The sequence below is a fragment of the Ceratotherium simum genome, unplaced genomic scaffold (assembly GCF_057802395.1).
Source record: "Ceratotherium simum simum isolate JZ-2026a unplaced genomic scaffold, ASM5780239v1 HiC_scaffold_43, whole genome shotgun sequence".
Taxonomy (NCBI): domain Eukaryota; kingdom Metazoa; phylum Chordata; class Mammalia; order Perissodactyla; family Rhinocerotidae; genus Ceratotherium; species Ceratotherium simum.
The window spans coordinates 8,057,130-8,127,809 of record NW_028261259.1 but is presented as its reverse complement, the minus strand read 5'-3'; the positions used below and the strand labels follow the sequence as shown (position 1 = coordinate 8,127,809).

Genomic DNA, 70,680 nt, shown 5'->3' with positions numbered 1-70,680 from the left:
AATTGGCTTCATAAGCTGTTGAATTGCTCTTTTAACCATCCCTCCATCCCCAGGTCGAATGTGCCAGTTTTTTTCACTATTGCAAGGAAGTCCTCAGTTGATAACAGTGCATATCAGTCTCCCCTCTGTTTTCAGTTATTTTATTAGGATATAGTTCTGGGAATGAGAAATCCACGGACTTTCTCTTCAGAGAAACGCAGTCATGTACCAAGACTTCTGCACGCAATAGCAAGAGAGCACAGTCTCTGACTTCCGTCTCTGGATCCTAGATTAAGCATAGGTGGTTTAGAAGAGGTGGGGATTAAAGTAGATCACCTCCTCTGTTTCAAATACTGGAGTTTAGGCACGTTCTATCCATTACCTTACTTAATTCTTAACTCAATGCCTGGCTAATTTTCGTCAAAAGTCTATCGGGTAGATAATCTTATCTCCATTGCACAGATGAAGAAACAGACTGAGGTTCAGTGATTCACACAGTGGGACTCACACTTAAGCTTGCTTTACTCCAAAGCCCATCTTCTTTTCATTATACCCTTCTGACCTTTAAATCAGAATTATCAAGCACCTACTGTGTGCCAAGGCATTTTCTCCCTTACAACAGTTTTTCAATTAGGGATTATTACAGATAAGGATCTTAGTCTAGAGAAGTGAAGACATGATCAAGGAAACACATCTGAGTTGTGGGAACCTGATCTAGAACTCGTACTTCTACCTCCTGGTCCACAGCTTTGGCAGAGTAGGGATACAAATCCGGATTTGTCAGATTCCGAGACATGTTCTCAACCACTGTGATGGTTAAGACTAGGAAATTCTTTTACTTGCATTTGTTTTGTTTATACATTTAGGAATCCCCTTTTTATTTCTAGACTTCTGTCCTAGTCTAGTTGGGTATCTGGTTTTCTTTGAATGGCATTGTTTCAGTCTTGATTTTCGTTTCTGCTGCAGTTAGGAATCTAAGTAAACAGGAAAGCATGACTCTTCAATATGGTCTGAATGTACAGTTGGTGGGGTGAATATGAACTTTCCTTGTAAAGCTTGTCTATCATAGCTTGCTATAATGAATTCTGCAAGTATATTTCAGCAGTTAAGTCTTCATTAAGATAAAGATGCTGATAATTCATAACATATACTGAATCTGTGACTACATTCATTTTCTCAGATAGTAAATGGATTGAAAATATTTGCTGGGTTCATGGAAGAACATGTAACCTTTCGAAAAATAATCCTGATCGCTATGAATTGTATATGGTTAGGAGGCAAAGGAGAATAGTCTGAAAACTATTCTCAGCTCATTTGGCACTTCTATTTACTTTACGGAATTACTACCTTCTACAAAGTATTTACTGTCTTTTACACAGAATACTATATTTCTCACCATATTTTTTGAGATGTTTCAATCATATAGAAAATTAATAGACCAATGAGTAAGCCAACTTTCCAGAGTTATTCAATCTTAATATTTTGCCATATTTACTTTATACCTTGTTTGCAAGTAACATTACTAGTATGCTGAATTTATTCTTTTTCTTTCCTAGACGTGTTGTTATACTTTTGCTACATATGTATGTACCCATAAACAATATAGAGCATTACTTTACCTGTTTTTAAACTTTGTACAATGATATGATACTGTATCTATATTTGCTCAGAAGTGTTTTTAGTTGCTTAACATTATTTTTAAGAAGTAGCTTTATTGATTGTTCATCTATTTTAATTGCTGTGTAGTATTCCATTGTATGAATATACCAGAATTTTTTTATCCATTTTCCTTTTGACAGGCATTTAAGTTGTTTACATTCTTTTGCAATTCTAAACAATGCTGCTATGAACTTTCTTATGCATGTTTCCTTATGTTCCTGTGGGAAAGCTTTTGGATAGATACATAGGACTGGACTTCCCGGTGTTGGGTATCTTCAACTTTGCTAGAAATTGTTAATTTCTGTCCAAAGTGATTGTAGCGATTTACACTCCCCCTAGCAGTATCCTCCATTAAGTTTTCATCCAAGATATTAGTGTACTCTAGTTTTACAGAAATGACTGTGCTTGCATCATTAAGGCACAAATTGCTTTGTTCATTTCTTTTATGCCTATGTGCTTTTAAGTCCAACATAATTTTAGGGAGAAAGATAAAGGCATAAGGTCTAGATTGAACTAAATACTAATTCTCCCTTCTGCTATTGCTATGTTCCCTCAAGTACAACCTTACTTCTTGTTGTGTTTGTACTTGTGATGGAGACAGACCCTAATGAAGTAAATTGTTTACTGATTTTTTTATTGTTTTTGTGTCAATAGATTGTCCGAGGATTAAAAAGTAAGCAGCATTGTTTGTTGGAGAGCCCTACAGAAAGTGGGAAAAGCTTAGTCTTACTTTGTGCTGCTTTAGCGTGGCAACAGTCTCTTCTTCGTGGTGAGTATTTGGTTGATATATTCAGCTTGATTATTGGTACTTGAAAAAATATAATAAAATACTTTTTATCCAGAATGATTCATTTAAAGAAATAGCAGTAACTAAGAATATACTTTTGGTCTTTCTTTTAATCCTCCCTGCTTGATATTTTAATAAGTCTCAATATAAACGAATACTCAAGTGGTTGTGCCTTTATTACATTATTAATCTTTGACTATTATCTTTTTGTAAATTATGCAAATTGATGATAATTTCTCTATAAATGTCTCTGACATCATAAGTGTTTCTCTCCTGTCCTAATTTGATGTTACAGATGGGGTGACCAACTTGTCCAGATTTGCCAGGTACTTTCCCAGGTTTAGCACTGAAAATCTTACAGCCTGGGAAACCTCCCAATCCTGGGCAAATTCGAGTAGTTGCTCACTGTAGCTGCAGAGGATGATTAATGTTTTTTGAATTAGAAATATTATAAATAGAGGTTCTTTCACTTTTAGGGAAGCCAGCGGATGAAAGTTTAAGCAAAAAAGCTAAAGTACCATTGTCACGTCGTTGTACGTGCCATTCAAAGAATTTTACAAACGATGGCGAGGACCGAGGAACTTCACGTCATTTCAACAGTCCAAGTACACCACCTTCTGAAAGAAATGGCACTTCATCAACTTGTCATGGTAGGTTATATTTTTGCCTGGGTCTGTTGGTATCTGTAATAGGAACCTTCATTACTGTTGTTATGAGACCTAATTTGATAAATTTGATGAGCATAATTGATTAGGTACCTCCATCTAATTTCTCTGGAATTATTTTTAGATAACACAAGAGTGGTCAGAAATCCTTGGACTACTTTATTCTTGGCTTGGCTTTTAATTGATTTGGACATTTTGCTAGCTTAAATCATTTTTTGAAGCAGGCAAGACAAAATAAATGATATTCAGAAATTGATGTTATTTGTAGGCAGGATTGTTAATTATAGGTTAGAATTTTAGAAAACATTGATTTGTATTGTAAGACAAAATCTAGTTAGCCTCATTCATTCTTGATAAGTCTGCATGAACTTCTGAAGCCAGTATCCTGCATGAGGATGAGATATGTTTTAGGTATGATCCTTGACTAGTTCTAATTAGATTTATTTAAGAGAAATATATTAAGAATAACATAAGAATATTCATTTTTAAAAAATATTTCTCTGGCTTTGACTATATGGAAAAGATTGATCGTTATTTGCCTAAGCCAGAAACCTAGGAGACATCCTGTACACGTTGCTCTACCTTATTTCTCCGTGCAAATCTCTATCTCCATTGACAACTGCCTGCTCCAAACTACCATCTCTTGTTTAGAGCATGCAATAACTTCTTTTCCTGCTTTCACTCATGCCATTCTTTAACTAATCACTGGCAGGGAGAAAACAGGTGGCCATGACTGACTTAAGTCGCAACAGTATCCACTTCCTAAAATCAAGAATGGAGTCATCTTCCTCTAAAGCACATGACTATGTGTTGAGGAGGGTGGCTGCTGGAACCCAAGTGTGATTCTGTTAGGAGTGAGGAAGAGGAGATGGAATAGTACTGGAGAGGTGACCAATAGTGTTGTCTACACTGTTTTGACCCTTAGCCCTTATAACCTTCTTTCCATTCCTTCAAAGGGTCATGCTTTCTTCTGCCTCAGAGCCTTTGCTTGTGTTAGTGTCTCTTCTGAGGAAAGTTACATCTTCAACTTGTTATCCTCCTCTTCCATTAGGTGTTGCAGGCCAAACAAATCAAGAAAACAATGTTGCTCTAAACGTAAAACTTTCAATCCTAGCCATAGTTTTGACCATACTTAAAATAAGGTCCTTAAGAAAAATTCACAGTACTGGTGATACCCACAAGAGGATGCATTTGTCTTCCTTCAAGAAGGGTTAAGGAAGCTCCAAAGGAATGGGAAACCTTCCTTTTTGTAAATCAAATGCTTGTTTCTAACCTTTTGCTTATACCATGGTTTGACTATTCGTGACTATTATTGTGTAATATCAATAATGAGAAAGTAAATGATGATATTGTAAAAATGCCTATTTAGATATATGAGATGTCACTATGCTAAGTGTTTGGCACATAAATACTTCATAAATATTTTTGTTACTATACTACTAGTATCGTTATCAGAGTCGTAAGTGTAGTAGTAATAATATTAGTAGCAACAATGGTACTTTAGATACAATCATCAACTTCTCATGCAACTTAAATCAAATCGTACAAGTGCTTAGTCCCAGTAGGGATAGTATCTGCTTCCTTTCTTATAGAAACTGCTTAAAATTGATGTTTCTGTTTGAAAAGACACTGTAACAATCAAAAGTGGTATAATTTTAAAGTTCAAAAGTCTCAATGCACAAGTATGTGTACAGTGAAGACTATCCGAGGGCCGGCACCGCAGCATAGTGGTTAAGTGCGTGTGCTCCGCTGCTGGCGGCCTGGGTTCAGATCCCGGATGCACACTGAGGCACCACTTCTCAGGCTGTGCTGTGGCAGCATCCCACATAAATTGGAGGAAGATGGGCATGGATGTTAGCTCAGGGCCAGTCTTCCTCAGCAAAAGGGGAGGATTGGCATGGATGTTAGCTCACGGCTGATCATCCTCACAAAAAAACAAAACAAAACAAAAAAAATTTCCAAAAACAGTCATACAAGTGACTGCTTACAATAGTACAAATCAATCTTCATTTCATAATCTCTTCAATAAAACAGTTCCCAAATGCTGCCAAATACAACATAATTTCTTTGCAATTAGATTATGCAAAGATACGAGTAAATAAATGAAGACACCTGGCTGAAGATGACCAAAGAAGGTTCATGTTCCTCCTTGAAACCAACCATAACACAGAAAGAAAAAGAAAATTCCAACTTCAAGGAAACAAACAAAAAAACCCACACTCAAACGTTATTAAAAAAAGGAAAATATAAAAAAAATTAACATTTCAAAAATATCACTATTTCTATGACAGTTTTACACTAAAACTATTATAGTAATTCTATGCTGTGGAATATTATAGAGCAATTAGAAACAATAAGGTAGATCCACATGTACTGACATGAAAAGATTTCCAAGAAATATATTAAATCTCCAGACCAAAAGGAAAACGACAAGCACCCAGAAATCAACGCTGAAAGCACAGAAATGTATAACCTTAATGACAGAATTCAAAATAGCTATCATAAAAAAGCTCAATGAAATATAAGAAAACAGACAATTCAATGAAATCAGGAATTTTTTCACAAAAGAGATTGAAACTATAAAGAAAAATCCATCAGAAATCTTAGAGCAGTTACTTAGTCTTCACTAAGTGCTTTCAGAGATTTGATCAGTTTTAGAACAAGTAGCAGGGTTCTTCCTATTGCACACCCCCTCTTTTCCCAGAGTGTGTGTGGCATGAGGGTGGAGGCTGCACGTGCAAGCCGGTCATGGGAAATGTCACTTCAGCACTGGTTTCTGGGCAGAACTGCAAGATTTAGGGTGGAGTTATTTCCTTCTTTCCTCCTTCTGGGGTGCCTCCCTCTCCCCACAGTCCCCCAGGTGGGCTCAAGCACCCAGGATGGCAGCTATGATGATGGGTGACCCGAGTTCACTTTTGGTTGGAGAGGCCTATAAAAGGCCAGCAGCAGCCTTTTGTAGGCCACATTTCACATGTGGTGCCTCAGAGTCTTTGGAGCCGCAGCAGCACAGAACATCTGATTTCACTTGTTTTAGTCTCAGAGAAACTGATACATGTTGTTTTGCATGTAGTAGCATCAAAGGGAATTTGTCCTGCAGTTCTGAGTGTGACCTGCCCTGCCTGGCTCTCGACTCTTCATTTTTCTTGCCACATCTGTGTCTGTGGGTGCCATCCACCTGTCTTTCTCAGCACCTGAAGCTCAATGAGAAGCGCACACTTGCCTTGCTTCCTTGGAGTCTTCAAGGGCGCCCTGCTCTATGATCACGTACGTTGGGGCATTAGCTCTAAGCAGCCTGTCCATGGTGGCTATCTGGCTGGTGGCTCACCCTGCCTGGATGCCAACCTGGTTTCCACCCTTCTCCTTGAGCGAGTAGTGGACACCTACCCCAGCCTGCAGAGACTCCTGCCTGGGCTCTGCCAGTGAGCCTGGGGACCACCACTGTGAGTTTTTCAGGAGGAAGAGAGGAAGATGTCCAAGCTCATACCCAACTATGTCTGGCCGTTAGTCCCTTCCAACCTCTTCAGATACTTAACCTGGTCATTTACTGGGAAAGTAACAGGTTTGAAACATGATTCCAGGCCGATGCCCACACCAGGGAGCAGAAGAATAGAGTCTGTCCCCATTAGTCCTGTTACCAGAGGGGCAGGAGCTGGGCAGGGAGCAGGACAGAAGGAAAGACCAGTGTTGCTGCAGCTGCTGTACTTGTCCCTCACCCACGTGTACCAGGTTTCCAAATGAGCCTGTGGGGCCAGCACAGGCCACAGAGGAAAGGCTAGAGAGAAGCAAAATCCTTCTTGACTCTTCTTTTGGGTGCCCACTGGGCTCAGTGGAGGTCCAAATGCTTACCCCATTTCTAAGGAAGTGCTTTTGTGGGTCTTCAGACCTCCCCCCAGCTGATGGTCTCTGTCCTCAAGCCCCGGACAGAGGTGATGGTGCTCTGAGCTGACAGCTTGTGACAGCCCTTCAGGCCTGGCCTCTGAGGTCCACTCTCATCGTAGGAAGAGTCCCCCTGAAGACAGCTCAGCCTGGGCCTCCTCCCAGCATTCACGCCTGGTGCTTGGGAAACATGCACAGCCTCACACAGCTCCCTGTGGCCCTGAGGACCTGGGAGTTGGCCAGTCTCTGCCTGGAGAGCCTTGGGACAGGTCTTGGGTACCAGTCTCTGTGAACTTTGAGCCCCAGGGATGCTCCACATGCCTCAGCTCAACCTCGCCCAGGGAAGACAGAGGCAGAATGCAGAGACACTGACAATTCACTCAAAACACAATCTCTCTTTTGAACTTCTGAACCCATAGGCAAGGTGGGATCCCACAGCAGAGGAACCTCTCCTGGAAGGAGGAAACACACTACTATGGTCTGGTAGCTTGACAACACAAGAGTTATCTGGAGGGGAGAAAAACGTGGAAAGATCAGATGAGAGTGACTAAAAGCTGGTGTCTAATGCACAGCTCATACACGTTTACAAAATTAACATGTCAGAACAAAAATAGCCTTGGTTCTCACAGCTCCTCGCCTCCTTCTGGGATTTACTTGCTGCTGTGGGATCCAGGTGACCATCCAGAGCCCAAACGCAGCCCTGCAGGCTGTAGACATCAGACTGGAAAACCCTGCACCCTGGCATGGGAGGGCCACCGGGGGAAGATTTGAGCCCCTGGAGCCATTTAAAATTTAGGAGAAACCAGCCATGAAGACTTGGACACCATCCTCAAGGGCAGTTCCTTGCCTTGATCTGTGTGGATGCACGGTGAAGGTGGGTGCTCCTAGGCCCCAGTGGGTGTCAGAGTCCCTGGCCCACACCAGGTGTTGTCCAGCCCGTCCCCAACACCTCCACTCGGCCTGATGGAAGAGGAGACCAGCAACCAGTGGGGTGCTTACCTGCTCCCCAAACCTGCTGGTCCAAGTTGCACTGCAGGGATTCCAAAAGAACAGAGGATGTTTTGGGGGGGAAAATAACATCTTCCATCTGTCATTCATTGCTCCTGACTAGACACATTTCATCTTTACAACTGAGACCAAATGGATGGTGAAGGAGTCCTGAGAGGAGAGGGGATGTTGGAGATGCATGACAGCTATTGCTGGGTTAGCCAGTGTCAGCAACACCAGAGCACCCTTCCTGTGACCCCATTCACTCCCATTCAGCTCTGGGCTCTCTGAAGTCCCAGGGAGCACGGGCCAAGGCTGGGGCCTTAGGAGTCAGACGGGTCTGCCCAGCTATGTGCCCATGGGCCAAGTGCCTCCTGGATAGGGGGACTCAGGGAGACATACTATGTGCCGATGCTCACCTATTATTATTCTTCTGATTGCTGTTGTCTTTCCCCACCCCAGACGAGACGCTGGGCTGGATTCAGTGCACCTGCATCTATGGAGTGTCTGCCTGTGGCAGGTGCCAGAGGGGCAATGATGAAAAGGATGCTAAGGAATACTTTAGACCCATCGCAGGCACCACTCAGGAGGCGTGGAAAAGTAGAGGGTGGAGTTCTCAGGAATGGATTGAGTCTTTAGAATATTTGTCCCCAAATGTCCTTAAATAAGACAGACTTTTGGTGCTAACGTGCCGCATTATTAAAACAACATGACAAAATAACCCTGTAGGAATTGTGTTCACGGGTTTCCATATCTGAGGGTCTCATCTTTGCAGGACCTTGATCGAGTGCCGGGCCTGAGAAATACAAGACTTGCTGCCAGTGGCTGAGGACCCAGATGCCAAGATGTGGGGCTCTGAGCCTGCTGGCTGGGCAGGACACACTGCTAGCACGGGCTGTCTATGGGCATCCGATCCTTTCTTGACCTACTTGGTGTCAACGCCCATACTCTCTAGTTTTGGGGTGGGACTTTTTCTAGCAGCGACAACTTGGCCCTCAGCTTCAAAAAGTATGAACCAAAGCATATGCTTGCCTTTTGAAATGCTGGGGCCCAAGGCTCTGTGGCCGCCCCATTTGGCCGCACTCTTCATTCCCACACTGGAACATTCACGCTATGTCTGCAAAAACAAGTTACTCCCTACACATGCAATACAGCAAAGCCTTTTTTCCAGGAACACACATGACATCCAGAGAGCTCATCATGGAGACACTGGGACCCCAAGGTGTTTGACCATGTAGAGATCATCTTTCCTGCAGACACAACATTTCTATTTCTCCCTTTCTACTCCTGGCACCTTTTTTTGGTTTCTTACTCAGTTGGGTCCTTCGGGAAGTGGCTGCTGAGCTGTGTAGGAGAGCGAGAGGGGTGTGGGGGCTGATGCCTGCTATGAAGTAGAAGGAAGACCAAAGAGGCAGGAGACTCTCCCAGGAGCCTCACTGGCCCAGCAGGGAGGTGGGAGCCATGGCTGCCCCTGGAGGAGCCTGCAAAGTGGAAAGGCCAGCCCAGCGCCCTCCTCCCCAAATCTCCCCATGTGCTCCATCCTGGGGCACTGCCACTGGTGGCCTTCAGTCAGCTGCTGGTCTTGCAGCTCAGTGGCAAGCTCTCTTGTGAAGAGGCTCTGAACGGTGCTCTGTGAGGACAACACAGCCCATCTGCCGTGTCTTGTGTGCAGGTAAATGCCCCTGCTCACCTTTGGGGAGCAGATTCTCCGGGTCCAGGAAATGTCCCTCCTGAGAGGACACTCAGAAGAGGGAGGTCAGTGGTCAAACCACAGCCCTGACCTGCTGCAGCTGGTCCTGGGGCCAGTCTGACTGTCACTGCCTCCCCTCAGCTGTCTCTTCTCAATGCTACTCACCCTGAGACCCCCTCATCTCAGTCGTTCGCAGGGTGGGTGATGCCAGACTTCCTCCTGCTCACACGCTGGTCAAGAGGGCAGTGCATGTCCACTCATGGTCACTATGCCTAGGAGCAACTGGTCTGCACATACGAGCTGCCTGCCCACTGAAGTCTAGTTATGAAAGTGTTGGGAAGAACCATCTGGAGCAGGAGTCACGCTGGTCTCCTCCGAGAGGAACTCAGTTTGAGTCTGCCCAGCACTTCAAAGGCCCTGCCATCCAACTCAGCAGAAGGAAATGACCCACAGCCAAGAAGCTGGCCCTGTGGGGGCTCACTGACCTCAACCCTAACCTTGCTGGGGTCAGCCTTGAGGGGTCCCAGCCATAGGTGGGGGTTGCAAAGGCCACTAGGCCAGCTAAGGTCGCTGATCACTGCACTTTTGCTCCACATCAAGTTCAGAAACTCCACTCAACTCCTCCACTGCCCCTTCTGAGAGGCGCAGCCCCCGGCCACACATCCTCCATCCACTGTCTTAATCCAGAATACTTTCATCATCCTATAAAGCTTCCTCATGCCTATTAGCGGTCACTTCTCACTCCTCCCTCCCTTCCCCACCCCCTGAAAAACACTAATCTACTCCCTATCTCTATGGATTTGCTGACTCAGGAGATTTCTTATAAACGGAATCCCACAATATGAAAATACCTAGCATGATGTTGTCAAGGTTCATCCATGTTATGTGTGTGTGTCAGAACTTCATTCCTCTTTATGGCTGAATGATATTCCATTGCATGGAGAGACCACCTTTGGTTATCCATTCTTCCGTTGGTGAACAGTTGGGTTGTTCTCACCCTTTGGCTATTGTGAATAATGTTGCAATGAACATGCTCATTCATGGACTTGTCTGAGTCCCTGTCGCAATTCTTTGGATCACACAAGTTTTGTAGGCTCTCAATGCACCTTCCATGAGTTTTCTATTTCCCTTCACAAGCTGTACGTTTCATTGTCCTACTGTCTGACAGACCCAGTCCAAGGACACTGGAAAGCTAGTTTTGCCATTGATCTCAAAGTGCAAGGGTCACAGGGGTGACTTTTTTCTTTATGAGCATCTGGACCAATGAGGGTAATTGACTACAAATACCAGAGGAAACTCTAGCTAATTTAAGCAGAAATAAACTACAAGGAGATGATCCTGTATTTCACAGAATTCACAAATATCTGGACAATCGGCCTGGAGAATGTGCATGAAGCAGGGGGCATTGGGACACCCCAGCCCCATCCTAGGAAGAGCCCAGAGAGTAGGCCACCCTGGGCCTTCAGACATGGGGCTGAGGCCACAGGTATCATTCATCAGGATCTGCGCTGTGTTAACACAGCTCCCTGACAACACTTTGATTTCAGACACCTGGTCTCAGAACCGTGAGAGAATGTTTCTGTTATTTTAAACCACCAACATTGTGGTGATTTGTTACAACAGTCCTAAGAAACTTACACACACAAACACACACACACACACACAGGCCAATCTCATGCCCAGGGGCAGTGCTCTCCACCTCAGGCTGAATCACAACCCATTGAAACGCCCACTTGAAGACTGGAGAACAACTCCTGCCCATGGTCCTGCAGGGGCTGGGCCAGGTATCTTCACATAGACACACCTCCTGTACCTTTTCTGTGCAGACCAGCCCTGCCTCCTTGTCTGCTGGACAACGGGACGCCTTCTTGACTCAGCTGAAGTGGTGCTGCTCAAATCACCAATTTCAACAGACCAGTGTTGTTTTTCTAATTCATGCAGGTTCCCTCTGGAGGCTCTGGGGAGGATCCATTTTCTCACCTTTTCCAGCCTCTAGAGGTCACTGCATCCCTTAGCTCCTGGGCTCTTCCTTCAACTTCAAGGCCGGCAGTGTCCAGCAGAGTCCTCCTCACATCACATCACTCTGACTCTGCCTCCGTCCTCACGTCTTCTCTCCTCTGACCCTCCTGCCTCCCTCTTCCACTTGTAAGAAATATGATTACTCTGGGCCCACCTGGACAATCGAGGATGGCTCCCATCTCAAGGTGAGCTGACCAGCCCCTTAATCCATGAGCACTTTCATGTCTCTTTGCCTTGAAACCTAACATATTCACAGGTTCAGGCCCTTGACTGGATGGGAAGGGCATTGCATGCAGTGTTGTTAGAGAATCAGTGAGGATCCGTCTCTCTGACATGAACAATTCCAAGGGCCTCTGGGTGGGGCAGTGCACACAGAATGCAAATATACCTTCCTGCCTACAGCAGTCATGGATGGAGTCATTGGTGTGTGAGGAGCCATGAAAGGGGGACACAACTGGATGGCTGACCCTCCTCAGGAGCAGCTGGAAGACGTCTCAAAAAAGAGAGACCTGAGCTTTGTGGTTACCATATGCATGATGCACCCCAGCAGGGGTGCAGCATGGTTGGGGCTGGAGGGTTCACGGAAGGTTATGGGGCCTGGTAAAGTTGGATTCACCCACCCCTTGGAGCAAGAACTTGGTAGCAGTGGGAATGTTCTGGAGCCTTCCCCCTGCCATGCACTGGCACACACACATACACATGCACTCACACACAGACACATATGCAGCACAATATGCACACACAGAGACACATACACAACTCTGCACATGCACACACTCAGAAGACACACATGCATACATGCGTCTACGCACATACACATGGATATGTGTGGGCACAAAAGACATATATGCACGTGTACACATGCTGCATACAAATAGAAAGAAACATATGCACAAAGAGACGTGTACACAGGCATACCCACATGCACACAAACACACAAATGCACCCACACATGCACAGGAGCAAGATGATGCCATTTGCATTTGATAGAAAGTTCTGGGAGCAGAATGGAGAAGGAACGAGGGACAGGGAAAGCAGAGACCACTCAGGGTGTGTCAGTCAGTGCAGTCACCCCAGTACTCACAATACTGGAACGGGGGAAGGGCAGCAGTAATAGAGGGAGGAGGTGGATTAGGGGCGTGTGTGGGGCCAGAAGCCCTGGTGGTATGGGTAGCAGACATGAAGGTCAATGTGGTCTCCCAGGGTCACTGGGGGCACTGATGGGAATACAGAACACAGAAGCCGGGGTACATTTGAGGGAAAGGAGATCAATTCAGCCTGCAAGGGGTGAAGAGGCTGCAATGGGAGCCATGGGCATCCTGGTGGGGACATTTAGAGCAGGCTGGACACTTTGCTTGTAGTTCAAGAGGTCTGGTAGGAAAGGGCGGGGTGGCGACATCAGCTCCAAGGCTGGAGCTGGAGCCTGGACTAGGACCAGCTCTCTCAGGGGAGCTTGGAGTGACTGAGGCTGGTCCAGGATCCCTGGGGCTGGGGCACCAAAGATAATGGGAGTAGGGGGTACATACGAGGAAGCCATTGCTTTATCTTGCTAGCTCTTAATGCAGAGGTGTATTGCTTCCCATTCTGATAACATTCTCCCTTCCAGATAAGCTTTCTCAGAAGAAATCAAACCCAAGAGTAATGATGGCTAATTATGCAAAATTAAGAACATAAATTCACAGGATCCCCCCCAGAAATGATTTAATCACCACCTACAAGTCAAAATGAGGGGCCTTTATGAAGATGAGGGAGGGTCAGGATCCTGTCTCCAGGTCAGCCAAGGGCTAGACAGGTGAGCAGGGAGCAGGTGTAGGGTCCCCCCCCAGCCCTGCAGCTGTCCCTTGTGACTGCTGGACTAAGTCTGCTCTTCGTGCTGTGAGCTGAGGGACCCAGTTTATTCCTACCCACACTGTGGAGGTCATTTGAGAGTCTCTGGGAGGGCTGGGCAGTGGACATGTGTGTGTCCCATGTCAGCCACCTGCACTGGGTTAGGGTCTTAGTCCTGTTGTTCAGAACCCCAGGTGGACTTGGGCCAGAATTTGCTCTCTTATGTCTTTGATAGTGTCTCCCAGGCAGAGCGGGACATCTTCCTGCCCAGCAGAGGAGAGGGGAACTCAGTGAGGCCTTGGACAGATTTCCATCCACAATGGGTCCCTGCTAACCCCTTACTCCTGGTGAAGTTATAGCCAAGTCAAGTAGCCTTTCTAAGACATAGTTTCCTCAGAGGCCAAAGTCATGTTTTGGAAGAAACTTTGCATATTATAAGCCCATCTATAAATGTGAGGACTGTTTTCCCTATTATGTGTTTATATTTTGCAAGACTACTGCGCTGGGGTTGCCATTAAAAATCAAACACATTGTTACAAAACGTGTTTTCAACTTCAAAAATCCATGGTGCTTTTGGAACAATATTTGAGGTCTGCAAATGTCTAGGTGCCACCCAGTCCCTAGTCACTACCCTCCCACAGGGACCATCACATCCTCACCTCTTTGGGACCCCTCTGTGCCTCTTGTTGGTACTTATGTGACCTGGACATCCCTGACACTCAGGCCTGGGCTCCAGGCATCCCCAACTGTACAGTACAAGGTTCCTGCCCCCTGTCTGCCCACTTGCCTCCCTATGCCCACTGTCCCTCTCTGGGAGCTGGTGAACTTGCCGGCCTCAGTATTGTCCACCCGGGCCTGAGGACCCAAGTTCCCCTCTCTTTGCCTTTTCCTTCCTAAATGCCCACGTCTAGGTCCTCCCTCTCCCCTACCCCTGAAAAGACTGGTCTCATTCAGTCCTGAGAGTTGTCCTCAGCCTCTCAAGGAAAGTGAGTCCCAGCAGACCCAGGAGTAAGGTGGGAGCTGGTGCTGGGAAACCAGATCCTGGTGGTTGGTCACACCCAAAACCTGGGGAATATCACGCAATATGTGCTCATCATCAGAATGAAACTGTACTTGATTTCAGGGGAAACGGTTTGGCAATAGTGATGGTTAGAGAACCTGAGGCCTTCAACGGTGTCAGGACAAAGGAAGGTCTGGACACATAATCATAATAATTTTCATCCCATGTTCCTCAATTAAATGAATGGTCAGATGGATGCTGGATGGATGGATGATGAATGGATGGATGAAAGGGTAGTTGATGCAAGGATAGTGAGTGGATGGGTGAATGGATGGATGGATGGGTGGGTGGATGTGTGGTTTACAGTTGGATGGATGGATGAGGGATAGATGAATGGATGAATGAATGGTGGATGGATGGATTGTGGGTGGATGCATGATGGATGGATGGATAGATGGATCGATGGATACCTATGAGGCCAGGATTAATAAAGCACACATGGACACCTCTAAGGTAATGGGGTCTAGATCCACTTGACCATCACTGTGAGCTCCATGCACATTTGCTCCATCCTCTCCTCTTGCTTGCTCACACCTTCCTTGATCTGGATTGGGGGCATGTCCAGTTCTGAGAGGCATCCAATTCCTTTTGGAGTTCTCCTCTCAAAGGGCCCATTAACTGCCCCTCCCCTTCAGGATCTTTGGGCCATGGCAGCTCCTATGGAAATCTTACAAGACGTTTCCTATTAGTGTCAGCTTCCTCTGCTGATCAGATGGGAGGGTGAATCCAAGTGTGGGGACACATGGCTATTTGCCTCCCACAACTCCCTCAACCATTTGATCCTTCTTTCCCTATTTCATCCAACTTCACAGTCCATATTCCTTGAGCTATGCACATCTGCTCCGATGTTAGTCATTTTAGAGACATCTGGACTCGGTTCTTTCAGTTTTTTACATTTTTCTCCCTAAAGCCCTTATTACAGACATCCCTTTATTCCAGCTTTGAGGAAAATGGTATAGAAAGCCCTGGGCTAGACCAGTAACCTCGAGGAAAAGTGGCATCAGCCCTGCTGCCCTTCAGCTTCACAATGAACTTCAAGGTTATTTGGTTTTCAAGATGCTCATCATGCGGGTGTTCTTCTCTCCCCTCCCACTTCCAAGCTCCCCAATCCTGAACCTGGGGTCCTGGAAACAGGCCTCACCCGCCACCTGTGCTCTGGAGCCAGGCCGCAGCCTGCCAAGTTGATCCAACATTCTCTACATTATTAATGTGCTGGTTTTTCTAGCAGACTCAACACAACAAAGATGGTGGTGATGGTAACGAACGTAATGGTGAGTCACCATCGTGTACTGAGAACTAATTCTGGGGTGGTTCTCTGAAAAATGCTTTACCCACCTTACTTCATTCACATCTTGCAAAAGCCCTGTGCTGAGAGTGCTTGAGGAAGGGGAGTCTTTGTACTTCTCATGTGAGCTAGAAATTCAATAGATTGACAGGTATTGGTGATCTCTGAGCCTGGAATATAAGCTTTGGACTGGCTTCTGTTGAGACAAGGAACAGAGGTCTCTTGTCTACAGGACAGGTGGGCAAATGGGCAAGGGGCAGACAGTACCACTGTCATCCTGCTGTAGCCGGTGGGGCCCAGGTAGGCTCACATGTCGGCTCAGCACTGTAAGTGGGATGGGCGGGGGCGATGGTCAGGATATTCCCCACAGTAGGCTGACAGCCTCTTCAGGATCCTGTTGGGCACTGTCAGCAAGATGAGCTTTATGAGTCCTTAGAATAAGCCTGAGGGGGCAATTCTGAAAGTCTGTTAATGAGAGGCCAAAATTCCCATCCTTCAGGGGCAAGAGGAGGTAGTCAGGAGGTTGAATGTTTCGTAGATCATTCTCTCTGCCCACCACACTTGCTGGGTGTTGTTTTATAACATCCTGGTCTCTGGAGACACAAAGAGAAATCAGATGGCGTCTTCAGCCCACCTTCACCGTCTTCTTGAGCAGCAGATGGACAAGCTTGTCCCAAGAGGAATGACAGTCCTGCCACCTGCAGCCCGCAGCCTCATCATGCTTGAGATGGGAGGACTTCACCAAGGAGTGTGTTCCTGGCTGAGATTGGGGGAGGAGGACTTTGCAAGATTCATTGGCCAATCTCCTGACCGTTCATCCTATGTGGCCACATTGGTACTTCCTGGGGACATTGGTGGGGGAGGTCATGGGGATCCGTGAGCTCAGAAGATCATGGCAGTGGAGGATGATTAGAGGTGATGGAAGGGGCTACAGGATTGACCCTATCTTTTAATTTTGTTTGTGTAAAGATGGAGCAGAACCCCAGGACAGGCAGGGGCTGGGCCAAATGGATAGGCTAGTGGCACTTCCCTGGGTTGGGGGAGGCGGGATGGGCGTTGAGTGAAGAATGAGGAGGGTGCCTTTTGGTTTCAACAGTCGGGGCTCACCCCCTGGAGACCTTGGGATGCTTCCATCACCAGAACAGGGCTCCAAGGTGGCTTCTGTTGTCCAGGAAGCCCAGTGGATGCAAAGTATTTAAAGTGCCCTTTGTGGAATCATCACCTCGAAATTCAAACCTGTAAGTGGCCACTGGCTCAGCTGCATGGAGGGCCTGGGCTTCCAGGGGGCAGCATTTCTGCAGGAATGTGCCAGGTGACCACCTAGACTGTGAATTTGGATGAGGACTCATGTGATAGAGCCCCCCTCGCCTGTCCCTTGAAAACCTCAGATCACCACCTAGGGAGACAGTTTTCCCTCTACTGCTCAGAACCATCAGTCATCCCGGCCGGTCCCCACACACAGCTCGTGTTCTTTCCACACCATATCCACGAACCGACTTTCTCCAGTTTCCCAGAGCCCAGACACACTCTTTGCTGGGCAGCCCTCCACCTGTGAGCCTTTCTCACTGAAACTGGCCCCATCCCCAGGGACAGGACACCTGTGCTTCCCCTAACTCACAGGGTCATCACCCTCAGGGGACACGACACCATGCTGATACAGTTCCATCATCTTCTCTTATTCCATTCAGAGACCCAGTAAATAAATTTGGGGTTCAGGTCAGCTGCTCCTAAGCTCCCTGCAGCATATGGGAGTACTTGTCAAAACAAGCCTCAGGGAGCCTTGACTGATGGCAGTGATCTGAGGCCAGCAGAGAGACCTGGGGTGGACAGCATCCCTGCCAGCTACCAGACATGTCTACTCTGTACTGCTGGGGATCTGAGCCTGCATCCCTCCTGACCTCACAGCTCCCTGCACTGGGGCCTGCCCCACCCTGTTCTCCCTCCTTTAGGCATTAAGACCCTCCCCAACTGCATGAACCCCAACAAGTCCAACATGGCCCTAACCCATGTCGCTTCCAGGGTGGAGACCCATCATCAACAGCTGGTTTATCCTGGAGAGGGACCATGGCATCGCTTACTTCCAAGACAAGATGAATAACCAGGACATGCAGATGATGAAGCTCTTCAGTGGGGGTCTCCACAGGGCAGGAGGGGCCTTAGAGGCAGTGGCGTGGCCACACAGAGTGGGCTGCCTACCTGGGCCAGCACATCTAGCAGCTGCACTGAGCCTGTGGGTCAAACTGCACCCTGTGCACTGATGGGGGAGTGTGTGTCTGTGTGTTCACCTGTGTGTGTACTTCGAGGTGTGGGTGTAAGGCCGCACTGTCTGCCTCTCCACCACCACTGTGTATCGACCCCTTTTGGTCACTCTGCATCCACCCAGATGATCTTTCTGACATCCTGGACCCTCAGGCCCTGTCCTCCGCCCACCTTCACTCAACCCCCACCACCCACTGCCCTGGCATCACTCTGCGCATTTAACTATCTCCACCATGACCGACTCCCCCATTTATGGTCAGCCCACTCTAACCAGTACCCACCAGTGTCTCTCCAGCCCACCCATTGGGGGTTCCCTCTCCTGATGGGTCCTCAGCCCATTGGGTCTCCGTCTGCCAACCTTGCTCCACGTTCGCTTTCCTTCCCCTACGTCACGTCCTTCCTTCCTCTGCACACACTGAGCTCCAGGACAGCCCCACGCTCCTGTCCTGCAACTCTGTCCTGTTCGTTCCATGGTCCTGGCAAGGTGAAATCCACCCTGGGACCCAGCTCTGCACCTTCTCTGCACCTGCCCCAGCTGTGAGAGGGGCAGAGGCTGGTGCAGAGCGAGGGCTGGTCCCACCATCACATCATGACGGCAGACCACAAGGTCCCTCGGTACTGCCCACACCCCTCCCAGTGTCCCCACGTCACCTCACTCCTCCCCGCTCTAGGTGCATTTCACATGTCCCTTCTCTCCTCACCATCCACCTCTGCTTCCCTGTGCAGGACAAACCTTTACCGCAAACAAGGCTGAGTGCACGGATTGTGCACAGTGCAGTGTGCACGGCTCGGTGCTGCAGGTTGTGGGTATGGTGTGCACACATGTTGCCAGCTGGGAGAGGGCTGAGGTGCAGCTTCTGAGACTCAGACTCCCCCAGGGAGAGGCCAGGCCCCGGTGGCTGGGAAGGGCAGACACCCTGGAAGGGACAAGGGCCACACCAAGGGACTGTCCCCTCTCCAGGATGAACATCTCAGGGGGCTTCAGGTTCTAATGGGCCAGGCTAGGAAGATGGGACTCCACTCAGGAGGGGCTGAGGGCTGATTCAGGTGAGGGGGAAGAGAGTGTAAGGTCACTGGCTCCTGGAGGCCGGGCACTGACAGCTTGAGCCCCCTCCTCTTGGTGTGGTCCCCCTGCAAGCCATCAAATGCAGGTATGTCCCTCATGGAGGGGCTTTAGCAGGGTGGACATAGCACCCCTGAGCCCAGGGAGTTCCACACCATCCCATCCACAGAGGGCAATTCTCTGCTCTCCCGGTCCAAGAGTACCCTTTCATCTGGAGTCTTCAGATAAGGGGACCACCCCAGGGGCCTCAGCCACTCAGGCGGCTCCTTGGCTCAGGTGGCTCCTGTCACAAATAGAAAAAAGTACAATGAAGAAAATAGACAGGACCCATAATCCCACCACTATATCCACCTCCCCCAACTGCCAGGTCTGGTCCTTTGGGTTTGAGTGTGGATCAAACTGGGAAAGTCGTTTTTGGCTTTTCATGGCATTTCCATCACCCTTCCGACTCTCCAATGTCCACGCTGGAAGGACTAACCAGCTAGAGATCACCCGGTTAGTTAACCTTCTGTATTTATAGAGGGGCAGGAACAGAGATGGGGAAGGAAGGAGGAGCCCCAGGCCTTTGACCCTTCCTCCTGCACCTCAGCATCAGCTCTGCTCTGTCCCCTCACCCTCACCTGGAGCATGTGTCTTGACTGGATCCCCATCCTGCTCCTCCCTCCGCCACAGGCCATTGTCCACCAGCTCCCCAGCCCAAAGAGTTAAGGATGGCAAGAACAACTACAAGAGCCATTATTTATGGAGTTCTTGCGCTGTGCCAGCAAGGAGTTAATTATCTCACTGAGTAAGAGAGAGGTTCCAAAAGTAACCCATTTTACAAATGAAGAAACTAAAGCCCAGAGATTTAATCTCATGGCCAGGGTCTCTGAGGTAGGAAGAGGTTACATCCAGTATATGAATGTAGACCCATAAGTCTGGAGTCTCGCACTAACACGTATGCTTTGGGACTAATCAGTAAAAAAGTTTATAATCATGAGATTGGATTTGCAAGTTGGAGCATAGCATACATACCAGCAAGTACAGAAATCATACTTGCATTGATCCGTGAATTATCCAAAGGGAACACAACCGCTAACCAGTACTCACAAAAAATAGAACATGACTAGCCCTCCAACGGCCCTCTTATGTGCCCCTCCCAGGTCACTGCCCTCTCTCCCCCAAGGAGAACCAATACTCTAACTTCTGAATTTGTTTTTCTTGTCTTTGAACTTGATTTAAATGGAATCATACAGAGTGTCTTCTTTTGTGTCTGGATTCTTTCATTTTGCTTGTAAGATTCATCAATATTCTTGAATGTGGCTGTAGTTAATTTTTATTTCTGTATAGTATTCCACTATAAAACATATAACCCATTTTATTTATCCATTCCACTACGGAAGCGGGATGAGTTGTCTACAATTTGATGATATGCCAAAAAATGCTGCTCTGGACAACTTGTACATCTTTTGGTAAACATATGAACATATCTGTGTTGGGTATATACCTAAGCGTGGAATTGTTGGGTTATAGAGTATGTGTACATCCACCTTTAGGAGATACTACCAAAGAGTTTCAAAGTGGATTAAACAGTTTGCACTCCCAGCTGTGTATAAAAGTTCCAGTTGCTCTGCATCTCCACCAACGCTTGCCGTCAGAGGTTTGATTTTAACCGTGGTGGTGTATGTGTAGTGGTAGCTCATTGTGGTCTTAATTTGCATTTTCCTCCTGAGTAATAACGTGGAGCCCTTTTCCATTTCATTCTTCCCATTTGGTTATCGTTTTTTTGAAGTGCCTTGTAAAATTGGCCCTTTTTTTCTGGTGGATTATCTGTAATATTTTTATAAATTTATGCGAGTTAGTTAAATATCCTAGATAAGAGTCTTGTGTCAGATAAATAAATGGCAAGTGTTTATCCCCTTTGTGCCTGCCCTTTTTCCTCTCTTAAAAGTTTCTTTTCACTGACAGTTCTCATTTTTAATAATTTCCTGTTTATCTTTTTGTTCCTTATGTTTACTATTCTTAGTGTTCTGCGAAATCTTTGCATGCCCCAAGATCTTGAGACTGTTTTCCTAAGGTACCTACTAGAGAAGTTATTGTAAAAACCCCCGTTTAGATTTAAAATACATCTGGAATTGATTTTTGTTGGTACAGCCTGTATGGAAAATAGTGTTTCTCAAAGATTAAAGATCAGAGTTTTCTCAGAAGATTACAAATGGAACTCTCATGTGATGCAGCAATCCCACTACTGGGTATAGTTCCGAAGGAAATGAAATCAGTATCTTCAAGTGATATCTGCCCTCCCATGTTCACTGCAGCAGTTGTCACAATGTTACCAAACCAAAATTAGTTCCCTATTTGGTGAGTTGAAATCAAAGCCTTTAGCAGAAGTAGTTCTCACACAAAGTACAATTCATTTGCCGCAAATAAGGGGACCATAGGGAATCACTTCCAAAGCTGTGGCTCTCTCAGCAAAGGAAAACAAGTGCCTTTTATTTTTGGTAGGGAATAAATATTCAAAAGGAATGTTTCGTCATCACGTATAGAGGTGGGTACAAGCTATCCCAGGCGTAGTTTGAAAACATGCTTTCCCGTATATTTCATGTTATGCTAATAAGGCTTAAGCTCCTCCTGGGGTGGAGATCTTAACATTAAAATGAAGCAAAAGTAACTTTCGAGACTTCTTGGCCCATCTGTGCAGGCGTTGCTTTTGCAGTGGGGTTTGGACTGGTTCATGGTGGTTGGTGATTGCGTCTCTTTAAGTAACTGAGAAACAACTTTGAGAAAGAGTTAAGGGCCGGCCTGGTGGCATAGTGGTTGGGTTTGGGCACACCGCTTCAACAGCCTGGGGTTCGCAGGTTCGGATCCCTGGTGCCGACCTATGCACCGCTCATCAAGCCATGCCATGGCAGGCGTCCCACATATCAAACGGAGGAAGATGGGCACAGATGTTAGCTCAGGGCCAATCTTCCTCAGCATAAAGAGGAAGATTGGCAACAGATGCTAGGTCAGGGCTAATCTTCCTCACCAAAACAACAAAAAAGAAACAGTTAAGTGCTTTCGAAACTGCCTTTGAATTACTCGGGGCAGTTAGTTGGTGACAACAATAGCCAAGATATGGACACAACCTAAGTGTCTGCTGATGGATCAATGGATTAAGAAACATTACATGTATCTACAATTAAATAGTATCCAGCTTTAAATATGAGAGAAATCCTGTCTTTTCTGGCAACACAGTTGAACTTGGAGGACATTATGCTAAGCGAAATAAGTCAGACACAGAAAGACAATCACTGCATGATCTCATTTACATGTGGAATCTAAAAACGTCAAACTCGTGGAAACAGAGAGTGGAATGTGGCTACCAGGGATGGAGGTTGGTGGCTGCGAGGGGAATGGGAGTTGTTGGTCAAAGGGTACAAACTTTCATTATAACATGAGGATGTTCTCAAGATATAATATAGAACGAGGTGACCAGAGTTAATAATAATGCATTTTATACTCAAGAGAATTGATCTTAAGAGTTCTTAGCATTAAAAAAAGGCGGAATTATTACAGGAGGTGATGGAACTGTTTGTTAGCTTGATTGTGGTAGTCATTTCACAATGTGTACATACATCAAATCATCACATTGTACACCTTCAATATATACAACTTTTCTTTGTTAATCATACCTCAATACAGCTGGAAAAATATTTGTGCTGACTTCAGAAAATGCTTACGAATTAATGTGAATGAGGAAAACAAGAAGTGAAAGCACAAATGCAGCAGGGCCTGGGAGAAAATTTGCCAAATGTTACCCGTGGGTGATACTGGCCTAGAGCAAGTTGACTCGAGGGAAGCCGTGTTGTAACTTAGAGTAATCTCTGACTAGCTCACTCAAGCTCTGTGTGTTTTACCTTGCACATAGCCTAGGAGATAAACAGCTCTCGGAAATAATCCTGGCTGACACACGTACCTCCCAAGAGTGATAGATAATAACTTTATTCTTTTGAGTTTCTTAGGAACATGACGACCTCCTCAGGAAGATCATCTATGCCGGCATCCATCATCGATGACAACTGAAACACCTGGTGTGATGTCTCCAGTTGCCGATGCCAGATGGTCAATGTTCCTGAGCCCCCTCACAGCCCACTAGTCCCTATAGAACTGCCACAGATTATGTGCTTGTTTAAGATGGTCTCTGGGACATGAGTCCATCGTCTTCCGATTTTGCTAGCTAATCGAGTAAATTCCTTTCCTGACCACCGACTCATCTTGTGATTGATTGGCTTCAAGGTTGCAGCAAGCAGAAGGAGCCTTTGCTCGGTTACACGGGCAGGGATTAGCAGCGATTATTAATTTCTTCTTTACACCTTTCTCAATTTCTCACGTTTTTTAAAAGCACATTCACTTCACCAGGAGAAAACCAGCAGCAATTGTGAGTCACAACAAAAGGTGGAGAGATGAGAGTGTGCACCCCTAGCCCTACTGGTCCCAGGAGGACTGGAGGGAGAACAGTGGGCAGTGCAGGCAGCCCTGAACCTGCTTGGCCCAGGGTGTCCTTCCCCAGAGCCTTTCAGGTGTCCACCAGGCCCCACTAGTGTGGCTGCAGAGCTCCTGCTGCAGGTGGCCCCCATCAGGGTGAAGCCCAGCTGAGTGGTGGCCTCTGAGTGACCAGCAGGACCTGGTTTGTTATCTTGGTCACAGGTAGGCAGGACCAAGGAGGGTTGGTAGCTCAGTTGGGGGGGGCTGGACAGGGGCTGGGGCAAAGTAGAGCAGGGGCCTGGGAGGGAGTCCCAGCAAAGGAACCAAGGGTTGGCTAAGGGGCAGGGTTATGTCTGAGAGATGCTGAGGAGCACAGGGGGGTCACTGGGGCTCAGGGAAGCTGCCCAGGGCTGACAGTGACAAGAGTCTCCCTCAAGGTCACACAAGGCCCCTGACCCTGTGGCCTTCAACTCAGCTCCAAGGCCAAGGGGATCCTTTCTTAGAGAAGGTGAAAGGACCAGAGCACTCTGGAGCTCTAAGTGTTTCAAAGTCTTTATTAATATGCTCCAAGTGCAGAGTGCCCATGCCCTCAGGGACCAGTCACCTGTGCTGATTAGGAGCACCTTCTTTATCCCCAGTGACCGAGCGAGGCCAGAGCTAGAATGTCCTTCCCCTGTCTTCCCAGGGGTTCTTACCTCGGAACCCTGGGTGTGGGTTGGGGGTGGCGACAATTCTTCAGTCTGTGGCATGTTCTGCCCCCTTAAATGACAGTGGTCTCCCCCGTTCACTGGCACAGCCCAAAGAGCCTCCACACATTTCCCAAAACCCGGGAGACACCGCGCCGCCCAGGGCAGGGTGAGAACCTGGCCAAGCTCAGCAGGTAGAAACTCCAGGAACACTTTTCCTGACCCTGAGTTCCACACCAGGTGTACTTGCTAGCTGAAGGAGGGCATTGGTGACACTTTTTGCACCTCCAATTCCCCATATGACATGGGGACAATGCTGCTCCCAGGGTGGGGATTCTGTGGCATTGAATGAGATCAGTGCACGTGGAGCAGGCAGTGCAGCGGTAGTTGTCAAGGTGAGTAGAATCAACACAGGGAGGGCAGATATGGAGACACGACTGCACCTGCTCCTCCAACTCTCCTAAGGATAAAATGTGGTAAAATTCATGCCTTCCCACTCATCTAAAATACCAGCGCCCACCTTGAGCCCCTATCCTGTCCTCCCCATAGCCCTGTGAACTCTACTCTGGGCCATTCATGGGACCAGGGAGTTCTGAAACTCAGGGCCAAGGTTTTCCCGGAGATTTCTCATCTGGGTGGTGGTTAGGGAGGTCCCCGCTCCCTTCTGCTCTGTGCTTGTTGCAGAACACCTGGGGCAGCCCTGAGCTGGACCATCAGTGATCTGAGGCACTGCTCAGTGATCTCCTTCACTCTGCTGGGCTGACAAGGGAACCTGCATCTGGCAAGCTCAGCCATCTGCGCAGGGGTGGAAATCCACATCAGCAAAATGCCAGGGCTGCCAGTGCCATTCTCTGCTTCACGCCTCAGCTCTCCTGGGCACCGCCATCTTGCATGACCTTTGTCCTCACTCCCCAGTGGAAGAGCCCATGGCCACGGTACCTACTGTCTGAAGGCAAAGGCACTGAGGGCAGCCAATAGCTCAGGGAGGCCTGAGGAGTGAGTCCTGTTGGTGTTGAGCATCTCTGGGCCCTGACTGGACAGACAGGTGCACGAGAGGGCAATGGTGTTCCTGGGCCCCGCTGCCGAGAGGCGGGGTGAGTCAGTGACTGGAGCCCCCACCTGGGCTCCCGGTGTGTCTTTGTCTCTGTGCCTCTCCCTGGTGAGTAAAGCTCACACCCTCTGCACCACACTCATACCTCGCCCCTCCCTGCCCCATCCCTGTACATTCCAGAGTGGTGAGAGCTCAAGGAAGGGAGAGTGAGGGACTGGGGAGCCCTGACCACCTCTTGTCCCTCACCCCCAATTAGAAACATGTGCTCTGGCTCAACCCTCAGCATGGCCTCCACTGGTTCCCAAGAAACCCCTTTCTCCCTCATCCCCCAACCCTAATCCATCAGAGAGATGTGCAGTGCCACCTCTGCACCCCCTTCCTCCACGGGCGTCTCCAAAGCCCCCCAGCAGGTGCAGCCCATGCCACTGCCCTCAGCCCAGGGCACACATCTGAGCTGGAGAGGCATGCAGACCTCTCATCTCCAAGATTCAGGGGGTCCAGAGCCCCCCAAGAATCAGCATTCTCCCCCTCCCACCAACTCCAGACCACAGGACCCTTGAGGGGAAGGAAGGAGCCAGGTGTCCCAGAGCTGCCCACTGTGGCCTCTCCCACCAGGCAGCATGGCCTCGGGGACCAGTGTAGTGTCCAGAAGAAGATGAATGGTCTTGTGCGCCTTGTCCCCTATGAGCTGACAGAGGAGGCCATGGAGGTCAGGAGAGAAGGCTCTGGGGAGATAGGAAGGGCCAGGCTCCCACCCCAAGCCAAGGCACAATTTGCCTGATAATCAAAGATGAACCGGCCCACCCACCTGGCAGCATTTCCCTGGAAGAACTTTAGGAGTCCCACGGCCACCCTGGGCCGCCTTTCTGAGCCTCTGGATCTGGATGTGGGGACAACTAGGGCCGCTGCCGGCCCCAGCTAAGAGAGGGGCCTTGGGGAGCACCCACATGAGAGCAGAGGACTCCAGTCCCGTGACTGAGGAATTTTTGATGCCACTCTCTGAGTGGACACTGGGCAGGGGTAGGAAGAAAATACCCCCAATATATCTGTGCCTACTGTATGCCAGGGCAGGGAGCAGCCAGTCACTGGTGTCACGTCCATGGAGAAATGAAGTTGGTGTCGCTTCATGAGCGGAGCCTGGGGGAGGATGACGGAGTCTCCCAGCAGTGGAAAGAAATGAGCTTTGGCCTTTCAGGTTCCTGGATACTGTGCTGAGGGAGGGGCAGCAGCCCTCCATTCACAGAGGCCTCCTGGGAGGGGAGCAACCAGGATGGTGGACGGTGGTCGGCCCAGCAGAAAGCAGGCTTACGAAGAGTGGTGGGGCTCTCCTGAGGGGAGTGGAACCCGGCTGAAGGGGAGACCTTTTCCTACCTCTCAGACCTATCCAGCTCTTTTCTTTCTTTCATTTTCAAATTAGAGGCAGCAAAAGGACAAGCTTAACTGTCTCTCATCCCCTTTCCATACTTTCAGCTTTGATGTCCACCCCTCCTATGACGCCTGCTCTTTCGGGAAGGTAAAGGCAGGAGCTGGTGGCTGAGGCAGCCTCTGTCCTTGAGGCTGGAGGCACCAGGAGCGACTGGAGTGGAGGTAGGAGCCGGCGGCCCAGCCCCTGGCATCTGTGGGCAGCCTGGTGGTGAGGGAGTTTGTGGCTCTTGCTTCAAGGTGGTGGGAGGCTGTGAGAGTCAGGAGTGCAGGGTGGCCCCTGCCCTGGGGGCAGGACAGTGTTCTGTGGATGGCCACACATGTGTTCATATACACACATATATGTGTGAGCATGTGCCATGTCATCCACATTAGTGTGTCTGCGAGCACACGTGTGTAGAGCCCAAATCCTAGCTGAGGGACTGACCCATCCAGTATTTTGAGGCCTCGGTAGCATTCTTACCCGGGGGCCACATGTGGAGTTGATGGGGGTGTGGCAGGCCTTGCATGCAGGACTGCCCCAGCCCACTTGACTGTGTAATTCTGCTCTGTGGAGGGTCAGAGGTGTCCCCAGTAGGGGCTCTGCTGTGCAGCGCGAGGCCTGGCAGTCCATGCAGCCCAAAGGGGCTAGACCTACTGAGCCGGCTCTTCAGAAGCATGCAGTCCTCAGGATACTGTTCATAGGGAGAGGTTTTGGGTGCTGGTGCCCCTCGCCTACTGGGGCTTGTCCCTGAAGAGGGTCCAGCAAAGTTGGAGAAGGGGTGGGAAGGGGGTTTGAAAAAGAGGCCAAGTCGATGTCCCAAGTCACAGGCCAAGCCCAGTGCGTCTCCCTGTCCCCTGCCTCAGTTTACCTTTGCAGGAAATGGTCCAGGGAAGAACTGAGCAGGGTGGGCTCCATGCTGGGGTCGGGGAGTAAGAAACAAAATCCCACGCCCCCCTCTTGCTCTATGCCAAGATCATTTCCGTTATCCTGAGATGGGGTGAGTGGATGTTGGGGGTAGAGTGGGATTCTGGGGGGCCTTACCCTGGCCAGGACCTTGTCTTCAGGGGTCTGGCCCTCACCTGGCCTGCCCCAGGTCACCAGCTGTAGCAGTGGCACTTACATCTGTCCCAAGGTCTGGAGAGGGGAGAACCGGGCAGCCTTACACCCTGGTGGGGACCCTCACGCTTTCTTTCTTTCTTGAAGAAACACGAAACCCTCAAGATTCATGTACTGTGTGATGGAGAGAAACAAATACCAAATGTTCCCCCAAAAAGACAATGTATTTTGTACTTTGTAAAGTGTTAATTAAAACGGAGAAAAATATGTTGGCTGAGGGCGTCTGATTTTGTGCTGCTCCAGGACAACATCTCATCTCGTTCCTTCTCCATTCCATGGTCGAGGAACATGGCCAGGGGCTGGGAGGAAGGCAGAACAACCTCCCCATCCACACCCAGCGGCTGAGAGAGGACACATCCCCAGAGCGAGAGGGGCTGTATTAGTTACCTGATGCAGGGTAACGAGTTGCCCCAAACGCAATGGATTAAAATGATTGTTTATGTGTCACCATTCCTGTAGGTTAGGAATTCGAGAGCAGTTTGAGCAGTTGGGTCAGGGTCCCTCAGGAGGCTGCGATCATCTCAAGTCCTGGCTTGGACTGCAGGATCTACTTCTCAGGTGGTTTATTCACAAGGCTGGCAAGTTGGGCTCAGCTGTTGGCAGAGAGCCTGTTCCTCTCCACATTGGTCTCCCCATGGGGATGCTTGAGTGACCTCACAATACGGTGCCCGGCTTCCCCCAGAGCAAGGGATTCAAGGGCCAGTATAGGAGCCAAAATGGTTTTTTGGCCCCGAGCTTCAGAATTCACATGCCTCTGCCTCTGTGAACATACAGCCCCGCTCTGATTTGACACAAGAGGAGAACACAAAAGGGTGTGAAACCAAGAGGGCAAGGTCACTGGGGCCATCTTGGAGACCGACTGCTATGCCCATCCATCCTCCCAAACATCTGGCTTAGGTGGGCCTGGGGGTCAGGGGGCCTGCCGAGCAGGACAGGGCCTTGCTGGTGGCAGGCAGAGGATCAGGGGCTGGATTCCGGGCCACAGGGCCTCTGGCCCAAGCCTGGAGCCCTACTGTGGATGTCACACCCCAGGAAGGTCCCTGGTGCTAGAAGCCCAGGAGGTGATGCCTCCCGACAAGATACCCTTGGGGCACGAGGGAGAGCTCCATGCCCAGCGTCCCTCCTACAAGGGCTCTGGCATTTGGTTCCTGCCCTTTTGGCAGGTAGGCACTGGGGATGCCCAGGCAGGACAGAGGTCTTGGACCTTGGACACCCTTCACTGCCCCTCTCTGTCATTTTCCACGGAGGGCCGGTGTGACCAGGACAGGGCTGAAGACCTGAGCCTGCACTGAACCCCACCAACCTCCATCCCCACCCGCCTCACCCCCGCCCGCAGGACAAGCAGAGTTGGTGTCTGAAGGGAGTGACAATGGGGCTGAAGCTCTCTCACCACCCTGAGCCCAAGAAAGTTCTGGATGCTGTGAATGCTTTCCCTTCTGGGGTCCTCAGACTACGCCCCCCTCATTCATTCAGAGACCCCATTGGAGCTAGGATATCCACAGGGACTCTTGATGTGCCCCAAACTCTCAAAAGTTACAAAGGCCTCCAGAGCCCGACCTCCCTTTCCCACCACTCACTCACAGTCGCTGTCACTCGGGCAGTGCTGGACCTTGTGCCAGATGCTGGGGACCCCGAGGAACCTGCTGTGGCCCCTGCACCTGAGTCTCTCAAGGAGGTGAGAAGACAGGGAAAGGAGCTATTCCAGGGAGTGCAGGGCCAGGCTAGACCTCAAGGGTGTGCTGTGCCCAGGGGTAGGGAATGACCACTGTCCAGCAGTAGGGGGCAGACCAAGAAGCCAGGACATTAGGGTTGAGCTTGGTAAGATGGGGACCCAGCAGAGGGAGGAGCAAAGGCGCAGAGGGCCAGAGGGAACCTTGGCTGGAATGGAGGAGTGTGGCGGGGGAGGGAGGAGTGGATGGGGCAGGTAGGGGTTGAGGCTGAAATGCAAAGTGGGTACTCAGGTCCGCCAGGGACCTCACCCTCCTACAGGCCATGGGGAGCCACTGAGGACTTCCACGCAGGGGACAAAACTTAACATCTGAGTGGGGGTCTGCGTTATGAAGAGGGCTGATAGGAGGAGGGAAAGGGTACTGCCAGCGTCCTGGCCTCAGTTCTCAGGAGGGGTCCCTGGCTGGTTCAAGTGTCTTCTGTGTGCAGAGTTGGGGTGGTGGGGGCAGTGGCTCATGCAGGGAACCAGCAGATGTCCAGCCAACCCTCAGAATCATGACTTTGCCCCCCAACCAGGGCATAATTCCTCCTGGAGCAGCTCTGGCTGCTTCTTGGCAGGTTCTCACCGCAGCTCACATTTGGATCCCCAGGGGGGTTACCCATGCCAGGACTCCACCCCCAAGAGTCTGATTCAGTTTCTCCTGGATAAAATAACAGTTTAAAGCTTCCCCCACCCTCTCTCAAATGGTAACATAAAGAACTCGGCCACAGGAGGAAAGAGCAGCATCTGTGGTCACATGGGCCCCCTTGGTTTTATCATGTGACATTCCACTGTGGGTGCGGGGGGGCTCCTGATGGTGAAAACGAGTTCTCCAAAGGGAATGTGTGGGATGAGATGGTGGGGGTAGTTGTACCACATAGACAATACACTAAAACCACTGAATTGTACACTTTAAAATGGTCTTACGTTATGTGACCCACATGTCAATGTTTTAAAAATATTGATGTGGTAGAAAAAGCAACAGGATTGGACGCTGGGGATGAAGGATGGCCAAGAAAGAATGTGAGTTATTCTGACACTCTTGAGGGTTAAAGGAAGTCCCTATCAACATGGTGGAGGCAGCACAGAGAAGGAGGAGGAGGACGGAGGCAAGAACCCAGAGCTCCCATGTCACAAATGTTGGTGGGGGAGCATCTCATTTGAGCTGTTTTTCCAGGAGCTCTGGACCTGAGCTGACCCAGTGGGAAGCTGTGCAGCATCAGCGAGACCCAGGCCCATCTGCCACCCTGATGAGCATGGGGCACCGGGAGGGTCCTGATGTCCAGGGAGAACCTCGGAGAGCAGGCAGAGCCTCTGAGCAGCCTGTAGGGAAAAGCCCGTGTTGTCTTCAGGGCAATTAATACTCGGTGTCTTGGACTCAAGATCACCGAACGTGTCATGAAATACGTGGTAAAAGCGTTCAAACTTAAAAAATTAAATGAAGACCCCAGTGATCCCACTCCTTAGGTATACACTCGAGAAAACTGAGAACCCGTTCACACAGACACTTGTATGCGAATGATCCAAAAAAATAAAACGCTGGGCCAATGTAAAACTCGTACATGAAGTTCTGGCATTATTCATAATAGCCAAAAAGCGGAACCACCCAAATGACCACCAACTGTTGAATACGGTACATCAACACAATCAATCAGTAACCTCCCAGATGATTCTATCACACAGGCAAGGTTGTGAGGCCCAGGGTGAGGTGTAGAATCTGCCCAAAGGAATCCCCTCATGAACACGGCCTCCTTCGGCTGCTCTGGGGGCAGGCGGCCTCATCTTGATTTCCTAGTTTGAGGCCAGACTCATTAGAGGCAGCCTGCCGCCCGATGCACCAGCTGGAATGAATGCGTCCTTCTCACCACTGCATCCCCTGCACCTGGCAACTCCTGGCGTACAGTCAGACAGGAACAGGGACCCAATCAGGCCTTTGCTTCATCTTCAGTGTTCTCCCGCTGTAAGGAGGGTGGATGACTTAGCTGTTTAACAGCTTCCGGTCATGAGCCTGAGCCTGTTCAGTTTCCGTCTCTGAGGGTGGACTCACACAGGCCATTTTTCTGTTGGGCACAGATTCCTGTGCTCTTCTCTGGCAACAGCTGGCACCACCCTACCAGAGCGACAGCAAGACCAAGTCTCTCCGCTCCTCATGGGCAGCCCCCACACCAGCTACATCCCACCTGTTTGCCTCCCTAGCAAGACAATAGACTACTGGTTCGAGGAGGTGACCACACTCTCGGGATTTTTCCTTTTAAACTTGACTGCTCAGCATGCCCTCAGTGTGGCCCCAAGAAAATCACAGCGAGAGGGACTCCAAGCACTGTCTCCAGCTCAAGCTGAATCTGGGCTGTTCCGTGTGAAATATCAAGGTTGGTGTGGAAGAAAGGCTGGGTTTCTTGGTCGCCGCAGCATGAGCGCCTGAGGGTAGCTGGGTGATGCACCCTGGGAGAGAGAAGGCAAGTGTGGGGTCCTTGGGGGAGGGGATACATTCCTGGGGCTCAATCCCGGAGCAGGGCAGGCCCCAGGAGAATGGAGGCCTCACAGAGCCACCCCAGTGCTGGGGGCCACCCCCAAGGCCATCTGAAGTGGTCTCTGGGAAGGTCAGGCAGCATGGTTAGGCCGAGGCACCTGAGCAGCTCCCATGCAGCCCCTGCGGGGAGACCGGCCCTCAGAAGGTGTGAGTAACTCTGCTGCTGGTCAGGAGGTGCTGGGACCTGAGTGTAATGTGAGAGAGAACAGTGTGGATCTTCAGCAATGCAGCCCGAGTGTCTACCCTGTGCCAGGTGCTCAGCGAGACTGACACCTGCTGTGCCAAGTCAGAGCACTCTTCCTGCCGTGTGGTGCTCAGCGTCTGACTGTGTCACATGAACACAGTGAGTGCACAGTAGGTGTTTGCTGACCTCGTGAAAATGTGAAAAAACCACATATTCAAGAAACAAGTGTGGTCAGGACACGACTCTCCTGAGTGAGTCAGGGGCGGACCTGACGAGAATGGCAGGCCAAGTGTTTTGGATTCACTGATGTCAGGGTCTGCGTGCCAGCAAGAGACCCCCATCCCCACCAGAAATCATCATGGAGTGGCAGCCTGTACGCCCGGCATGTGGTCAGGGAACAGAAGACCGAGACCTAGGCCCCTGGGAATGGCTATCCACTGAGAGAGACTGTGGTGGCCACCGTGTGACGAGAGTCCCTCCACCTTCTCAGGCCACACCTGCCACTCGGGCTCTGCACTGCCCTCCTCTACAGACCCCAATACATGCAGAAGGACAGAGCCTGAGTGTAAGAAGTCAGGACAGCCAGAGGACACGTCGGAGTGGCCCGTGGTCACTGCATTCAGGGTGTCCTCACACACTCACTGAAGTGACAGGAGCCCGGAGCCTGCAGACAGACTTTTACTTGGGGAAAAAGGATAAATTATAGCAACGAAGCTAATGGTGTAGACAGTTTCTGTGTGTTTGGGCCTGCCGAGGTCACAGGGAACCAACAGAGCCAGCGGCAGAGGGAAGGCCCGATGGAAACAGCCCCTGAAACACCAAAGTGCCTCGAAACACTCTGCAGTGGGTTTTTGAAAGATAAATACTTATTGTATTTAAATTATACATTTTTTTTGCATTTTTACAAGTGTTTTTTAAAAATGCTTTTCACAATTTCAAAAGACATTATTAGAATCCAGCCATCAAAAGAAATACTTAGGCCTGTGCGTGCATACGGTCGCATGCGCACACACACGCTCTCTCCGCAGTCTTTCTCTGGAGGGAACATGAGAACCAGAACCGGTGGTGCCTCTGGGACAAGAGACAGGAGACTTAGTTTTCATAAGACACTTTGTACCAAGTACGTATGTTCTGTGTTCAAAAATATCAATAGCTTTGTTTAGAAGAACTGACTTAGTAAACAGTAAGATAAACTACAATTTAAGAAAGAACCCTTTAACTCTGAAATGAGCCTTTTGGTCTAATTGCATCCTCCCCGTTATGAAAACCATTATTTTTCACTTTGGTGGCTGCGGTAAGGCACTCTAAATATTAAATATCCTGCTTTCTTTTAAATGTGCTGTAAAACATTCCTCCAAACGGGCCTCTGCAAACAGCTCATGGCACGCCAGCTTTGTCATTTCAAATCTTTCCCCCTTGGGAGCCCCTCTGGGCCTCGTGGAGCCCGGCCTGTAGCTTCTGCCTCAGTGAGGTCCCGGGGGGCCTCTGTTTTCCTGCTCCACATGCCCGTGGACAGCCTCTGACGAGGCCTCTTCCAGGGCACAGGGGGACTGGAACCCCTGGTCAGGCTGTCCCCTGCTTGCACAGGCTGCTCACTCACAGCCCCAGGAAGGAGCTCAGCGCCAGGGAGCCTGCAGCCTGAGAAGCTGCTGCTGGGCGCTCGCTCTGGCTCCTCACCACTATGCGGTCTCTCCTGATGCCCTGGCAGAGGGTGCGCTGGGGCAGGAGGAGGCCAGCGGCGACCTGGGAGGGGAAGCAGTGTCCAGGGACCTGGTCCTGGCCCAGCCGCACACTGGACGCTGCTGCCACATCAGGTAGTCTGCTCTGTGGACACGCACTCACGCCCGTCCAGTCCAGCCTTACGCTCCATGGCAAGTAACGGTCTTCCAGGCAACCGATTCCCAGGCACCCTCGGATGTTCTTGCCTCACACAAACGGCTCTCCTTTGTCTGCACAGAAAGGAAAAGGGTGGCTTGGCTGGGCTAGGCCAGAGGCAAGTCACCAAGAAGAGGAAGGGTCATGAGAATAGGCTTTCTAGAACCAGGTACAAACAGAGCCCAATGTTAAACTTTCATTTCTACCAGGCATTAACGCCTCCTTTTGAAGGGAAAGGTATACTATCCCCAAACCAAAGACATGTGCAAGCCCAGAATGACGGTGTGTCCATCACATGGAGAAGAGCACACGCACGGAGCTGTAGGCCCAGGAGGCTCCTGGACACGGCCCACTCTGCTCGCCCCTTATGCACGCCCCTCACCCACAGTCATGGCCCACTCTGCTCACCCCTTATGCACATCCCTCACCCACAGCCACATCCGACCACACCCTGCCCTCCACACCTCCCGAAGTCTGAGCACACTCCAGTCCTGGTCATGCCCTGATAGAGGGAGACCTCCATCTGTCATTCCTTGTCTGGGTTTCCACATCTCGGGAGCATTTGGTCAAGGGACACAGGGTGACTGGGCACCTCTTTGGGCCGGGTCGATGTCTGTGTGCTGAGAGCTGGGACAGGACAGTGAGTGAACATGTACGGTTCCTGTCCTCATGGGGCAGGAGCTAGTCAAACAGTTAGAAAGAAACAAACGATCAAACCAATATATACGTGTTTACAAACTGTAAAAAGTGCCAGGAGGGACAAGAACGGACAGAGTGCTCTAGAGGACAGTCCAGGAGAACAAATCTAGACTGGGCTCGGGAATGCCCACCTCCAGGATGGGACCCCAGACCTCGTGGGGCAGCCTCCCGCTACCCAGCCTTTAGATACCACTTCCGTCCACATCAGCTCTAGGCATTCCTTGGCACAGAGGCCCCATTTAACCACCTCCACCTGAGAAGCAGAAGAAGTAGACAAGACATGGAGAAGCCAAGACTAAAATAATCTGACTGATTAATAAGGAATCCCTTTGTTCCCATCTGTCAGAGGCCCTCTGGTCTAACCACTACCCTGGGGCCTCCACCCTCAGATTTTACGTATTTAACAGAACAATTCAGTCTGGCCCCCAAAAGGTTAGCAGATCTCAGGGGAAACCAACCAAGTCCAACTCCCAGCTGACCACATGCAAACGCTGGGCACAGAAGGGGAGATACCCAAGCTCTGATGCTCCCTCTACTGAGGACAGTCACGGCACTTGGAGGGTGGCTGTGGGGTCTTGGGGGAAATCTAGCAGGGGATTTCATTTCGGTGTGACCCAAAACGTCCACATGGCATGACAGCAAACAGAAAACAGTGTACTCTAGTTGAATACTTTGCACATTTCATACGGATTTCCAAGGATGTGACTCTGCACAGTTTAAGCCATAGATCATTGATACCTCCAGACTGAGTCCATAATGACTCTCATTTTTTAAATCAAAATAGCTTTAGAAGAGTCTGGCACCCTCAAGACATTAGCATATGGAAGTGCTGACTCCGAGTGACGGTGCTGAGGGATTACCCCAGTCATCACTATGACCAAGGGTGCTGTGCACACAGTCACCCCCCCACAGTCCACGCCACAGCCCATGTGTGTTACAGGCCTGAGATCTTAACATCAGAAGACAACTGAAGGGCAGTCAGGACTCTGGGTCGGGGGGCCCTTGGATAGTCCTCACAGTAGCGTGGGGCCAGAGAACACAAACGAGGATGACCCAACTCATTGTCCCGGCCCAGACGCCTAAAGAGAAAACAATAACTCACCAGAGATGAGTAATTGAGATTTACAAATTAACATTCTTAGCTGCAAGGAAATAGGGAATTTACGTGAGGATCCCCACAAAATGAAATTAATTTTCTTCAGTCTTACCAGTCAGGTCAACTAAAGACTAGCAGACTGACCCGACAGTTACTGTGGTGGAACAGGAAAGGCAATCAAGGAAAGCGCACATCCGAGGGCGGGAGGCACCTGGGTGTCTGATGGCTTTGTACCTGGGCAAACCTTCAAGAACAGCTCCATTCCAGCCTTGGCTTTGATCATTCTCTCCCGGCACTTTGGAGAAATGGGGCATATTTTCCTCCACAAAACCCCAGGGCATCTGACAAATCAGCGTTCTGCCGTCCCCCATTCCTGGGTCGGGTCAGGGTTTGGGCTTGGCCAGGAGCGGGATGAGTCCCACACTTTCATTTCCCAATGGCTCTCCCAGGGATTCACCAAACCTCTGCTGGGTTCCCCAGTACCCCGACATCTCGAGGGTCCCCCTCCTACCACCGACTGGCGTCCTCTTGAGAAAATTCACTTTCACATGAGCCCAACCACAAACCAAAGGAACCAAAAACAAAACTCCAGGATGAAAAAAGACACACATTATACAACTTCAAGCCAAACAACGTCTGGATGAGCTGCTCTCTGTAATTATCCACGTGGGGCGCCCCTCCACTGGATGGATGGACACTGAAAGCTGCCCACGGCTTGGGGTGAACCCAAAAGAGTGCAGCTCAGCCCGTCACTGGGGCCACACGGGCTTCGCCACCTACTGGTATGGGGAGCAAAGTGGCTGAGTTCACAGCAAATGCGGGAAACCTGGACTTCTGGGTTGAACTCCATCAAGCTGAAGAGAGTGGGTGGAATCACTTCCAGAAGAGCAGTTTCCGTTAGGTTTGGTCCTTTGCCAAGAATTCTGTAGCCTCAGACAAAAACATGTCCTTATACATGACAGTAAAAACAGTGGTCAGTAAGTCAAACCAAGTACAGCCCTCCTCACCAGAAATTCAAACTGCACCACCGGGATGCTTTAGATCCACAGGGATTGTTTTCTCCTCCTTGCTTGGCAAAAACACATTACTGACACTTGGAAAAGAATCAGTTTCTTTTCTCCTCTTTTAAATTCTTACTCTGGGCGTATGTCAAGCAAACTAACCTAGCTCAGAATATAAACTTCCCACACCTGGAGGGCAACCTGGAGGGGCCTAGTCAACAAATCACCCAGAAACCCCATGTGAACACAGGAGAGCCTCAGAAGGGCAGTTGTCCCCCTACTAACAGCTCTAAGTTTCACACTGACCAGGAGAGCAAGCCAAGTACAAAACAACTTAGGGCCAGATGCCGAAAACCATCAGAAATGATGTTTTGCTTATAAAAAGTGGAATACCCGTCAGTGGTGCCAGATGTTTCATCCCAGGGGCATGGACCTCAGCGTCGAAACCCTAAGGCTCTTCTCCCTCTGTCTCTGTTTCTTGGTGCAGCCTCTCTGGAGAAGGCAGGGCCAGAGTCTCTGGCCCAGGCGACGGGAGGGGGAGAAAGCAGTTCCTTCTCGACTCCAGAGGTTTACTACAGAATTACTAAGCTCTGGGCTGGCTATTTGTCTACAGAGAAACCAGGGCTACTATCGTTCTGTCAGGAACGTCACCCTCACCCTCTATTAACTGAACTCACTCTAACTAGGTCTTCCCACAGCCACGTTCCCTCCCTCAGGCTGAGGTCTGTGCCTGTGAATCCAACAGACACCGACCCTTCGCCATCGACCCCTCTAGAGCTTCCCAATGACCTGCCTGCAAGAGGCTCTCACCATTTCATACAGCACAGCCCGTGCCCCTACACGCCACGTGCTTAACGGTCCCCACAACTGAGAAGGGCAAGTACCGGGGGACATTCACCCGAGTCACAGGAAGGGTCCATACTGTTAGGAAGACAAACCAGTGAGAACTTGGAAGGATTCTGGTGAATGGAAGGAGCAGATAAGTGCCAGATCATTCATTCACTCCACAAATATGTCCCAAACAGCAAACATACACTAAACATCTAACTGGTGATGGGAACATGAGGAGAAGGAAGAGACCCAGTCCCTCTCTCTGAGTTCAGTCTAGTGGAGGAGGCAGAGGTCAGACAAAATTATCACCCAATTAATCTGTGCTGACTGCAAGGATGGCAGGACAGGGGCCTCCGTGAGGAAACGTCAGGGAGCCTGAAGTAGTTCATGGGCAGGAGCGGTCAGGAGGCTTCATTCTATCCACGCAGTCTGAGGGATGAGTAGGAGTGTGGAGGGGAGGGGAGAGCACGGTATTCCACATAGGGGAGACAGCACCTGCACAGGGAGGGAGGGGCCATGGCCCACTGAGGGAGTTTAAACAAGGGCCGAGTGGATGAAGCCAGGGGACGAGGGGGAATATTTGCAAAACGCCAGTGGGGAGCAGGGAGGGCAGATCATGCAGGATGCTGTAGATCACGGAAGGGTCTGGTCTTTATTCTAAGCACAATGCGTAGACGGTAAGTCTTCTAAGTAAGGAGTGGACATGATTCCTAGAGGGGAACGTGAGTGGACGGGGCAAACAGTGGAGAAGGAGCAGGTGGGGGACGAGCAGGGGTTCACTTTTGGACCCACTGAACTCACAGTGCTTAGAGATGGCCAAGGGCAAACGTCAAGTGGCACTGAGAGATGTCTGCACCTCCCAAGAGCAGGCTGGGCCTCAGCTGCCAGCTGGAGAGTCCTGAGCACACAGACGGTGACTGCAGCCACGGTGAGGGTGAGACCTTCTGAAGGAGAAGGCAGAGGAAAGGAGGAGAGCACAGTCCTGCCATGGGGACCTCTGACATGAGAGGGCCTGGCCCAGGAGCACAGCCAGGAAATGAGCCCAGAAGGAACGAGAAAGGAAGAGAGCCCTCAGAGAGCCCAGTCACAGGGGCGAAAGGAAGACCGCTCTTCACCAAGATGCTCAGCACGTCACAGCCAATGTCAAACGCTGCGGAGAGATCAAGAAAGGGAAAGATTGGACAATGGTCTCCAGGTTCTTTATTATTGTTTTCAGCAACATGGAGGTCACCGTAACCCTAGCAAGAGCCACTCAGCAAACTGATAAGGGTGGAAGCTGAGTGGAACGGACAGAGGAATGAGAAGGAGACGAGGAAATGGGGACAGTAAGTCAATGCAGCTCCTGAGAAGTCTGGCCTAGAAGTGGAGGCAGGAGGTGAAGCGAAGAGGTGGGACTTGGGGGAATGGGAGGATGTGGAGGGCTCCACACAGGGCCTCTTAAGATGGAAGACACCTGAGTCATGTGTAAAGACTGATGGCGAGGGACGAGTAGAGAGGGAGAGGCTGAAGTTGTGGGGAAGAAGGCCCAGCAGATGGAGTGAGGCTTCTGAGGAATGGGGGGAGATGGGATCCAGGGCACAGAGAGAAGCATCAGCTTCAGCAGGAAGAGACACGCTTCCCCCACCGCTATAAAGGGAAGGGACCCAGGGCGGGGACAGGTAGAGGCAAGTGTGCAGGAGTCCGAGTGGGAAACTGAGGGCTTTCTCAGCTGACGGCATCTGTTTCCTCTATGAAACAGGAGGCAGGTTCTTCTGCTGAGAGCGAGAGATGGGAGGGTCAGCGGTCTGGAGGATGAAGTGTGGCCAACTTAGCTTTCCAGCAGGATTTGATCTTGGTGCCTCTGCTGAGGGATAACTTTGGAAAGGCAGATTCTAAGTGCTTTGGAAAGACAGATTCTAAGTGCTTTGGTGAAGACAGCGGAACAACAACACTCCCTAAGTTGACTCAAAAGGAAAAGAGGGGTTTACTAACCCAGAAAGTGTACACCTAGGTGAGCGAGGCCGGCAGAGCCGGGGCCTGGCCTCTGCTGCCTGGCTCGCAGAGAGCTTCTTTACCTAACTGTGCTCTGGCAAGGGCCACTGGAAAGAAATCACTGTTGTCACTGACAGGGGGAGGCTCAGGCCACAGTCAAGATCATGGTTGTGGTGGGCTACTTCTAAAATGGCCCCTAGTGATCCCCGTCTCCTGCTGTTCACACCCATGTGTACTCCCCACCCTTGTGTGGGGGCTGGACCTAGTGACTTACTTCTCACAAGCAGAAGGCCAGCAAAAGTGAAGGGAGGTCACTGCCCAGATTAAATGAGAGAACACCGGCTTCTGTCTCACTGGCACTCTGTCTTACCCTCTCATTTGGTCACTCTGACGGAGCCAGCTGCCATGTTGTGAGCTGCCACATGGAGAAGCCTACATGGCAAGGAACCGAGGAAGGCTTGTCCAGCAACCATTTGCTGGACAACTACCAGCAAGGAACTGGGGCCCCTGCATCCTGCCAACAACCATCAGTGTGCTCCTGGAAGCAGAGCCTTCCCAGTGGAACCCTACGATGACTGCAGCCTTTGAGAGACTCAGAGCCCAAGACCCAGCTAAGCCCCCCCAGATGCCTCACCCACAAAATTCAAGTGGTACTTCTACCCACTGCTGCCGGCAGTATCAACTGGTAAAACTTCTGGAAAGAAGTTTAACAACACATTCTGACAACAATAAAAATATCCTACTCCTTTGACACTCCTGGGATTTATCCTAGAGCAATAATCCAAATGAAAGAAAAAGTCACGTATGCACACAAGATAAATGTCATGATATCTCCAACGGCCACTGCACTCCGCCTCCAAAGAAGTATGCCACATGACAACAGGGAAATGCTTACGTAATTATTTAATAAAATGGTTAAATGAATAATTAATTATGATAAATTAAATTGATGCTATATCATACAAATATTAAAAACTGTAACTGTGAAAACATTACCACCATGGAAAAATGTTTTATGTAAGTATAAATGATAAAACAAGCATATAAAACCACACCTATGGTGTGATTACTGTATACAAATGTGCACACATGGGGCCCATCCCGGTGGCGGAGCGATTAAGTGTGCACGCTCCTCCGTTGCGGCGACCTGGGACTCCCAGGTACGGATCCCATGCGTGCACCGATGCACCACTTGTCAAGCCATGCTGTGGCGGTGTCCCATGTGGAGTAGAGGAAGATGGGCACAGATGTTAGCCCAGGGGCAATCTTTGTTAGACAAAAGAGGAGGATTGGCATCTGATGGTAGATCAGGGCGAAACTTTCTCATCAAAAAAAAAGAAAGAAAAGAAAAAAAGGGCCGGCCCTGTGGCTTAGCGCTTCAGTGCCTGCTCTCCGCTGCTGGCGGCCCGGGTTTGGATCCTGGACACGCACCAATGCACCGCTTCTCCGGCCATGCTGAGGCCGCATCCCACATACAGCGACTAGAAGGATGTGCAGCTATGGCATACAACTATCTACTGGGGCTTTGGGGGAAAAAAAAAGTAGTGCACATATGAACGAGGACTGGAAGAAAACACTAGACAATGAACAAAGATGATTTCATGTGCTGGTAGGATTACTGAGGACTTCTAAAAGATTTAGTCTTATATTTAATGGCCCTCCCTTCAGACCAATATCAGAAACAAAAAGGTTAAATATACAAGCTTGAGAAAATTTCTCAATCATTCCTCCCTGCATTAATCACATTCTTCTCAAATCAGTGAACATCAAGCTCCTTTTAGGGGACACTTGTTTTCTCTTTGAAAGCCTCACACAGTTTCCTGTCTCTGCTGAGAGAAAGGCTCACAGCTCCTCTGCTGAGGGGTGGCTCTAATCCTCCACCCAATCCTTTATCCTTTCCTTTCCATGGGAGCCGGGGTGAGGGCACTGGGAAGGGACAAACAGAACAGTGGCCCCAGAAAGTGATAAGAGAGGTAAGAGTCAAATGAAGGCAGGTGGTTTTAGCCCATGAGAGCCGCACCGCTCACAGCTCCATACTGCACCATCCCAAGGGGGTGTAAGGTCCACTACCTGTTTGCCCAGCTGCGCCCCATCCACCAGAATAGACTTCTCCTTTATCCGTTAGGAACAGACTATGGTCCTGACCACAGGCGACCTATCAGACGAACAGAGGGAAGGCTGATGAGAAGAAATCCTTGGAAGCCCAGTGTCCTGCTCAAGGGACCCAAAGTACGGGAGCATTCCCTACTGCTCCTGAGACCCTAGGTGGCCGGATCCAGGCAGGCTGCCCCACATACCTCCACTTCTTATTCTTTCTCACTCCACTGCAGCCTGGTTTCTGCCTGCCCCTCCACTGACGCGGTTCTTGCTAAAGGAAAGGGCCAGATGGCCTAAGGAGAAGACCCAAGAGCACCTCCATCCCAGTCCATCCCTGAGGAACCACTCCCTCCTCCACAAGCCTTTCTCTTCCCCATCCCTCTCTTCTGCCTCTCCAGTAGCTTCCAATCTTGTTCCTTAGCTCAGCCCTACTGCTTACCCTTCAGTGTTGGAATCCTTCTCCAAGGTCTGTCTTCTGCCCTCTTCTCTCCTCCTCTTCACGCTCCCCTGGGAGGCTGCATCCATTTCCAAGGCTTTCCCTCTCACCTCTACACTGCTATCTCCACTCCCAACAACTCTACTGAGTTCCAGACCTGCTTTTCTAACTGCCTAGTGAAAAGCACCGTTTACTAAATGCTTATTATGCCAGGCACCGTGCTAAGTCAATAACCAAGAACACCTAATAAGAAACCGAATCTCAGAGAAGGGTGGTAACTTGCCCAAAGTCATCCAGTTAATATGTGGGGAAGCAGGGACTTGAATTCGCATCCATGGGACTTTCAAGTCTGTGCAAGAAGCACTACACTCTACTGCAAACTTAAAAGCAAATTCACTCTCTACCTCCTCCTCGCGTCTCCCTCCCACTCAACCCAAGCCTGCCCCTCCTCCAGGACTCCCCCATCTGAGTTGAGAACATCAGCAGCCACTCATTTGCCAGTGGAGTCAGGCTCCACTCCTTCTAGCTCACTCCCTGGACCTCTTATCAAGCCCCAAATCTGGTCAATCCTCTTTACATGTCTCTCCACATGTCCCTTCTCCCCACGCCTTCCCAAGTGGCCTTCATCACCTCCTCCCCCAACCCTAGAAAACCTTGCATCGCTCACTCTCCACCTGTCTTCCAGCCTATGCCACAGCACTCCCCTGTAAGCATGCCAAACTCCAGCCACCCCGCATGCTCTCAGCAGTTAAAGTCTCCACCTGCCCCCTCCCCTCTGCCATGAAAACTTACCCACCCTCCATCACCGGCCTATCTGGTAGATTCCTCTGCCACCTCCTCCACGATGCCTTCTCTCCCTTCCATTCCACCCCATGGACTTAACAATTCCCCTTTTGGCACTCTTATAGCACTTTCTAGATGCATTCACTTACGTATTTAAGGATTGATTTTAGCTATCTACCATGTGCCAGGCACTGCCCCCGGGGTGGGAATAAATGGTGAGCAAGATAAAGGCAGCCTGGAACACACACAGTGCCGGGACACACTCGGGCACAGCTAGTTTTTTAACCTGTCTTTCCCACTACAGTGTTATCCCCCCAAACATTATCAAACTTCATACCCCATGATCTACGATACATCCTGGCCTATAGTAGGCAGGTAATAATTTTTATAAAACATCTTATTAATTCATAAAATCCCTCTAACAAATTTGCCATCACCCCACCCAAATTTCACGCTTTCAGAAGTGCCCCAGGAGGCAGAATGAGTGGCTCTCAGCCCAAGCCTCTTACCTGGACCACCTGTCCACTGACGTCCTGCCTTCTATGGACTTTCTGACTTTCGCTAATGACTGAGGGCAATCTGGGTAGAAGCAAGACATATGGTCATAGTAAGCACTGTGGGGTTCTGGCCTCTCCTCTGTCACCCCTAACTGGTGGCCCCCACACACATAATAACTATCAGGGAAACTCTCAAGGTCAAATAGCAGGCAGAGGTAGACCCAGGTGGGAAAGTAACACAAAACAAACAAAATCGCTTGGTGATTTTAATACGCTGCCAGAGTTGAGACTGGTGTTTAGACCCACCAGCATAATGCGAGGATCTAGAGAGAAACTTTTTTAAAGACAAACAGACATAGAACTGAAACAGAGGAATTTTTGAAGTTAATCAATTTGGTTAAAAATAAAGAGTGAATTCAAAGAAAGTCCAGGTATCCCAATCAATGCTCATGCACCTGCCCTCCCACCAGGCTGATGCTCCCCCTGCGATGGAACAACACTCTTCACAGCTCTCTGGGGAGCGCTCACTGCTCCTCTCAGGCATGAGGAACCTTGCTTGGTACTGCTCTGTGGCTCTATCACACAGTAGTCACTCCGGAGATGTTTAATGCTCAACACAACTTGGGGACGGGTAGTCCTTGTGGGAACTCACCTGTAAAGTTCATTTTCCACCACCTTCCTTCCACATTGTCCGTAATAGCTGTTTGCCAGGCTGAAGACTCAAGAATACCACCACCAATGAAATCAGTTCTACAGGTGTGTGGAACCCAAGAATGTCAGGACTGGAAGGGGGTCTGGAAAGTGGTCCTAGTCCAACTGCTCACCCAACTGCCACTGGGTTTCCTTCTCCAATATTCCCAGCCAGTGCAGGCACACCTCCAGGCATGCTGGGGTGCAGACCTGCTGCAACAGACTGGGCCACCTGTACTTTCCCTCTGCTTCCCCTCTGGGCCCTCGTTCTGCCTCTCAGGAATTCCATAAGAGGCGAGTACCTCCTGTGAAAGGCCTCAGCACCCCCATTCCTTGGACCTGTCAATAGGCTGCCCTCGAGGCCAAGTCCCCTCTGGAAAGAGTTCCTAAACACCACCTTGGCCTTTTCCTACAAAGCACCCCTAGCCAGAAAATGAAATGTGAAAAATTTAGTCGAGGTGGCTTTCCCTGGGATAACCACTTTTTTGGCAACGATCAGGGTTACCAAGGAGCCTGGACTCTGAAAGCCCCACCTCTTGGAGGAAGCGTTAGCAAACAGCCTTCTCTCAGTACAATAGAAAAAGCCGTCTACATACGCAGCCTGGCTCAGTGACTTCACGGCAAAGGGAGGCCTTGATGAGGCTGCCTGTTGTGCGCTGTCACGTTTATAAATACCTGAGATTTCCCAAGAACCACAGAGTCAGAGTGCAGAAACAGAAGAGAGTCAGCAAGGTCTGCCCAACACAGCTCTCTTGAGCCATCCTACTGATTTGCTCCGGGAAATTCCAACAGCTTCACAAATCACATGTGGCTCAATCAAATGGTCAACTTCAGGCCCAATGGCAAGAAAGTGGTCCCCCCACCCTCCACCAATCTCCAACAGGTCAATTCACCTCCTTCACCGTCTGTCAGGACCAGAGAGTGGGCTCTGGCACAGGAGACTTGTACACCTGTGTCTCCTGAGGTCTATCCAGAGGCAGTGGGACAGGTGAGAGCTCTAAAACACACTCATCTCCCCTCGCTCAAATGAACACAACCGGGGTCAGTGCACTGATGCAGAGTCAGAGCATTTCTAACATGAGAGATCACTGCCCCATCCTCACGTTGTTACGCAGTGAGATTGGAAAGACTTACTCAAGGTACATAAGTTAGTGGCAGAGCGAGGAGCAGTCCCCAACTCCAACCCACTGCACCACATTGCCTCCATGACACACTGGGTTAGGGAAAAGCATCCTTAGTCTTTAAAGAAAGCTCTTCACGTGTCATTTCACACCATTTGAATTCTTCAGGAAAGTAAAAGCAATAGCCACTTCCTGCAATAGCCACTAGGATTTCTCAGTAAGGTGAAAAACAGGATCTACATTATACGACAGCACGTAGAATAAAAGGAGGTAAAAAGTATACACAGATGCATTTGCTTGCACATGCATTAAATCTCTTCAGAAGGATGAACTGGAAACTGTTAACACAGGTTGTCTACAGGCAGAGAAACCATGGTGCTGGGAGGACAGAGGTGGAAAGCAGAGTCTTCATCATATGTTCGACTGCGCCTCTAGGATTCTGAATTATGCAAACATGCTATCTATTCATAATAGAAAATTTTAATTTTTAAATAAGCAAGTAAGGGGGAAAGATGTTTAGAAGTCACTCTAAAGAAACTGATTGTTCTTTACAATCCTACCGAGGAAGCCAGATGGGCTATGTAGGGAACGCCTCTTGCAGGTTTTAAACGATGACCTTCTGAATATTTACCATGGAGGCTAGAGTTCAGGAGAAGGTCTGCGAATGCACTGGTTCTCAACATACTCCTTACTAAGGATCCCCTACTTTCTCCTATGATCCCCATCTTTCAAAAGATCTCGTCTACCAAATAAATGGCATTATGACTGCTGTAATAATACACTTGCCCATTCGTATTCATCAGTGAATGATATAATTTCCAGACAACTTTTTACCTGCATGAAATATCTGGTTTATCTCAATGAGATGATGTGATTCTAGGCAAAATCAAAGAAAATGGACGATGTTGTTAGCTTATATTAGTAGCTGAAAACATGAGGTACTTTAAAATACTGAAAACTGATTCACATCCCCCATTACTATCTGCATAGACCCCTAAGGGCCTGGGAAGCAGTAAATACATAACATCGAAAGGGAATCTGGCTCTAGGTCCAACTACCAATTGGCAGGAAATACAGAGGACAGAGGATCATGTCAAACGGCACCACAGGGATGCATTCAACAAATTGCAGACTGGAAAATTCTGTAGCATAAACAACGTGACTTCATTAAATAAATATCAAGGAGAAAAGATTAAAACAGACTTAAAAGACTATAAAAGTCTTATCAACCAGTTGCCACGCCTAGACTTTCTCTGGCCCTTGATTCAAATAAATTTTTAAATTTAAAATAAAAATCTATTGACAGTTCGGAGACAAAAGGCAGTTTGAATGCTGACTACATATTTGATATTCAGGGATTATATTGTTAATTATTTTTAGGTGTGATGATGTATTTACTTTTTTGGGGGTCATTATTTTTTAGATAGGGATTGAAATATTCATAAATGAAATCAATAATCTGACGATTGTTCCCAATTTGCCGAGGGGGAAGGTGGGGGAAATGAGTAAAACAAGACCGTCATGTGCTGATGATGGCAGAAGCTGGCGACGGCCCACGGGGTGCATTATCCTATTCCAGCCACTTCTGTGTATGTCTACAATCGTTCCTAACAAAAGGTAAAAAGAAACGTCATGTGGCATCATACAGCCAATCAAGACTTCAATACTAACTGTAAAAGAATTCTGATATAAAATTAACTGAAAGAAGGCAGAACACAAAATATACACTGTGATCAAAATTATATAAAAAGATACTTGCATACAAATGAGGGAAGACGAAAAAAATGACAAGAAAGATTTGCCCAGTATGTACTTCTGGGTAATTCCACTTTATTTTAAAAAATGCTTCTTATTGTCCTCATACTATTCATTGACTAATGTCTATTTGTTAAAATATCATAAATAATTTCTAACATTTTTACAATCCAGTTTCAAATAATTGGAATAAAGCTTCCATCTTAAGGCTTTCATTGAATTTCTTCCCCAGACCACATTCTAGGCACTGTAAAGTGTCTCAGGCTATCTCAAGCGAGGAAACAAAGGTCATCACTCTGGGGCCAAAAAACAACACCCCTACTTAGCAGCAAATGACCTTTACCAAACGGGCTGAAAAATAATCTAGCCCAGATGGTTTCGAACAACATGCCTTTCAAGACTCCATCCTTGTTGTTGTTATGGTTTGGTTGATGTCATCAGATTCTTGAAAGTCAGAGGGAGCTTCCTCAGCCAATCACAGCAGAGAAAGCCAAGGGGAGAGCTTCACTTTTCTCTTCCTGGCTCCTGTGAAAGCCAAGCCGGGAATCTCTGTTGAGTTCCATCCCCCAAACTTTCGTCCCATCCTTGGTTTTAGAGGACAGCAGTGTGAATCCATGGCCACAGGCAGCAGGTGAAATCTGAAAAAGAGTTCCCATAAAGCATTCACTGACCTGGGACGTCCAGTGTTTCCAGCAATAAATGGCAGCTTGTTCACCCACTCCAAGAACACACATTATTAACACAGCAGCAAACACTTAAGGAACGTTTCCTATGTGCTAAGTGTTTGAGATGTACTGTCCCATTTCATCTTCACACTCACCCAAGGGTCTAGGTATCAGATCCTCCCCGTTCACGAAGACACAGTCTCACAGAGCAGTTAAATTGAAGATTACCTTAGTTTGAATCTTGGAAAGACCATGGGTTCTACAGCTGGCAGACTCTGACCAGCTGTGCGACCTGAGATGGACTGCTTGACCTCTCTGTGTCTGTTTCCCTCTATGTGAATTGGAGTTGAGAATAATATCTCTCTTATTGGGTTGTTGTGAGGACTAAATGAGTTAATAGAGCTAAAGCCCCTACAGTGAATAGAACCTGACTTAACGTGTAAGAGCGACGGCATATACTCACTATCATTACTGGTGGTAACAGGAGGAGTATCCGGTAGAGGAGAAAATCGAGGCTCCTAGAGATTAAATAACTTTCCCGACACAGTCACACAGCTAATAAGTGGAGGCTGTCTGGTTCCAGAATGCACACTCGTGAGCCTCATGCTGCACTGTGACATTCTCAAACCCCTGCCATGAAGAAGCATTCATACCACAGCTACATCGAACGTGACACATTCACAGCCCAGTGGCTTTGTGGGGTGTTTCACCCACATGTGAGTGATGTTCTCAATCCTCACCTTCACTGGCCGCGTGAGGAAACTGAGGATTAGGTGGGGCTGAAGCCAATCAAAGGCAGCCTGGCTTTAGAATTAACCCCCTTCGCATAAAACCCAGAGTGAGCACCTTCCCGTGTGGCCTGGGATAGGCCTAGTTTACACCTGATGTCCCAACGTTCACTCTCGAACAAACTGGATGACAAATTCTATGGTCACCCACATGAGCCCCCACTGTCTCTTAGCGGTTTACAGTTCATCACAGGCCTCCGGAGTCAATCTCAGAGACTACACGTAAATCTACTCCTGAGGAAAACGCCAGCTGACCACTAATAGTGAACAAAGATGAAGAATTTTGGGGGGCGGGGGCGGTCCAGTGGTCTACTTCCCAGTGGTTAAGTTTGGTGTGCTCTGCTTTGGTGGCCTGGGATCAGTTCTCTGGCACAGACCTACACCACTTGTCAGTGGCCATGCTGGGGCGGCGACCCACATAGGAAATAGAGGAAGACTGGCACATGTGTTAGCTCAGGGTGACACTTCCTGTGCAAAAAACAAAGGAAAATAATTTTTTTTAATTCCAGCATTTCTGGAAGAAAGCTAGCTAAGTATTTCCTTTACACTTGACTTGTTGGTGACTTGTTTAATCAAGTCATCCCATAGTGACACATCCCTCCTTTTGCCCTGTGATATTTTCTCTCCTCACATTCACAGGGAACATATACACATGCACCCCTGTGTGAGTCAAAAAGCTCAGTTCCCTGGCCTTTGGGAACGGCTTGGGTCCACAGAAACGACCCACTGGGGAGGCAGGAGCCAGCCCCTGACCACACGGCAGGAAACATAGAAAAGAAGCGAGTCCACAGAGGATGCCCAGCACTCTATGCTTTCTCTCATTGCTTGTGGTAGCTGTTGATTCAACATTCAACAAATACTTGGTGAGCACCTACTGTGTTATTAAATCTGCTAGTATGGGAAAAGGCTTCGAACAACACCTGACACAGAGTCAGCATTCAGTAATGTGTGCTATAATAATGTGCCAGCAGAGCACTTCCAACTATGGTGGAGTGAAGAACTTAGTGAAGCTCTCACCAATAAAGAACTACAAAAATGGACAAAATTATTTAAAAAACACCACTTCACGGCCTGGGAAATCAATAAAAGGCCAATAAACTGAGGAATTATTCACAGAAGACTGCGAGAACTACAGGTAAGAACAGCTGGAGTCTCCAGACTTCCTGTCTTGTGCTGTTCGTCCACCCCAGCTCAGTTAGCACAGAAGTTTGAACAGGGCAGGGCTGGCCATGAAAACCTTCAGCTTTGTTGTCAGAAAGGACAGACTTAAATTGGGTGCTGAAACTGGAGGATGCAAACTCAGGCCCAGCAGCAAACTAGTAGGAAACAAACAGGGAAAATGCACAACTCGAGGAGCCTGACTGCAATCCTGATTGGGGGCAAGAGGAGAGGCAGACCAGCCAGAAATTTCATGGGAAGATCCTAGAAAGGAGAGAGCCACAGAAGGCTCTGCACACACCCACGCCACCTGGGAAACAGCACGGATGGACAGAGGAGACCTGAGCACCAGTGGAAAGTAAAGATGAGGAGATTGGAAAACAGGCTGAATTTTGATGTGGTTCCAACCTACCCACAGAACCAAAGGTAGAGGGTAGAAACCTTAGAAGCTCAAGGTGTTTGAGCACAACCTCTGCCCAAATCATTGCCTGACCACAAAGGTATGGAGACAGGGGGAAACCCTCAAGCAGCCAGGCTAAAAAAACTAAAGGGACGGAGACAAAAAGGAAACCTGAGCAAAGACATCAGTAGCCATGCATAGCAGAGGAGGCTGAGGCTATAGCTTAAGCCCCCAAAAATTGAAAAGAAAAAAAAACCGGGGGAAAAATACCACAATCCAGAGTTGTTATATTATCAAAAATTCCAGTTTTTAACAAAAAAAATACAAGACATGCAAAGAAATAAGAAAGTGAGACCTGTACTGAAAATGGACTCATCAAGTACAAGGCAACAACAATCAGATTAACGACTCAGTTCTCTTCTGAAACTGTGGAGACCAGAAACCAGTAGAATGACATTTTCAAAGTGCTGAAAGACAGAAATTGTCAACCAAGCATTAATTCTATATCCCACAAAAACATACTTAAAAAAAATTGAAGATGGAATAAAGACATTCCCAACCAAAGACTGAGAGAAGTCACTGCTAGCAGACCTGTCTTAAGAAGTCCTTCAGGCTGAAGGGAAATGACAGCAGATGGTCACTAACAGTGACAAGAAGAAATGAAGAACATCAGCGAGAGTGATTATAAAGGTAAATATAAAACACTGCACAAATATATTTTGACTATCTTCATCCCTTAAGAGATTAAAAAGACAACTGCATAAAATAATGATCCTAAATTGCTTTGTCGGACTTAAAGTGTATAAAGATGTGGTATATATCACAACAACCACACAAACGCGAGAGGAGGAAATGCAGCAATGTTGGAACAAAGTTAGTTTCCTCAGGATTAGGTCACTATTAACCTGAAGTAGATTGTGATAAATTAGGACACATATTTTAATCCCAAGAGCAACTACTAAACAAACAAAAAAAATATAGTAAAACACCAAACAAAGGAATTTAAAAGGTCCGCTAGAAAAATACCTATTAACCACAAAAGAGGGCCTCAAAGGAAGAGCAGAGAGATAAAAATGACATAAAGAAACAAAGAGCAAAACGGCAGATGTGATCCGACCACGTCAGTAACTACATTCAAAGGACATGGATTGAGCAACGTCAGTGAAAATAGTGGAGCAACAAAAACACGGGGAAACTGTCAGAATCCACTTTTCAAAACTCTGACAAAGAACCAAAGACTTCAAGCAATCTGGGGGAGGTTTACTCCAGGAAAGCAGCTGACTCTCAGTCAGAACAGCAAGCTTGGTGGCATTTTAATCTGACCTATTCCCATCCACCTCTCCTCAGCTCTGCAGGAGCCCTCAACACCAACAGCTCACAATTTCAGTGGAAATCAGCAATCTGGGCGCCACGGGGGGAGGCAGAAAAGGATTGGAACAACTGCAAAGCCCCACTCCCAGAGAACTCGCATTTCATCTGTCTGGTGGTGCCCTGCAAGACTCCATTAACAAGGCTCTATTTTTCTGACCTGATGCAGATATCACCCAGAGCAAACAGCCTTTCCTCCCGGGGTGTCTGTTGAAAACAATGAGAGGCTAATAAAGAACATTCAAGCTTCCTGGGTGGTGCATAATAGTAGGAGCAAACAATATAGATTAACCCAGAAACTATCAACCAAATTTACCTGACATCTCTAGAACGCTGCACCCAAACAACAGCAGGATACACATCCTTTTAGAACACACACGGAACATTCTCCAAGACAGACCATAGGCTAGGCGAAAAAAGAAAGTCTCAATACATTTAAAAGGACTGAAATTAAAATATGTTCTCTAACCACAACAGAATGAAATTGGAAATCCACAAATAAAGAAATTAGGAAAACCATCAATATTTGGGAAGTAAACACTTCTAAATAATTCCAGGGTCAAAGAAGAAATTCCAAAAAACCTGAAAACTACTTGACGGTAAATGAAGACAGAAGAAATACAACATATCCGAATTGATGGGCTGTAGCTAAATAGTGCCTAGAGACAAAATTATAATTTTAGCTTTAAACTTTAGTTTAAAGCTTGTAATGTAGCTTTCAATACCTACATGACAAAAGAAAAAAGACCTCAACAATAGCCAAACCTTCCACCTTAAGAAACTAGAAAGAGCAAACTAAATTGAAAGCAAGCAAAGAAGGGAAATACTAAAAATACAGCTAGAAATCAATCAAACAGAAAACGGAATATCAATAGTGAAAATCAGTTCAACCAAAATTTGGTTCTCTCGAAACACAAATAAGTTGACAATTCTTCAGCTAGACTGGTAGATAGCTATAATCAATCCTTAAATACGAAAGTAAATGCATCTCGAAAGTGCTATAAGACTACCAAAAGGGGAATTGTTAAGTCCGTGGGGTGGAATGGAAGGGAGAGAAGGCATCTTGGAGGAGGTGGCAGAGGCATCTACCAGATAGGCCAGTGATGGAGGGTGGGAAAGGTTTCCTGGCAGAGGGGAGGGGGCAGGTGGAGACTTTAACTGCTGAGAGCATGCGGGGTGGCTGGAGTTTGGCATGCTTACAGGGGAGTGCTGTGGCATAGGCTGGAAGACAGGTGGAGAGTGAGCGATGCAGGGTTTTCTAGGGTTGGGGGAGGAGGTGATGAAGGCCACTTGGGAAGGCGTGGGGAGAAGGGACATGTGGAGAGACATGTAAAGAGGATTGACCAGATTTGGGGCTTGATAAGAGATCCAGGGAGTGAGCTAGAAGGAGTGGAGCCTGACTCCACTGGCAAATGAGTGGCTGCTGATGTTCTCAACTCAGATGGGGGAGTCCTGGAGGAGGGGCAGGCTTGGGTTGAGTGGGAGGGAGACACGAGGAGGAGGTAGAGAGTGAATTTGCTTTTAAGTTTGCAGTAGAGTGTAGTGCTTCTTGTACAGACTTGAAAGTCCCATGGATGCGAATTCAAGTCTCTGCTTCCCCACATATTAACTGGATGACTTTGGGCAAGTTACCACCCTTCTCTGAGATTCGGTTTCTTATTAGGTGTTCTTGGTTATTGACTTAGCACAGTGCCTGGCATAATAAGCATTTAGTAAACGGTGCTTTTCATTAGGCAGTTAGAAAAGCAGGTCTGGAACTCAGTAGAGTTGTTGGGAGTGGAGATAGCAGTGTAGAGGTGAGAGGGAAAACCTTGGAAATGGATGCAGCCTCCCAGGGGAGCGTGAAGAGGAGGAGAGAAGAGGGCAGAAGACAGACCTTGGAGAAGGATTCCAACACTGAAGTGTAAGCAGTAGGGCTGAGCTAAGGAACAAGATTGGAAGCTACTGGAGAGGCAGAAGAGAGGGATGGGGAAGAGAAAGGCTTGTGGAGGAGGGAGTGGTTCCTCAGGGATGGACTGGGATGGAGGAGCTCTTGGGTCTTCTCCTCAGGACATCTGGCCCTTTCCTTTAGAAAGAGCCGCGTCAGTGGAGGGGCAGGCAGAAACCAGGCTGCAGTGGAGTGAGAAAGAATAAGAAGAGGAGGCCGTGTGGAGCCTGCCTGGGCCCGGCCCCCTTGGGGCTCAGGGGCGGTAGGGAATTCTCCCGTGCTTTGGGTCCCTTGAGCAGGACACTGGGCTTCCAAGGATTTCTTCTCATCAGCCTTCCCTCTGTTCGTCTGATAGGTCGCCTGTGGTCAGGACCATAGTCTGTTCCTAACGGATAAAGGAGAAGTCTATTCTGGTGGATGGGGCACAGCTGGGCAAACAGGTAGTGGACCTTACACCCCCTTGGGATGGTGCAGTATGGAGCTGTGAGCGGTGGGGCTCTCATGGGCTAAAACCATCTGCCTTCATTTGACTCTTACCTCTCTTATCACTTCCTGGGGCCACTGTTCTGTTTGTCCCTTCCCAGTGCCCTCACTCCCAGCTCCCATGGAAAGGAACAGATAAAGGATTGGGTGGAGGATTAGAGCCACCCCTCAGCAGAGGAGCTGTGAGCCTTTCTCTCAGCAGAGACAGGAAACTGTGTGAGGCTTTCAAAGATAAGACAAGTGTCCCCTAAAAGGAGCTTGATTTTCACTGATTTGAGAAGGATGTGATTAGTGCAGGGAGGAATGATTGAGAAACTTTCTCAAGCTTGTATATTTAACCATTTTGTGTCTGATATTTGTCTGAAGGGAGGGCCATTCAAAATAAGATTGGATCTTGTGTAAATCCTCAGTAATCCTACCAGCACATGAAATCATCTTTGTTCATTGTCTAGTGTTTTCTTCCAGTCCTCGTTCAGATGTGCACATCATTTATACTGTAATCACAGCGTAAGTGTCGCTTTGTATGCTTGTTTTATCATTTCCATTTCCATGAAACTTTTTTCCATGTTGGTACAACTATCACAGTTACAGTTTTTAAAATTTGTATGACAGAGCATCAATTTAATTTACCATAATTAATTATTCTTTTAGTTATTTTATTAAATAATTACTTAAGCGTTACCCTGTTGTCAGGTGGCATACTTCTTTGGGGGGCTGGGTGCAGTGGCCATTGGAGATATTATGACATTTGTCTCGTGTGCATACGTAACTTTTTCTTTCATTTGGATTATTGCTCTAGGATAAATCCCAAAAGTGTGTCAAAGGATTAGGATATTTTTATTGTTGTCGGAATGTATTGTTAAATTTCTTTCCAGAAGTTTTACCAGTTTATACTGCCAGCAGCAATGGATAGAAGTACAGCTTGAATCATATCCCCACTAGCAATGAGTATTGGCAATTTCAGTGTGCTAATTTCATTGCTATGTCAGTTTTTTTCTTCTCTCAATTATTTTATTGAGGTCATATTGGCTTATAACATGGTGTAAATTTCAGGCATATTTTATTACATCTCAGTTTCTATATCCGCTGCATCGTGTTCACCACCAATAGTCTAGTTTTTATCTGTTGCCATACATTGCTGCACCTTTCCGCCTTTTGCCCTCTCCCCACCCCCTTCCTCTCTGGCAACCACTGGTCTGTTCTCCTTCTCCATGTATTTATCTTCCACACATGAGTGAAATCATACAGAGTTTGTCTTTCTCTGTCTGGCTTATTTCGCTTAGCATAATAGCCTCAGGGGCCATCCATGTTGTCACAAATGGCACAATTTTCTCTTTTATATGGCTGAGTAGTATTCCATTATCTATATATATAGCACATCTTCTTTATCCATTCCTCCATTGATGGGCACTTGGGTTGCTTCCACGTCTTGGTTATTGTGAATAATGCTATGACGAACATAGGGATGCATAAATCTGTTTGAATTGTTGATTTCCTGTTCTTTGGATAAATACCCAGTAGTGGGATAGCTGGATCATATGGTATTTCTATTTTTAATTTTTTGAGAAATCTCCATACTGTTTTCCGTAGTGGCTGCACCAGTTTGCATTGCCACCAGCAGTGTACGAGGGTTCCCTCTTCTCCACATCCTCTCCAACATTTGTTATTTCTTGTCTTGTTATTTATAGCCATTCTGAAGGGTGTGAGGTGATATCTCATTGTAGTTTTGATTTGCATTTCCCTAATAATTAGTGGTGTTGAACATCTTTTCATGTGCCTGTGGGCCCTCTGTATATCTTCTTTGGAAAAATGTCTGTTCATATCCTCTGCCCATTTTTTAATCGGGTGGCTTGGTTTTTTGTTGTTGCGTTATATGAGTTCTTTATATATTTTAGAAATTGATTCCTTGTCTGATACATGATTTGCAGATATTTTCTGCCCATTGGTGGGCTGTCTTTTCATTTTGTTCATGGTTCCCTTTGCCTTGCAGAAGCTTTTTAGTTGGATGTAGTCCCATTTGTTTATTTTTTCTTTTGTTTCCCTTGCCTGAGTAGACATAGTATTCAAAAAGATACTGCTAAGACTGATGTCAGAGAGTGTACTGCCTGTATTTTCTTCTAAGAGTTTTATGGTTTCAGCTCTTACATTCAAGGCTTAAGGCATTTTGAGTTAATTTTTGTGTGTGGTGCGAGATAATGGTCTGCTTTCATTCCTTTGCACATGGCTGCCCAGTTTCCCAGCACCTTTTATTTATTTATTTATTTATTTATTTATTTATTTATTTATTTATTTATTTATTTTTGTGAGTCAGACCAGCCCTGAGCTAACATCCGATGCCAATCCTCCTCTTTTTGCTGAGGAATATCGCCCCTGGGCTAACATCTGTGCCCATCTTCCTCTACTTGATATGGGACGCCGCCACAGCGTGGCTTGACAAGCAGTGCGTTGGTGAGTGCCTGGGATCCGCACCCCGGGCCACCACAGTGGAGCACGCGCACTTAACCGCTGTGCCACCTGGCAGGCCCGGAACACCTTTTATTGAAGAGACTTTCTTTTCTCTATTATATGTTGTTGGCTCCTTTGTGAAAGGTTAGAGGTCCATAGATGTGTGGTTTTTTATCTGTGCTTTCAATTTTGTTCCATTGATTTGTGTGTCTGTTTTTCTGCTGTTTTGATTACTGTAGCTTTGTAATATATTTTGAAGTGAGGGATTGTGGTACCTCCAGCTTTGTTCTTTTGTTCTTTTTTTTCTCAGGATTGCTTTGGCTATTTGGGGTCTTTTGTTGTTCCTTATATTTTAGGATTCTATGTTCTATTTCCGTGAAGAATGTCATTGGGATTCTGTCTCCATCCTGGTGACCTGGGGAAGCATGGCCTCCTGCCTGTGCCCTCGAAGAGAGCCTCCCCCTCACTCCTGCCACCATCTCCAGCCAGTCGGGAGCCATGGGCCAGGTGATCCTCACCTGCACACGTGTCCCCACCTTGGGGCTGGAGCTGACCCTGTTAGCTTCACACCATCTCTCCCCAACCATGCGACCACCCAGAACCTGAGCTTCCTGGCTGTCAGACCTGCAGAAAGCCCCCCAGAGGACCCTCAGCTGGAGCTGCAGCCCGCTCTCCTCCACCCACACTCTCATGCCTGTTGGACTGCGCCACCCACCAAGGAGAATCAGGGCATTGTTGGGTCCACCCATCCTGCCTGCACTGGCTTACCCACGTCCTCCTCATCCCCAGCCCACCCGTGGTACCCCACAGACAGGCAGAGTCACCAGGAATTGCCGAAGCTCTTTACGTGGAACCAGGAAAGTCGATCCAGGGCTGGGAGAGGAAGGGCAGTGGGGGTGGCAGGAGGGGAGAGCAGCCCAGACCCCAGAGGCAGGAGCTCCGTCCATGTCCTGCAGGAAAGAGGGTTGTGGTGGTGCCGCCCTGGGGCTGCTGTGGAGCTCTGGTGCCCCCGCCCTAGAAAGGAGGGAGGGTGGGTGAGTCCAGGACAAGGGGAGGTGGGAGGGGCAGACATGGGGCTCTCAGGGCTGCAGGGTGGGGGCAGATGTCGGGTTGCCAAGGGAGTCAGGTGCAAAGCTCTCAGGGGTGCTGCGTGGGGGCAGGATCCCACTACCACCAGGTGCATCGGTATGGTAGGGGACAGGCCCTAGCCCGTTGTTCCTGAGTTACACAGACATTTAGACAAAAGAAGAGAGTCCCTAAATGCCTCGGGAATGATGCTCGGGGACAGACATCCCAAGTGAGGATCCAGTCCCAGAGGGGATCTCAGAGCGGACAAATCAGACAGAGGTCCCTCCTGTCGGCAGCTTGGGGGGCCCCGGTGCTCTTGACATCCCACTGAACCCAGGACTCTTGTTTGCTTTAAGGGTCACTTACCCTAATCACCTTCAGGAATGCAGCTTTCTGTAGAAACCAAGGAGAATTCAGGAGTGAGAAGATGCCCTGGACAAGGACACAGACCTCATCACTGCCGCAGCTCAGACACCGACAGTGAAGACCCAGAGTGGGGCCCTGACATCCCTGTGCCATGTCACAGTGCTGATGTCTCCCCCGTGGAGGGGATGGGTGAGGAGGCGGGAGGGTCATGGGGGACACGGAGGGACACGAGGGACACAGTGTGAAGTGAGGAACCTGGAGGAAACACAGGGAGGCACACTGGGGACAGTGGGGAATGCAGAGTGGACCCAGGGAACATGGGCAGAATTGTCCGCTTACCCAATTGGACAGGCATGAAGCTGTTCTGTGGCAATCCCTGTGCGGCAGGAATTTCTTCAGGGCTTCCAGGTTCAAGTCGGGATTTCTGCCTGCAGGTGAGGTGACCAGGTTAGCCCGGGCTGTCAGGAATCAGACTCCGGGAGGAGATGGCCCCTCCCAGCACTTGGGGGGCTTTGCCCTGGAGCAGCAGAGGCCGGGAGTGGAGGGCTCAGCCTGAAGGTGGGTGCAGAACAGGCACAGAGTAGACAAGCCACCACCCAGCTGACAGGTTGCCAGGAAGGGGGATAGCCATGGGGATACCCAGAGCCACTGAAAGCCCCTGGGGTCCCGGGCCCACTCCCAAAGCCGACCTGCAAGGTCACACCCCTGACCTGGAAGAACCTCGTGACCTGAAGGAACCGTCCTACCTTCTGGCCAGAGAAATCTTGGACTTCCCCCCACCCTGGAGGGTCACTGCCCCGAGAAGGCCTCTCTCAGCAACAGCACACTCCCCTACGCCGACCTGGCCCCACCACCAGGCCCCAGGAAGTCGCACTTTATAGCTGTGGCCCCATCCCCCTTGTGAGTGGTCAGGTCACTGAGGGAGCACGGACTGGCCGCCCCAGGACAGCAAACCATGCCAGGCCCAGAAAGACAGCCACAGGGAGTTCATATTTCCCAGATCCAGAGCTGAAACCAGTTCTACTGGCTTCTGGAAGCGGAGACTGTGGGGCTGGGTCAGGAGAGGCGGATCTCAGAGGACCTGGACAGCAGCCTATTACCCATGAGTTTTCCCATGCGGATCAGTTTCCCTTGAAGCTGGCCCTCGCAGTAAAAGATGTGGTGGTCCTTCACTGACAGCTCCCGGGTGTCCATATGCCTGTTGCCCCCATCTGTAGACAGACGGAGAGAAAATGGGTCTTGAGTGTCTTCATTCCTGGAGAAAATATTCGAGACCACATTAGGGAACATTTGGTGCCTCTCAGTTCCACCCTCGTGGCACTGGTCCCCCTTCCTGGAAAACAGGAGGCAGGAGAAGCTGCACTTGAGAAACATACTTGAGCCAACCTGAGCTCACCTGGCACATGGGCTTCTGCCCTGGTGTCCCCACAAATTCCACTGTCACCCCCCACCGCCTGGGACTCTGTCCCTTCAAGGTCGGGGGACATTCATTTTACCCACATGCCAAACTGGGATGGGAAGAGGCACCAGGAGGGTCTGCTCTGGGCCACCCCACAGCCTGGGGAGGGGGAGAGGGAGGAGAGAGCTGGACCCTAGGTGGAGGGACACTCACATGAAGGTGAAAATGGCCTCCACGTCTCCACCATCCAGGACAGTAACCATCAAAGGGGACACCTTCCTGGGCCTCTTCTCCTTAGGTAGGTCCTTTTCAACCACCATGGCCTTCACATACCATGTCCCTGTGATCTGAGCAGGGTGGGGGCCGTGAGCCCAGCAAGGGCACGGCCCAGATTCTCCTCCTCACCCCCCTGCCTGCCTCCCCGGTGCGCAGGCTGCAGCCATCCCCAGACATCCCCAGCACCCCGGCTGCAGTCCTCCACAGGCCGGCTTGGTTCCACACATCCGCACCCCAGGGCTCGGTCAGAACAAGCCCAGCACTCAGGGCTCCCAGCCCTAAATAGAGGCAGGGCTGTCTGAGACCCCACAAATCTCTTTGCTGGGACCAGGCCACAGGTCCCTATGAGTCCACACTTCACAGGATCCTCAGTGCCTTTGGGGTCCCCAGGAGGTCAGTTCAACAGTCCCTGAGCTGAACCTGCTCCCCTGCTTCAGCCTCTGGGCCCAAGGAGCTGCACTATCTGAAAACACAAGAACAGAGCCCTCCTGCCCCCTCTGACCGCTGTCTGCAGGGAGCACAGGGTCAGAACTTCGACCCTGAATGACACCTCCTAGGACAGGGCCCCTGGTCACTGCGCACTCACAGCCAGTCACCATCTTTCCCCTACACCCATCCTCCCCGCCCCTCCCCAGGCTCACACCCTGTCTCACCAAGGGGAAGAACAGGGGGTCCTGGGCCTGCAGGGCCATGATCAGGCCGAGGGTGGTGGGCAAGAACAGAACCTTCATCTCCAGGGCTCTGAGCTCACAGCCGCCAGCAGGTCACTGGGCATCTGGAGGAGGCTGTGCGGGCCCCTCACAGGGCTGTCCTTTATACCCAGCTCAGCTCCTGCCCGTGAACACTTGGCGCAGACCACACCCCTCCCACCCAGCATCCTGGCCAGTCCTGCATCAGGGAAGGTGGACTGTCATGATTGTTGGAACCTGACGAGTGACAGTTAAGTGCCAACCACATAATAAGACTGATCCTGCCATCCCCTATGCAACTCCAAGGACGCTCACTCCAGATGAGCCATCTGGAGGAGGATGTTATCAGAATGGGCAGGTGTGCGTGTCTGCACTACAGTCACAGAGGGAAGGCCAAGGGCTTGCTTCCCTCCCTCCCACCCCTGCTCCTCCCAGGAGCCCAGGACTGGACCCTCAGCAAGTTCTCTGGACACGGGCCCCCGCCAGCTGCTGAGGGGAGAGGGCCTGAGCTTTAGAACCAAAGAGACACTGCAAGCGATCAGCCGAGTCCCACAGGCTGCCCAGAGCCCAGGCTCTCACCACCCTGGGGCCCCTGCATTTGCTCCTCCAGGGACTGGGATGCTCACCCAGATCTTCCTGGGGTGGGGGCACTCTTTTAGGACTCGGGATGAGTTGAAATATCACCTCCTCAGAGGGACCTCCCCAGGCCACAGGAGGGAGCACTATGGCTACCCTACCCCTTCATTCTGGACCCCGGGGCAGGGCTGTGTTTCCCAGGGAGCACTCATTACTCTCCGGATTGGCTGCTCATTTCTTCACACGCGTGTTCACCGCCCGCCTCCCCTGTTAGAATTTAAGTTCCCCAAAGGTAGAGGCTTGATTCCTGTCTCACAAGGGCAATGCCACTGTATGGGGAGCTCCTCCCACATGCTCGGTGCTCTCAGACCTCTGTTCCCTCAGGAGTAAACCAGTTACTGAGTCTCTCGGAGCCTCAGAGCATTCCTCTCCGACAGGGGACCCACAACTTCTATCGCTTTGATCTCCGTGAGGCTCTGCTGGGACGAAGTGTGAAGCCCGCTCCCTTGGCAGGTACAAGGCTCCGTGAACGAGGGCTCCTCCCCTCCTTCTGCCTGGAGTGCGGCCCGGGACCAGGTTCCATCAGAGCCTGTCCAAGACCACACTTGTGCAACTGCCTTAACTTCCATTCTTGCAGAACCCCGACTCTCCAGAGCGCTTTCACCTCCCTCCTCAGCCTTGACCCCCCCCGTGTCCCTCAAGACAGGCCTCAAATCTCATTCCCTTTGGATAAATGGGCCGAGTGAGGCACAAAGAGGCCACGTGCAGGGCTGTGCTCAGAGTTCATGGCTGAGCGTCTCTGGGCACCAGGCTCTGCTGGCCTCAGCCCCGCTGCCTCCTGAGCGAGAACTTGGCCTTCTCCCTCCCTGACCCTGTAGTTCCTGGGCTTGAATCATCTTCCCTGAGACCCACAGCTGACCCAGAGCCTGTACGCAGGGGCTGGGCCACACAAGGGCACCTTTGTGCCTCTCTGGCCCGGGATTGGACACCACCGTGTGTCGCTCATCCCCAAGTACTCCCTGAATAATCATCATGAGCGCTCACTAATAAGCCCTGGGGGATTGCACTGAGGGTGCGGGCATGACCCAGTGATTAACTCCCAGCTCGGAAGGTGCTGCTGAGCAGAGAGCCTGCCCTCCTGGGAGTGGGACAGGGCGAGGCCAGTGTACTTTAGGACCAGAGGTTAGTAAACGTGCTGGAGCCTCTGTATCAGTGTGAGAGCTCTTCCTGTCCCTGTTCTTGTTGACTGTACCGCAGAGACCTGGTATTTCCCTTATTATATGGAGTCACTGAAAGAAGCATCTTGTGACATTGACAAATGTAGTTCGTTCCTCGAAAAAGATGGTGGAAGACATGCAGAGATCATTGAGAGTCCAGGCGACCCCGTGAACCCTATACTTGGTGCGATTGGAACTCTCCAGGGGCTGCCCATCATCCACCATCTTGCCCTGTGCCCCAGCAGGTGAACTCTACAGAGTTCTCCAACGGTGTTCCCTTTGGATACTGGATGTGTTCAACTGGTGGTAGACACCACTGGGAGACACCGGGGCAGGAGGAGTGAGCTATCCCTGCCCCCGAACCCCATGCCCTGAGGCATTTCTTTGGATGGCTGCATCCCTTTCTGATGGGAGACCCTCACACCAGCCACACCATGAGGACTGCCCCTACTCCACAGCTCTAGCTCTCACCACTTGTGCTGACACTTCTCGCAACTTGTCCTTTGAATCTCAGAGCGGTCTCAGCTTCTCAGTGCTGCTACTTCTCAGGTGCCTCACTAAAGGGGACAAAGTCTGGGCTTTCCTTGGCATTTGGGGGCAAGATGGTCTTGATGGCCCCACCAAACAAACACCAAGTCTAGAGGGCATGCTGGCTGGGACTGAGGGGCATGTGGAAGGGGTAGGAGGGGAGTCAACGTGAATACCGATTAAGGCCGCAAGACCAACTGGAAAATGGGGACTGTAGCTTGTTCCACTAACCGTCTATTTTCATTATTTTAGAGATCATGGTCAGCTCCCACCCTGAAGCCTCAGTTCCAGAATTTGCCAGAACGGCTTGGATTTGGAGCACGAGTGCATCAGTGCAGTGCGAGGGGTGGACTGTGGTTGACAGAGCTGATGACCCACCCCCTCAGCCCAACTGCAGCTGCAGTTCCTGCACACTGACAGGTTCCCAGCTTCCCACCTCAGTGCCCGCAACCTCTGTTCTTCTCTGCTTCCCCTGACACACGTGGTGAAAGCAGATGTGCAGGTGAATTCACACACCACGTCACTAGAGATGGTAACTGATGGGCTAAATGTCCTAAGCTTTTTGTTCTCCATGGGGCAGTCTGAGATGGTTCCACCCTCTTTAATGGAGGGTCTTCAGGAAGACTGAGTCTGAGTTGCCCTGATGGTGACCTTCTCATTAACATACTCTTTATTGGATATTCTGCCTTCCCCATCTCACTTGATCACAGACTTCTGCTTCTAGGACTCTGGGAGAATGAAAGTCTGTGTTTTAGTCAGCTGGTTTGTGGCACTTAGGTACAGCAGCCCAAGGGAACTCATACGAGCCCTAACATATTAATGATTATATCAAATAGAAATGGACTAAATAGAAAAATTAGAAGACAGGGATTGGCAGAGTAGATTAGAAACCTTGATACAACCATATGCTGTCTTCAAAATCTTACTTTGACAGAGGCAAGTTGGAAGTAAAAGCATAGAATACAGAAAATAAACAAAATAATAAGGGAATTATGGTGCCAGTTATCAATGGATTGCCTCTGTATAACAACATCAGTGTGTTGCCCTCCATTGTCTGTTCTGCAATAATGGAGCTGGACCCAATAGGCATGTCTCTTTTGCACCTGGCAGGGCTTAAGCTTTGTTAGAGAAGGTTTGGGACAAAGGGCCTTCCTTCCTAATTCCGGGGTGCTTCCATTCCTTCCTTTCACTTTCTCCTGCGGTACAAGCAGCCGTGGCACAATTCAGGGGTGTCCACAGGGACTCATCCACAGTGGGTGATCCATGTTGGGTTCAGTGGATCCCCTTGGATGGCTTCCTAGGGAGATTCAGCAGCACCCCCACAAGTGGAATCCCAGTGAATCTTATAGCATCCCAGCCTCAGCCCACCTGCCCCTGGGAGGGCACAGGCTTTCCTATTTGCCTGCCGTTCCCTACCTGCTGAGCTCTGCCCTGACCAGGGACCAGTACTGGCCTTGGGAAGCATGACGGTCTTCTGCCCCATCCCTGTGCTGCGATCATTCCTTCTCCAACAAGGCCTGAACACAGTCTTGGCGAGGGGGTCTCCTCCCAAATTTGTTTCTTTCTTAACTACTCTACTGTAATTCTGGGCTATTCTCTATAGTTCTCTTTGAACATTTATAGGTAATTGTTCATTATATAAACTATCCCTGCTCAATCAATTGATTGGTTTCCTTGTCCTGATTGAACACTGATTCTCATAATTATACATTATTTTATAGGGTTTTAGTGCTAAGGGGAAAAATCAAAGGCGAACAAGTTGGATAGGGAGCGTCAGGGCAAGGGGGTAGTTTGTTATTTAAATGACATGGTCGATACAGCGTCACCAAGATGACATTTGAACACAGAATTAAAGATAGTGTAGAAAATGAGGCATGAAATCATCATGTGGAGGAGGACTCCAAGTGGAAGGAACAAACAGTGCAAGTCTTCAGGTGGGAGAGTGCCTGGCATGTACCAGGAGCACAGTGGATGGCAGAGGGACTGGAGCAAATGATACAGGAGACGACTGGCCAAAGATGATGTCAGAGAGAGGGTGGGACCGATTGTGTTGGGCTTGTAGTCCATCATAAGGACTTCAACTTTGACCCTGAGAGAAATGGAGAACCCCTGGAGAGATTTTACAATGTCAGCGTGTGATTATTGGTTTTAAAGGGTCACTCCAATTGCTGCCTTGAGGATAGATTAGGGGAGACCAATATAGAGGCAGAGAAAAGTTAGACAGCTACTGCAATAATCCAGGCCAGAACAATGACGCAATGTGGTGTACCCAGCCATCAGGGAGTAACAGAGTATGGACTTACATTCCAACACAAACAAAGAAAAGGCTGGTCAAAATACGTGATATGATTGTTTCACTAATGACCAGTGTACATATGCAGTGGGTGAAAGTCCACAAGGGCAGAAAAAAAAACCTTCGTGTAAAGAAAACTTTTAAGCAATTGAAAGTTAAACTACCCCCAACAATCACAGATTATAGAATTAGTTTAGATGCCAAGACAATGAGGAAGGAATAATCTTTCAACAAGTAGTGCTGGGACAACTGGAGATCCACATGTGAAATAATAAAGGTGAACCCCTACCTCACACCGCATACAAAAATGTTACATCTTCTTGCAATCAAAGATGTAAATGTAAGACCTAAAACTGTAAAGCTCTTAGAAGGAAACATGGCCCTGGATTAGGCAATCGTTTCTTACGTGTGGCACCCAAAGTGTAGGGAACCCAAGGGAAAACAGATCACTTAAACTTCACCAAAAGGAGTGCTTGAGTGTGTCAAAAGACGCTATCAAGAATGTGAAAAGACAGATCACGAAAGGGGAGAATGTATTTGCAAATCGTTACATGTTTGATAAGGATCTACTATTGAGAATATATAATATAGTCTTACTTCTCAACAATAAAAATACACATGGCCCAATGAAAAATGGGCAATGCATTTGGATAGGCATTTCTCCACAGGAAATAGATGCCTGTCTGGTGTTGTGGTGTCCCGGCCTGAGGCGGCAGTTCCTGTGCTGGCCGTCAGGTGGCAGCCTCCTGTGTCCGTGGTGCCCCCTGAGCTTTGCTGGAGCAACTGGAGAAAGGAGGAGTCATGCAGAAGTCATGCCAACCCTCCCCTACCTCAGGACCCACTTGCACCTCCTATTACTAGCGTTCATCTCCACCATCGGAGCAGGTCAAAAGCAGGAAGGCGGGATCCAAGATGCCCCTATTTGTTCATTCAGCAGCTATGTGCCAAGCCCTCACCCTGGGCCAGGAGCCCTGGTGGGCCCAAGGGTAGTGCTGAAATCTACCCAGCGGTCCCTGCCCACCAGGAGCTCAGTCTGCAGAGAGATGGACGAAAACACAAAATCAGAGACACGTGAAAGAGAAGAGCATGAACTGGAATGAAAATAAAGAGAGTCCTGCAGGGAGGGCTGGGGTCTCACTGGGTAGGAGGGTCTGAAAGGCCTGACTGAGGTGACATTTGCTGTGACCAGAATGACAGGAGGAGCCAGCCCTGCACTCACCTGTGATCAGCGTGCCAGGGAGAGGGCACTGCTGGTGCGGAGACACGCAGGCAGAAACGAGTTTGGCCAGAGGAGGTTAGAGAGGTGGGCACTGTGGCTGCAGAGAGCCTGGAGGGGAGAGGAGGGAGGGGGCAGGCCAGACCCGGGAACTGGGAGATGGTGTGAGTTGTCTGCTTCTCTCTGACAACTAACTCTGCTCCCCACCCTGCATCTTTAAACCACAAATATTCCCTCTCTCTCCATCTCTGTGGACCAGGAATCCTGCACAACTGAGCTGGAGCCTCTGCTCATGGCGTCATCCAGGTTGGGGCTGTGGCCTCCACTGAGGCTGGACCAGGGTGAGATGTGCTGTCAAGCTAACTACCATGGGCGTGGTCAGGATCAGCTGGACTGAGAGCAGAGCTCCTTTCTGTCTGTTGGCCAGGGCTCTCCCTCGGTTGTCTCCTGTGTGCGCCTCTGCCTAGGGGAGCTCAGCACGTCCATGTGTGTCCCCAGGTCCAGGGTAAGACAGACTGAGACAGGGAAACAAGAGGAGAGGGAAGAGGGAACACAAGAGAGCGAGTGAGAGGGAAAGACAACCTCGGTGATGGAATCTGGGAAGGGACGTCCTGTCACTTGTGCTGGGTCTGCTGGTCAGAAGCCAGTCCCTAAGCAGTCAGTGGTCCACAGGGACGTGTAGAACAGGCAGGGAGATCATCCCTGCAGGAGCACGCTGACCTTGACTCGAGGGTCCTGGTGGTGAAAGGCTCCCTTCCTACCTGGGCTCATCCTGCGTTGAGCTCACATCCTCTTCCCAGGGAGTGTTGCTCCTCGGGGCCCAGGTGTGCTCTCCCGGGTTCCCTGGGGTCCTGTCTCCTCTAGGAGGGAGATGTACACTGAGGGGGATGAGGCCAGAGCAAGCAGGGACCACTCCCCCCTCCCAGCTCATTTGCTTCCTTCCCCAAGAGGGCCGACTCCTCACGAGCCTCTCCTCACTGCTCACCATCTTCTCTGCTCTGAGAGCACCTCGTTCAGCCTCAGAAGAAGACCTAGGGAGAAGTTTCCAGGTGGGAAGGCCTCTCTCCATGGGAGCCCCAGAGTGGACAGGGACCTTCCACGGGGCTGGGCATTGTCCCGTCGGTCAACTTGGACTTCCTGGGAGGCAGCAACCCCTGGGGGCAGGGCCTAGGCTGGTGGCAGGTCTCTAAGCGTCCCCACAATCCCCATCTGCCTGGTCTCTCCTGATTGGGCACAGGCCTGCACAAGCACACAACCTTTCATACCCCCGGGGTTATGTGCATCCCATCAAGGCCGCTGTGTCTATCTCATTGTGTGGTTGTCCATCTCACCTTGCTGGCTGATTCATTGCTCTGTTCTAGATCCAACCTCAGGCGGCTACAAAGTTGATCTTCCACGTAGCTTGCCACTGAGATGGCTACTGTTTCCAGAAATGCTTAGGGGCCGGGCATTGCCCACCCATGGCCACATCAAGTGGGCAAACTCTGACAGTGAAGCCGTCCCCCTTCAGGCTTGCCCCGCTCACAGGGCCGTCACACTGAGGGTAGGAGGACGGGACCTGCCCTGGGCAAAAACACCACAACTCTCACTGTTCTTCCCTCAGCTTCAAATGCTCCTCAGTTGGTTGTATTTATTTGGTCTCTTCCCAGTGGCCTGACCTGGTTGTTTTCTGACAGCGTGTCCAGTGTGATCGTTGCTTTCTGGGAAGAGGATTTGCTGAATTCCTCACTCCACCATTCGGTGTGTCCTGCCGCCCCACCCCGATCACTTTCTGAAGGCGCGTCCTTTCAGCAATCTGAGGACCCAAGATTGTGAGTCTGTGTCCTGGAGGGATTTTGAGAAGAACTGGTGGGATGGCAGTATTGCAAAGCATAAAGTCTTGCTTCCAGAAAGCTCTCTGGGATCCTCAGCATCTTGCTGTTTTGGAGTCAAAGCCCTGAGATCTTTAAAAAGCCAGCAATGTTAGAACATGGGCAGGACAAACAAAAGTCTCTGGGCTCCAACACCAACTAAAATATTTTGAATTTCTAGTAACCTGAGATGAGTGGAAAGGAATTGGGAGTGTGGAGTGGAGGGGCGGTTTGGGCCAACCACGCATCTGGGAGGAGAAATGTCATGCAGAGGAGACTTTCTGTGGGCATAAGGGTGAGACATGTGTGCAGACCCCCGCTGCACACATTGCTGCTGCTGCCCTTCAGTTCCCTCAGCCCACTTGAGTCCCTGCAGTCCCTGGGAGCCAGTCCCCAGCAGGCCCACAGTGTCCCCCTGGAGCACCTGCATCCACTCTCTGCCTGAAGGCTCTCTCTTGCACTGGGAGGTTCCTCTCCTGCAAGCCTGTGCCAGCCTGTAGCACAGAAACCTTCATGACCCGGGGTAAATCCTCCACCCACGGGGACAGAGCCAGTGGGGGTGGGATCTCGTCTCCCAACAGGACTAGGATGGATGCTCACCTCAGTGCTCCCTCGTCAGGCCCCGCACTGGCTCTCCTCCTCCAGGCTCCCTTCCCCATGGCCTCCCTCGGGCCTCCTCCATCACCTGCAAACAAACCACTTGCCCTACATCCTTGTCTGCTTTGGGGGCCCAAACCCTGCCGAGGCTCCACGCTGGCTGTGACTTGGAGCAGGTCGTCCAGCCTTCTGGACTTGAGCTTCCTCACCTATAAGATGGAGACAAAAGGCCTGCCTCCCGGAGCCATCAGAGGAGACACAGCGTGGGAAGATGCAAACCGCTGCAAAGAAGGATGCCAGGTGATCACCCAGTGGAAACACCAACCTTGCCAAAGAAACAGGAGCTCGTGAGGCTGAGGGAGGAACGCGGGCAGCCTGTCCAAACAACGTGGAGAGTCACTGACGAGTGTGGCCGTGCAGGGTAGGCCCCCGAACAGTGGAAGAGCCATTCGACAAGGAGGGTGACAGGACAGAGGCTTCCAAGGAGAAAGATTTAAGTGTTGGAGGATCACAGAGGCCTTAGGAAAATCGTGAGGCCCTGGAACATGTTTACTGAAATGCTATTATTGGCCAGAAAAATGTGTTACAAATACCCAGTCCACTCTGGATTACTTCTCATTGGTTGTAGGAATGAGTGCACACTTGTGATTAGAACCCACATTTTGTTAAATATAGGCTATCTTTATTTTTCTTAACTTTTAATTATTGTTTTTGTCGATGAAGTGCCAAGCGTGGGTTTTCTCCGTTCTTCTCTTTGCATGGGTGGCCTCTACTTTCAGAAGTGGATTCCTGGTGCTCATCACCCCTGCTAACCCGAGGGACAGCCCTCTTTCAGGTCACACAGTGGATGTGAGCTCCAGGTGGGCAGGGACCACGTCAGGTCATACTGGTGAAGTTACAGTGCTCGGCCCATGACAGGGACCAGTGCATATTGGCTGAATGAGTGAGTGAAACAATGAACGAATGCATGAATGAGTACATGAGTGCAGGAGTGAGTGAGTGAGGGAATGAGTGAAGGAATGACTGGGTGAATGAAGCAATAAGTGAATAAAGCACAGAAGCTGGATCCACAAAGGAGGAGACTTTATCTGTCGTGGGCTCACAGGGGGTCACAGCACAAGCCCTGGACGGTGGCATGGAGCAAGTCCAGCTGTCCTTCCAGCGCTGAGCCTCCATCACCTGGAACACAGTGTGGTCCTGCATCTTCTTCAGCTCCTCCTCAAACAATGCTGAATGTTCCTGGGAGCAGGGCAGCAGGAAGGGAACCTGAGGAGGGACTTCCCAGACCCTGCGCCCTGGAGTACCACTGTGACAGCCTGGCAGGGGGCTCTTAACACGCTCCGGGCACCAGGCTAGAGATGCTCAAGCCATTCCTCAGGGAAGTCTCCCAACAGCCCATCAGTAGGCCAAGTTATTTCCTCATTGTACAGATGGGAAACTGAGGCTGAGAGCCTCACCTGCATCACCAGCTAGAAAGAGGCTGAATAGGGACTAGGACCCCTGTTTCTCTGACTTGGGATCATTCCAAACCACTGTCCTGCACTGCGGCCTCCTCAGGCTCAGGGGTCCTGGCCTCCCTGGGGCCTGCACCCTTCTGGGCTCTAGTCATCACTGAACTAAAGGCACAGGGTCACTCCATCTGCCTGTGGCTGGGTATGGTGGCCGGGGAATGGTCAGCCGTGGGCGCTGTGGGCTCTCCCAGTACCAAGGACCAGCCTAACCCCGCACAGAGTGAGGTCTCTCTGGGCATCAGGACCAAAAGTTCTCAGAACTTTAAGGAAAAGAGGTCCCTCCCTTAGCATGTGGGAGCCCTTCTCAGGCAGGCCCCATGGGGTCTAAGAGGCACTGGGTTCAAATCCCGGCTCTGCCACTCTGCAGGGCACAGAGGGGGCAAGTCTCTTTGAGCCTCAGTTTCCTCATCAGTGAAATGAAGACAATAATTGCTCCTCCCCCAAGGAATTGTGGGGAGGATTCAAGGAGATAGCTCAAGAGGAGAACAGAGGCCCCCGTAAGTGCTCATCACCGTGAGCCGTTCCTGCTGATGTCACCCCACTGAGAGCCCCCTGGGGCCCTTCGCCTCTGCCCACTCTGATCTCCCACCAGGCATGCCCTACTCGCTCTGACTCCGCTGTTCCTCCACCCCATCTCGTCCCACGGCAGTCAGCCAGCCAGGTGGGGATCCAGGACCCAGCCCCATCTCTCCTCCCGTGATTCCTCTTCATTAGAGCTAGTAGCTG

General features: G+C 49.6%; 1 protein-coding gene and 1 long non-coding RNA gene across 16 annotated transcripts in view; one reads left to right on the top strand and one right to left on the bottom strand.

Moving 5' to 3' along the window:
- The window catches only part of LOC147911526 (uncharacterized), an 11,526-nt gene extending 8,451 nt beyond the window's left edge, over positions 1 to 3,075 (top strand). For 4 of the 5 annotated variants that reach the window (XR_015551009.1, XR_015551010.1, XR_015551008.1 and 1 more), the window contains exons 2-3: positions 2,293 to 2,407; positions 2,902 to 3,075. This is a non-coding gene — a long non-coding RNA (uncharacterized LOC147911526). Of the gene's footprint in view, positions 295 to 2,292; positions 2,408 to 2,901 lie in introns of all 5 variants that reach the window. The other variant, XR_015551007.1, reaches the window with a different exon arrangement.
- Positions 3,076 to 41,792: 38,717 nt separating this feature from the next.
- Positions 41,793 to 59,764, bottom strand: LOC147911525 (uncharacterized). 11 transcript variants are annotated; one of them, XR_015550947.1, is made up of 8 exons: positions 59,415 to 59,764; positions 58,903 to 59,013; positions 58,142 to 58,230; positions 57,803 to 57,868; positions 57,193 to 57,382; positions 47,526 to 47,772; positions 43,581 to 43,650; positions 41,793 to 41,910 (listed from the first exon to the last, which is right to left on the bottom strand). XR_015550947.1 is itself a non-coding variant. In XM_087428047.1 (6 exons), exons 1-5 carry the CDS (start codon positions 59,446 to 59,448, stop codon positions 57,212 to 57,214), a joined length of 471 nt encoding a protein of 156 aa, XP_087284173.1. In that variant the 5' UTR covers positions 59,449 to 59,764; the 3' UTR covers positions 47,190 to 47,772; positions 57,193 to 57,211. The 11 variants fall into 11 exon arrangements, 4 of the variants coding, with proteins under 4 accessions (XP_087284173.1, XP_087284175.1, XP_087284174.1 ...); XR_015550948.1 differs by lacking the exon at positions 57,193 to 57,382 and having other exon boundaries at positions 41,797 to 41,910; positions 59,415 to 59,576; XR_015550950.1 differs by lacking the exons at positions 58,903 to 59,013; positions 59,415 to 59,764 and having other exon boundaries at positions 41,794 to 41,910; positions 46,214 to 47,772; positions 58,142 to 58,446.
- Positions 59,765 to 70,680: the final 10,916 nt, after the last annotated feature.

What these genes read in the sequence shown, in the direction of transcription:
- LOC147911525 (XM_087428047.1), bottom strand. Translation starts at nt 59,448, where the DNA reads ATGGTGGAGACGTGGAGGCCATTTTCACCTTCAT. An exon ending in GAGGCCATTTTCACCTTCAT is followed by an intron (nt 59,014 to 59,414) that starts GTGAGTGTCCCT and finishes GTCTGTCTACAG; the next exon opens with ATGGGGGCAACAGGCATATG. An exon ending in CTTCATGCCTGTCCAATTGG is followed by an intron (nt 57,869 to 58,141) that starts GTAAGCGGACAA and finishes GTCCTTGTCCAG; the next exon opens with GGCATCTTCTCACTCCTGAA.